This window comes from Silene latifolia, chromosome 4, assembly GCF_048544455.1.
Source record: "Silene latifolia isolate original U9 population chromosome 4, ASM4854445v1, whole genome shotgun sequence".
Taxonomy (NCBI): Eukaryota; Viridiplantae; Streptophyta; class Magnoliopsida; order Caryophyllales; family Caryophyllaceae; genus Silene; species Silene latifolia.
The window spans coordinates 33,801,303-33,873,391 of NC_133529.1; the positions used below are offsets into that span (position 1 = coordinate 33,801,303).

Sequence of the window (72,089 nt, forward strand, 5' to 3'; positions counted from 1 at the left end):
TCTGAAGAGAGCACTCGGTGTATAGTCGACCTTTCATTCGCGCTATGAAGGACCATAGGTCCTAGGGATTTTTGATAAAATCCAAATCGCGTGAAGCTTGTATCTGCCTATTTTCTTCTCGATACTGTTGGAGTTCTATGTACCAAAGTTGGAAACTCTTTCTTTTATTAGCTTGTTTACCCTATCATACTCTTGCTCGAGTGCTCGTTCCTAAGCTGCGTTTAATGATTCAGTCTTTTGCAATTGCTTGATAACGGAAACCTCTGAGGTAGACCCTTCATCAAGAACCTCGACTGTTGCAGGCTCTTTAGAGGACGTCTTTTCCGGAACATCCTTAGAATTAGAGGCATTTCTAGCCTTCTCCACCTGATATGGGCGCCCCGAACGAGTCAAGTGGTTAGACTCGAGAGCATCCTTTCTCACTTTCAAGATTTATTCTTAGGCATGCGGAACAGCGACACCTTTGGTAAGGTATACATCATCTTCATCATTAGCCCAGGCCCTATTGATTTCATTAGCTCTCTTTAAAATATAGGGAGTACAGTCAATGACAAAGTTTTCGATTTGAATTTCATTCTCGAAGTGTGGCATGAATTTGGAGCAATCTACGAATATTTCCCCAACAAACACCCCTTTTAGGTGACATGGACGAATGAGATGGGATAATCAACAATGTCTTCGACAATGACGTGATTAGCATGATCACCGAATGGGTTAATGACGTTATTGGGCCTAGCAGCTGGGATTGGGGGCGTTCCATTCTCAATATCTTAAATTTCGTGCTTTAATCTAAAGCACCTTTCAGTATCATGACCATTCCCTTGGTGAAAGGCACGGTAGGCATCTGGCTTGTACTCTTTACCTTGTTTTTCAGCAGGAGGGTCTGGAGTTGGACCAATGGACTTCAGCTTTCCTTGGGCTAACAACCTTTGGAGAGTATAAGTATAGGTACATCCGCTATCATTGAATGCCCTAAAATTCTGGCATTGCGGCCCCTTCGACTGTCCTTCTAGAAGATTGACAACCTTAACAAAATGACTTATTACTGGATCCTTACCCTTTGAGGAAGAGGCCCATGTATACCCCTTAGGTCGGCCATTTGGTGCCTTTATAACATCATCTTCAACTTTCTTCCCAATTTTGGCCAACTCCTTAAAGGAATTGAAGTTTTGATACTTGACTACTTCATGGTAAATGGGTTGTAGATTCTTCACGAACTTATCTACCATTTCACTTTCTTCCGGCTTTCTAGCCAGTTTCACGCTTTCTGCGCACCACCTCGAGTAGAAATCAGTAAACCCTTCATTTTCTTTCCGGGTCATAACTTCTAGTGTTCTCATGCTGGTTTGTATTTCCACATTTTCAGCATAATATTTACAGAACTCCGTGGTAATATCTTCGAATGTAAGGAAGTTCTTAAGTTCAAGATGGTAGAACCACACCTTCGGGTGTTCTTCCAAGGATTGTGCAAAAATTTGGCAGAGCATGTCAGCGGGCACTTCTTTTAAGGACATGTACTCCTTATAAGCTTTGACGTGAAGGACATGGTTCTCTGTGCCCTTGAATTTAGGGATATCAGTGAGCACAAAGTTGGTGGGCAGCTTGCCTTGAATTGGGGTATACACCCTAGCATTTTCATCATGTATGTCCTTCCCTAAGGACAGTTTCAGATGGTCCTCGATGAACTTGAACCGTTTCTCCAAATCGGTCATGGGCGAGGTGAGTGAAGCTGCTTCACTTCCCAACTTGGATTCAATTAGCTCCATTCAAGCCATCATGAGGTTTACGGCCTCGGTGAGCTTATTGACAGCTTTTCCATTGTTTGAAATCAAGTTTCGGCACCGTTTCTACAAGAAAACCCCGAACAAATCAATAATCGAATGAAAACCCGCACACCCCAAAGACTCGACTCAAAGAAAATCGACTCAACATAAACTTGGGCCTTATCCGGCCATAGGCTCGACTCACGGTTCAAATTAGACATCGATTCGATTCGTGGTTTGATTTAGACATTGACTTGACTCGGACTCGAGATTCTAACGAGACAGACAACATAACGACTCGATTCCTAACTGGGTTTCGTGTTATTAAACTCGTGAATGGACCGTGCTTGGCCCATGGGCTTCTTGAAAACGCCTAAAGTGGCCTAGTTGAGATGTTTCTCGTGATTTAACTTAGACCAACTCGACTCGAACTCAAGATGTGAACTTGGGTGACCCACATAGATCGTGTCCTAGACTTCGTGGGACATGACAACGAATGACCTTACATGGCCAAGACACTACTCAAGACTCGATGCATCTCATGATCGGTTGTGGTTCGGGAAATGAATTGGATCAATTTGAAAACAGATATTTTAAAATCGAGATTTGAAACGGGCAGCATAACGGCTTAAAAATTCATTTTTGGGCCGAAAATTGGAATCTATTTGGACAGAATTTCGCTTCGAAAATGTTCTTTTTTCAAAAGATGGTAAATCCAAAAGTTCGGGATTGAAAGTGGAGCTTGAATTTTTCGAAAATCATGGGTAAAAGGGACATAAATTTTTGAAATTGACATGCATTGAAAAACAAATTGATTTTTTCCAAAAAAAGACAACTATTTTGACTAAAAATGTCGAAAAGGTTTACAACAAAAACCGACTCGACAAACACAATTATTCATTCGCATATTAAGGATGCTATGCATGAGCCTAGACTCTTCTAAGTCTCGGTCGGTCATCTAAAGCGGGTTCATGCCAATGATTCCACTCTGTTAAGGAACGGCTAACCCACCATACACACTGTGCGATATGGCGAGTCGCAAATGCTAACCTCGGCAGAACCACCTTAACCTTTAAGTCGGGCACAGTGGACGCCATTTCCCTATCTTGGAATTGACCCAAGGGGAGAAATGGTCTGAATCCTAGTATAATATCTCAGATATTCGAGTTGTTGGGTACTCTATCGAGTAGGGCTTACTCTGTCGAGTAAGTCTATGACGCGTTGTAGATAATATTCTGCTTCGTAGTTACTCGATCGAGTAAGGGCAACTCGATCGAGTAGCGGGTACTCGATCGAGTACGTTAGTTACTTGATCGAGTAAGTTGAGTTTTATGGTTTTTCGTCCGGTTTGATAGTAATCCGTGAAGAGGTATATAAAGTGATTTCGACAGTTTACATTAACTTTTTTACTTTTATTCTCCGAACGTTTCACAAAAGAAAAACAACGACGTTCATTCTCTTCACTCTTTACTATCAAATCAAGGGCTAGGGTTGTCAGATTTCTGAGTTCATCGTACCTTTGTGATCGTCGTATTGGGGTAAGATTCTTATATTGTTTTTATGTCAGATAGTTAATGTTATTTAAACCCTAATTTTGTGATTGGGGCTTTTGGGAGTTTTATGTGATAGATTGTGATTATGTGATTTTGATTATAGGGAAGTGATTTCGTAGAGGAGCCTTTTTTATCTGCTGCATTGATTGTTGGTGATTCCATTTCAGGTAGGGTTTTCCCTACTCAGTTGACTGTGTAAATATTATAAGATGACATGATTGGTTGATTGGCATGGTTATTGTTGTTGTTAATTGGAATTGGCTTGTTTACATTGGTATTGTGGGTTGGTTATTTGTTTGTCTATGGTCCATGAGGTGCGCCCTCGGCTGAGTGAAGTCACTTGCGGGAGTGGCTTCACGCCCTTGATTAGCCCCTTGTGGTTCCCGTCACAAGGGGGTGTGCACATTAATAAACATGGGTTATTCGCTCTATGGTGTTGAGCGTGGCTTAGGTGGTACGGCTGCGGTCTCCACTGGCAGCGAGAAATATCTGTTGCGATGGGTATTATTGTAAGCCTACACACTTTAGTGTGTAGTCAGATGATTGGTGATGAGATGGAGTTGGAGGAATGTAATTGTGTATTTGGGTGTTATTGTTCTTATTTTTTTTATGCAGTAACTGACTCCGTTTAAATGTTTTGAAAACTGTGGTAATCCATTCGTGGATGGTGAGCATTTGACTAACAGGTATTTCTATAGAGTACGCACGGGATCTAGCTGGGGATGGACTCATCATGTGTTAGAGTCGTAGCATTCCGCTGTTTTGTTATAACACTTTGGCATAGTTGGTTTGCAGTTTTGAGAACATTTGTATTTTACATTTCAGTTTTGGTTATGATGTACGCAAATTAAACTTTATTACTTAAACTACGTTTCTTTATGGTCTACTTTGATTACTATGGCTCGGGTAACCGAAATTGTATCATATCCATGTACTAGGGTGGTCTTGGTAAGGTACCTTGGTGTATGGGGTGTTACACCTAGAGTCTCATTTGGGTTTATGCATGATAAACAAAAAAAAAGACATTTGCTAGATAATCCTAATAGCCATCATTTTCCTTTTCGAGTTTCACAGTCCCCAGTGGAGTCGCCAAATTATGGACAGGGGAAATTCATCCACGCAAATGTTCCTTTTCAAAAAAACATTTTACATTGTTGAAAGGAGTCGCCACTAAGTTTTAAGATGAAATTTAGAAACCAAATTTTAGAGAAATGAGTTCGTGTGAGATTACTTGTTAGGAAGTTTAATAATTTCATAAAAAAAAACACCTAACCCCGCCCGTTGCAATAACGGTCTCTACTCATGGGAAAAGGGATGACTATTTCGGATATGAGCACATGTGAAAAATGCAACCGTTATGATAATTCCTAACATATGAAGCAAGTTTCTAAGTTGTTTAATGCATAAAACTCGTCAACTGATTTAGCATGTAAATTTCATTCTAAATAAACACCAACAACGCAACCAAAAGGAGAGATAAAAATTCTTACGCTTAGCATAAGAAATATGAACAAACCTTAGAGGTTAGTTCATAAAACAACTATAACAACAAGTAGGCAAACAACGAGCAACGAATGCAAACAAACAACGAGCAACGAATGCAATTAAACAACGAACAAAGAATGCAACCAAACAAAGAACAACGAAAGCAGTCGAACAACAAAGCAATGAGGCACGCGAAAGGCATACAATATTACACAAGCAAATAGGCAAATGTAAACAAATGAAACGAAACAATTATGTACTGTAACAGAGGACACTCGATCGAGTATTGGGGTCACTTGATCGAGTATCCAACTACAGAAGCACAAATAACTTAAAACCGAGAAAATAGAGCAACCCAAACATGGATACTCGATCGAGTACCAAAATATTATGCTAAAATAGCTAAATGTCGAAGCAAAACATACCCAAGAAATAGGGTACTCGATCGAGCATTGTTTGACTCGATCGAGTATCCTGCTGTACAACTTCTTTTTGATAAAACATTACGCAACAAAATTCAACCATGCAAACAACAAATATCCTATTAACATAAAACAACAAATTAAAACTTCATTTTAAAATAGACAACCACAGGATCGTTAAAAGATTGAAAATTGAGCAACAAAACAACGAGAAAAACCATGTGACTCTATATGGTTTTCGAGGCAAAACTCGAGTTGAAAAATCGTCAAATTTAGTCATCGAGTGTAAACTGGAGGATGGTAGGCCTGCACTTCTGTACTAGCGAGAAATAGGTGGTAGAAAGATGGATTCATTTTGAATTAGAATAAGTTGTAAATTTCATTTACATGTTGATCGATTCACTTACATCTTAAGCATTCCTATCCTAAAATGTCCAATGAACTTGAGAATTGTCGAATTAATTTAAATCTTAGATTTAAACAAGTTTTTTAGCAAGTCTTGCCTCGAGAATGGTGCCACAATTAATAAAAACAGGTTGAGAAAAATAAGGCCAAAGGGCCGAACCACGCGCGACAGACAACAAGAAACAACAAACGTTTTACAAGTCGAAATAAACTCATTTTCAATGAATTGCCCTCTTCCGACACGAGGATATGTAAACGAGCGAGGCAAATCGATCACTTCAGATGAATTATGCCTTTTAAACTCGAGTCAACGCGGGTATGGGAATGGTACTTTAACTCATACTCGTACTATTCTAGTTCGATTTAAACAACATGATATAAATGCTAAATAAAAACTATTAGAACTGAAATAAAAGGGAGAAGGAGGGATTATATTGCACCCTAAACCTACTTGTATCATTGATAAAGTCTTGTGGTGTATCCTATTGTAGATCTTATCTCGAGGAGCCATCTTCGAAGAAACAACAATGCTAAAACCATCGTTTTTTTTCGAAAAAAAAGGTTGTTTTTGAAACTTGATTTGTGAATTCATTTCTCAACGATTTTTTGATTGCATATATGTTTTACTATTGTGAGAGAGTCTATTTTTAAAATATATAAGTGAGGCCTGGTCTTTCTGAATAAAAGGGCACGAAAATTGATGATTTCCGACGAGTGGTCCGGCTGGAAAACTTGCAAAGGCCGAGTACTTAGTACTCAGTTATTCGAAAGGATTCGAGCTAGGTTTTGAGTCGATTTATCTTATGGTTTTCTAATGGATTCTAGGGTATTCTTAGGATGTGTGGATGTGTGCTTGAGGGTTTGCTATCAATGTTTTCCAACCTCTTGAAATGGTGGTGGATGGGAGATATTTATAGGAGTGGAAATGTAAGACTTGTAAATGACTTGTGGAGGGGGTAAGGGCTCGGTTTTGGCTGCTAGAATGAAGATATTTTGGAGGGTTTGTAAGGCTCTAGATCCTAGGTTGAATGTAGGCTAAAAAATAAAACGCGTTCGTGGCTTGGAGAAGGGGTAATTTTCGGCCAAAAGGACGAAAAAAAGGGTGGGGGAAATGTTGTTGTGGGGGTTCGGACCTGAATTAGTGAGGGGTATGGTGAGTGTTATGCCGGTGTTTTTTTGGGGAAATGTAAGCATTCTCATTATAATATAAAAGTGTCCCAATACAAATACATTACAAGGCATAGCCTAATAGAAGACTAGCCTTTACATAACCTGATTTCATCCATCCAACTTAGCACACTAGCATTTTTACACTTAAACTTATATTGCCCAATTCGAACTCCTACCTCTTGTTTAACAATCTTCACAAGGTACTCAGGTCTACTTAATACTCCTTCAAATCTGCATTTGTTTCTCATTTGCCAGAGATGATACACCAGGCAAGAAATAATCAGAGCAATTACCTGCTTCCTGCTAGCAAATCTCTGCCTCCATTTAATCCACCAAGTCACCCAGTCAATCTCTGGTATCTTTGTTTTACACCGACAGAAACCAGGCCCAAACATTTATGACTATAGATGCATTGAAAGAATAAATGATTATGGTCCTCTTCCATAGCTTCACAGAGATAGCACCTGTTTTGTTGAATGATTTGCATTCTAACCAGACGATCCTGAGTCAACAGACGATTGTGAGCTACCAGCCAAAAACAGAATCCATGCTTAGGAACAATACACCTGGTCAACATCCAAGGATACCAGCTGACATGCTCCACATCAGGGACCAGCAGGGAGTAGCCTTTACTACTAGAATAAGGAATAGTTAAAGGATCCCCCTACTGTCAAAGATAAGCCCTTTGAGGATGTTCTTTATCTGGCAAAAGTTATGCCGGTGTTGCTTGCTGGTATTATTGTCCAAATCACACACAGAAATGGCTTTTTATAGAAATAAGCATGCAAAACCACTTTAAATCGATTTTTCCAAATCAACTTTAAAACGACTCATATTTGAAATGATTTTTCAAATGAAAATAAATTCTCAACAACAAAAATCTATTTTTATCTTCAATAATATAAATTCGAGAAAATAATTTTAAATTTCGTTTAAAATTAAATTGTCAACGACACCCATTCTACATCGTAAAACGAGCTGCAACCAACGATAATGCCAACTGACGAATACATGTTGTCATATCATCATTGCGTGTTTGACAGTATTTCCATAGATGCCAATATCGACAGATAAGCGTATTTACATATTCCTCTAATCATTTTTAATCAAAACCGCACGATAAAACATACCAGACGGGACACTCGGTTCAGTACCAGACATACTCGAACGAGTACCACCTAACTCGGCCGAGTGCACCTAAGTCAGAAGCTTGGCTCAGAATACCTCATCCCACACTCGTTCGAGTACCACTCACTCGACCGAGTACTCTATACTCCGAAATTTGTGGTATTACACATATTGCATATATGTGATTATTATGGATGTTGGAGGATGTGGTGGACTTATGATTGTGATACGCGGTTCTTGAGGAGACTTAAGGCGGTTTGGGAGACCGTCTTACACTTGGGTCGCCTCTTGGAGCTTCCCATTCCAAGAGGGGCGTTCACGTTTATGACTTGAGTATGGAGGGGGTTGTGTGGTTTCACGACGCCGGGCAGGTGTCCGGTTAGCACTCGGGCTCGGTACCACGGGCGTGTCCCGAATACCTGTTTTACGGGCTACGGTTCGGCTGTTTGGTGGGCGGTGCTGCAGTGCCATCACCGGGATATATACAGAGATGGAGATTGTGCCATATGTGTTTCATCATTGCATATCATATTCATGTTTACGTGTCTTGTCTTGAGTATTTGTATTATCAAAACTGACGCGTGTTGGTTGTGTTTAATTGTCACCTACTTTAATTTGGGTGGCTTGTGATGAACCATATGATATTTCCGGTCATATGAGGAGCATTTTGAGTACAGGTTTGGATTTGGTGGCGAGCGGGTTCACGGGCCGAGACACGAAGTTGGAGTCGAGTTGTATAGTCATATAGTAGTTAATAACTTAATATAGATGTAGTAGTTTTGTCATGTGTTGAAATCACTTGTATTGTTCATTTATTCTTTACTAATTCATTAAACATGTTATTTATATAAAGTGTTGCTTAATTGAAGTTCCGATTCCCTACCTCAGGAAACCGAAATGGTGACATCTCCCGATTACCTTGGTCGGGTAAGAAGGGGGTCTTACTTCCTACTTGGTTCGACTAAGTTTCTCATGAAGAGTACTCCAAGCCAAGTTGTAGTGAGATAAAGTATTAGCTTATAGTTGGAGATTAGATACCTCTTAGGTTGAACAGTAATCCTTTACAGAGAGTACTTGTACGGACTTCGGATGTCCATGTGGACTCATCCGTACTGATGATCTGGCATGGAGCGGAGCCCTTAGGAGGTAATCATGGCAAGGCATTCCAGGTTCAGCTCGGCACTTATTGTGTTGGAGTATGTGTCCTCGACAATAATGCGATCACATTATTGAAACTCTTAATAAGAATACGTAAAGGGATGATTCATTTTATAAGTCAACTGGTCAACATTAATCAGTAATGATTGGCTGACTAGAGTTTGACATTACTGTCGTTTATACGGTGGTGATCAATGATCCCTAAAGGTCACACTTGAGTGACGATCTTCTTAATAGATAAAATTAATTAATAGTACAATGATACAGATTAATTAATTCCTTAATTTGGAACAATTCACGAATGTGAGTAAGAATATGAATCTTATTGTAATTCGATTAAATGAGATTCGTTTTAGTAATTAAGATGTTATATTACTAAAATATTGTTTATGAAACAATTAAATTAAGAATTAACGGTTAATTATAATTACAATATATTGTAGATTATATTAAAATGGACCATTTTATTTACTTGTAATTGTGAATTACTAGTCAATTGTTGTATATAATTAAATTAATATATGTAATGATATTTAATTGTTAAATATGCATGAATATTATTAACAACATGTTACATATCACATGTCACACATTATATGACAAATTGACAAAAATAAAATGGACTCAATATTACACGAAAACCAGTTTTATGAGGGAAATGGGAAGAATTGGTTGAATTGTTTTAATTAGTGGAAAACACTATGATTATGATTCTAACCTAATCTACACCCTAGCTTATTTAGATAAGAACAATTCTAAAAAGGCAAGAGCATGCATTGGCTCTCCTCTCCCCCTAGAGGCCACCGGTTTTTCCCTCCTTCATAGAATAAGAATTGTTCTTATTTTTGAAATTAATTCATTCTTACACATTCTTACTTCTAACTTTTACCCTATCTCTCTAAAATAACTTTTAGAAAATTAATTGTTCTAAAATCTAATATTCAAGTTACTAGAATTAGTAATAGAAAATAATATTAGATTATATTCTAAGGATAGCTACTAAAGTAATCTAGTCAATTATTTAGTAGTTTTAAGGGGATTGTCTTGGTGCAACTAATAGGAGGTTCTCATATTATTGGAACTAAAGGAATCATCCATTATTTGTAGCTCAAGAACAAGTAAGAAAGTTGATCTTATTAATCTTTCTTATTAATCTTTGATTTAATTTTGTTATGCATGCATAAGATCAACATCTAGTTTTAATGAGTAAATTAGATCTATAATTAAAAGAGTTTAATTTGAGAGTTAATGAATCCTTTCAAGTGGTATCAGAGCAAATGGTTGTTGCATGCATAATCGGTTTGGTTTTTCCGAGTTATTTTTAACCTAATTAAAACTAAAATTTGTGATTTATGAAGATAAAGCCACGAAATTTTTTGCATCTAATATATATTGGTCATACTATGAATTTAGGTCATTTTGATGATTTATGGTAATTTATGGCTCATTTTAATAACTTTTAGTAATTTTATTACATTTTATTGAGTAAAATGGTGTTTAAAATGCTAAAAATATTTAGACTAAGTTTCTGACCTTGAAATTTTTATATGACCTCACATGCATATTTTACTTATTGTATGTAAAAGTTTGTATAAATTTGATTTATTTTGCATGATTTATGATTTTTATGAGATAAAAATGGAGGTAAAATGGTTAAAATTAGTTAATCCTCGAAACAGGCCATGAAATTTTAATATGCTGTCACATGCATATTTTACTCACTGTATGTAAAATTTGAGATGAACACGATTCATTTTGCATGATTTATGATTTTTTAGTGTAAAAATGACATAAATAGTGACTAATTTAGCAAAAATAGCTAAAATAAATTACATGGGCATGAGAAAATTATTTAAGATTGCATAATTATCCTACATATTAGATCTAAAGTTAGAACATTGATTAGGTTAATTTTCATATACTTTAGATGTTTTATTTGATAAAACCGATATATAGCAACTATATTTTCTCGATTTAAATTCGAAAATTTTAATCTTGATTTTTGACATTATGAGTGTCATGGAATTATTCCAGAATGTTCAAAAATTTAAAATTCAAATTTTGAAATTATTGTAATTTGATTTGGATTTATTTCATAAAAGGTTATGATTTTAAGGTCTATTATGAGCATAAATATTAAATCAAGTTGAATTATTGTCAAAAATTGAGTAATGACTAATTTTTGAGTCCTAACATGTTAAGATAATTAACTTGGACTAAAATTATATTTTAGTATTGTTTTGTGATTTTAAGAAGTTAAAAATCGCGAATTTCTATAAAACCGGACTATATTGTCGATATAAATTAAATAGGGCGATTTGGCACATAATTGGCATGTTAGTCCCATATTATAATACTGAATATTTCATTGATGAATGTCATATTTTATTTATATAATTTGGAATTATGTAATTTTATCTTAGTATGGCCTTAGTTTTAATCGATATTACCCGTAATGTAAGGGAATATGATTCGGTTGTAATTTAATGTGATCTCGTATCACTTTTATTTTTATTATATTTTATTTTACAAATATATAATAGGAAGTACAATGTACATTTTATTATTTAATTATTTGTAATTCCGGAGTTTCCTAAAGATGGTGCCATTCGGAAAGGAGTTCCGATCAAGACGATGTTTTTCCTTGGGAGGCGTGTCAAATGAAGATTCTAGGGCCCAATGGAGTTGCTTTCCGAATATGTAATAGAATATAAGATTTTCTATTTTAGGAAAGGCCATACTAGGAAATTTACTTTACTTTATTTGCTTGCTTTATATGTTTGCATGCATTGCCAAATCGCCATAACTACACATGCATATCTAATCGTTTTTCGACCGTGTCGATTATAATTGTTGGAATAAGTGTCCTTCGACAATAATGCGATCACAACTGTCGATCACGATGATCACATGTTTAAATCTCATATTTAAGAATACATGTGGGAAGTAATATTTTACAGTCAAATGGTCCACACATATCGGTAATGATTGGCTCACTAAAGTTTGAAATTACTGTCGTGCGACGGTGGTGATCAGTTGATCCCCTTAGGTCATACCTAAAGGGTGACGCTCTTAATTGATTATTTAATTAATCGTATGTCGATACGGGTTGATTAAGTTGCTTGAAATTGACGGACGATTTTGTGAGTATAATTGACGTGTCTTATTGTAATTCGATTAAATAAGATACGGACTAAGTAATCAAATTGTTTTATTACTTAGATAAAATTATTGTTTACGAAACAATTGAAACTGAATGAATATTTTATTATAAGTTCAAGACATTGTGATTTATAATTGATAAACCGTTTTGGTACAAGTAATTACGAATTACTAGTCGATTTTTGTATATGACATATTTTTATTAATATGTTGATTTTTAGTTGTTAAAAATACCTTTTATATATATGATGTCATGTAATATGTTACATGTGACATATTGGCAAAATCACAAAATAAAATGGACTCCTCCATTTTATATAAGTGTACCGAAATAATGAGTGAGTAGTAGGGTTTTATTGTGTTTTATTTTAAATCAAACACAATGATTACATTTTTATATAGCCTTACATGCCTACATTTTGTGGGTAGAAGCAATGGTCATGCATTGGCCTTGTGATTCCCACCCCCACCCGGTTTTGGACAAGAGAGGAAGCCAAGGGTTTTCACTCTTATTCTTCTTATATACACCACTATAATGTAGTGTATTATTATTCATTCTATACACATAAAAACTTAGAGAAGTTAAAGAAAGAAAATACTCCAATTTCTCTCCTCTCTTGGCCGAATAACAAGAGACCAAAAATAATATTTTGGGTCAAATTTTTAAGCTAGATTAATAATATTACTAGTTCATAATATTATTAATTATTAAGAGTAACACCTTGGGTATAAGTTTTTGGGAGAGGTTCTAATTTGAACCTTTGTTCATCCATTATAAGGAAGCTCAAGAACTAACAAACAGGTGAATTTGTTAGTACCCTTTTGATCCGAAATCCCAAAGTAAGATTGACGATTTCTTCTCTAATCTTGTTTTTAGTTTGCATGCATAAGATCTAGTTATTATTTTATGACTAAATAATCACATTTGTATGAAATGTATAGAAATGGAATTAATGAATCCTAACAAGTGGTATCATGAGCCTTAGGTTGTTTGCATGCAAATCGGTTTATTGTTTTTTCGAGTTAATCTTATTAACAAACAAAACTTGTAATTTTGTGTTTATTATGATATATCACGAAATCACTTTGCATGTTAAAGTTTCTGGTCCTAAAATGTATTTGGGATATTTTGGTTCATTTATGAATTATATTGTTCATTTTGTTAATTTATGACATAAAAATGTGATTTTGTATATATACATGTCATTTTTGGACGAAAATTACTTAAACTTCGAATTTTTCAGTGGTTTTTGGATATGTTTTCACATGTAATACATACTAATGGCCTGTAAATTTTCATATTAAAATAAGTTGTTTTGCTCGAAATATGAATTTTATAAGTTAAAATCGTATTTAAATGGGTAAATAGGTTAATATGAGTTATATTTCGAATTTAATCATGAAATTTTAGTACGTTGTCACATGCAATTTTACAAGATGTGTGTAAAATTTTTGGCTATAGTGAAGTCATTTTGCATGATTTATGAATTTTTGATATAAAATCACATAAATAGTGACTATAATTAGTTATAATGCTAAAACATACTTCATGACTAAATAAAAATGTCACATATTGCATTTTATCATATATTTCAGATCTAAAAGTGAAACGTTGATGAAAATAAATTTTCTCATATTTTAATGGTCATATTTGTTAAAACCGATAAGCTGCAACATTGTTTTTCTCGATAATTTTTCGAAATATTTAACCTAAATATTGAACATTATGAGAGTCATGGTATTTTTCCAGAATGTTCATAAGTTTGAATTTCAAATTTTGAAATAATTTTGATTTAATTTGAAGTTTATGTTATAAAATTGTAATTTTAAGTCCATAATGAACAATGTTGTCAAATCAAGTTGAATTATTATCAAAGTGTTAGTGAAGACTAAATTTTGAGTCCTAAGTGAGTTAGGATAATTAAGTTGAACATAAATATGAGTTTATGTAACATATTGTGATTTAATAAGTTAAATCACGCAAATACGTAAAAACCGATTAATATACGATATTTGCTCTTTAATGGCGATTTAGCTTAAATTTGGCATGTTCATAAATATTATAAATGCTGTATTTTATTTATGATTGTCGTAATTTTGGTTTATATAATTTTGAATTATGTAATTTTACTTAGTATGGCCTTAGTTTTTAGTCGATATTACCCGAAATGTATGGGAATATCGATTCGGTTGTAATTTTGTGATCTCGTATCACCAATTTGTAATTTAATAGTTATTTAATTTTTATTACAAATGTATAATAGAAAATTATGTAATTTATTTTGTAATTTCCCGGAGTTCCCGAAGAAGACGGTGTTGCCTCGTTTTGCGTGCCAAGACATAAGTTCATGGGACCAAAGGAGTTGGTTTCCGCATTTGTAATAGTTTATTAGATTTATTATTTTAGGAAGGCCATACTAGGATTTTATTTTTATGCTTTGCATTTTATTTATATGTTGCATGCATCGCTAAATCGCCATAACTAAACATGCATTTTAAATCGAGTTTATCGACCGTGTCAATTACAATTATCGTAGTTCACTGCTTTAGTTCACTTAAAACGTGATAGATAATAAATTGACATGACCTCTCGCTAAATAAACAATTGAGACTTAGCCTTACCAAAAATTAGAAACCATGAAAACCTATTTCGTAAGGGAGTGCGCTCGGCCAAACCGGGATACAAACCTTGTTACGTAGGGGAAGTGGGTGATAAATGTCTATCCACCGAATTCATGTTGATGAGGGTTGTATTGCCAAAGCGTGCCCAAGTTAATGTGAATTTGGATCATGGACACATTTATTCGAAATTTGGGTTGTACTCAACAAAAGTATTCTCGACCATAGCCGGATGTGTTTCGGGCAAAAGATAAAAATTAATGTAATTTTATCGACCAAGAGTTCTAAAAGTATAATCGATTAAAGGGTTAATCCACCGAGTTATATTGATAAGGAATGTATCGCCAAAGCGTGCCCAAGTTGATATGAATTTGGGTCTTGGAATCATTTATCAAAGTTGGGTAGAGGTCACTAGATAAATGCAATAAAACTTGTTTAAATTAAAATTTACAAGTATTATTATTATTTTAAAAACGACAAGTGTTTTATTCCTTCTATTTTTGTTTTGTAGACCACTTTTATTTCTCATAACAAATAGCCGCACCAAACAACAACGCTCACGCTCTCACTAATGTTTCATGGCTCCGATCCTTCATGGATCGTTGTAAACTTGAAAAGAATGGGTCAAACTTTTCCGATTGGGATGCCCAACTCAAGCTAGCAGCCCAAGGTGACGATAAGGTTCGTTACCTTATGGAGGCCTCTCCACCCGAACCTAATGCTAGGTCGAGTGCCGCAACAAGGGAAGCCTATGAAGCTTACCATAAGGAATCCGCCGCAATTAAAAATGTGTTAATTTTTGCGATGGAGGCGGATCTCCAAAGGAGAGCTTTCAAAATGGGCACCGCTTATGAAATTTATTCCAAACTTGTGACAATGTTCTCACAAACACCAAGGATCGTCCAATATGAGGCAGCCTCGGCATTCTTTGATCTCGATTTCAAGGAGGGCCAAAAGGTTAGCCCTCACGTGCTCAAATTGTTGGAGCTAGTCGAGACATTGAAAATTCAAAAGGTTAAAATCCCCAAGGAGCTCATTGTTGATAGGATTCTTCACTCCTTATCCAAAGTCAAAGTATATGTGCAATTCCAGGTGAATTTCAATATGCAAGACAAGGACGTGTTTCTTGAGGAGTTGCATAAGTTACTTGTGCAAGTCGAAAGAGACATGGGGCTAAATGTTAGCCCACCTAAGGATGTGCTAAATATAAGCACTAAGAGCAAGGGGAAGTTCAAGAAGAATGGGAAAAAGAGTAAGAGGCAAGCTCCCCATGAACACCAAGGCTAGGACTTTTGAAGCTAGCACTTCCAAACCCAAGAAGGGTCCTCTTGATAAATGTCATTATTGTAATGGTGTTGGACATTGGAAGAGGAATTGTTCCAAGTATCTTGGTGACATCAAAGCTGAAAAGATCACTCCAGTAGGTAAATGACTATCCTTTCTTTTATGTTTCTAATTCAACTATGGTATTTTGATACAAGTTGTGATAATGTATCCCCTTTTTATTGTAAATAGGGCCTCCTCCAAGCAAATACAAGGGAAAACAGAAGCAAGCTTAAGAAATCATGAAGGAGCTAGGAGTAGCTACCAATGAAGCTTGGCTTTTATTATTGTCTTTATTTTAATGTTATGGATTTTAGAATTATTTTGATTTCCGTGTTCGACATGGAAATGTGTGATCCTTTTAAACAATGGTTGTATTTTGGATTTTGGTGGCTTGACTTGCAACCCAAGTCACCCCTTTTATCGTATTTGTTTGTTCTAAAAATTCGTCTTTATATGCTTGCACATAGAAACATATGAACATCTACTTAAAGTGATTCAATAGACAATTATAATGATAGGATTCATTATATGTCCACAAGCTTGAAACTTGTGTATGATCAATTATAAAGTGATGTTGAGTTGATGAACTCTCCTAAAGGAATGTCAAGTACCAAGTACACTCATCAAATCTAAAATCTATTAGTCAATCTATGAGATAGTCCTCCTTCTACTTCAAAATCATTATTTGTGTCTCATAAGCTATCTTTGAATATCTAGTGTATTTATTCTAAAGAAAGAGTGGGAGAAAAATGAAAACACAAAGAATACAAAGAATAATTTGTATGCTTGAGTAAATGAGATCTACGAAAGAAAGAATGATTTGTATACCAGAATAGATAGTATACATGAATAGATGAGATCCACATAACAAAAGAGACCAAGTGAAGTAATCGAAAGAATATGTTCTTAAGATAACTACACGAGGAGACCAAAAGAAAGTTCTTGAAAAAAATGACTAAAGAAAAGTCTCAACAAGAGATTTTGCTAGTTTATGACCTAGATATAAATAGAGTTTCAAAATTGATATTTACTTAAGAGCCTAAATGAAACAAAGTTGCATCCTTGAATATAAATGATATTTATGATTAAAAGTTGCAAAGAAAGATATGCCGATGTCTACAAGAGCTAAGTTAATTGTTAACCACGCTAGTGTCGTTACTTAACCTCATTATGAAAATGAAATGTTAAACCTCCTTTCGAAAAGGGTATTTTGAGAAGGGCGTGTATTAAATGGGATTTCACATTTAAGTAATGACATTGCTACGCATCATTATAAAAATGAATGAGTTAGAGATTAAAATCTTTTTCCATAAGTTTAAGATTGAAACCTTTTCAAAATAGGTATTTTGAAAAGATATGTTGGAAACATATATGGTTTTATCTTAATAACTTGGCAAAGCAAAATTGATTTCAATTCTTGAAATGTTTCGATTGAGTAGTCAAATACGAAACATGTGGAATTGAGTGGGAGTTTGAAATTATCATGTGAAGACATGAAATTTAGTGGGAGCAATCATCTTGTAAAATTTATAACTCATTACTCATTGAGAATGACGAGTTAGTACTATCTTTCACAAAGAAGTATTTGAGTTTTCAATTCTGGATGAAAATGGACTAAGATGAATCCAATCACAACATGGGATGTTGGATAGGCATTGAGATATGCACATCAAATCAACGAGAAACGTAGGTTATTCATATCGATGAAAATGGAATTACCATAAGCAGTCACGGTCATTTATTGAACCTAAGAATGGTTGATTACATGATTAAAGATTACCAATGTTTCCGCCATTAGAATAATCATGCACATGTCCTATAATGAATCATATGCTTAAGAGCATGATGAGTCATTGGTAAGCCATATAAGAATCGTCATGAATTCTCGAGGAGAACAAATGAGCTGTTCTAGTGTTTGATAGAACACTATGTTATGTGACAAGAAGTTGCACATATTGAAGTTTCAAAAACGTGTAAGGATTTATGAAAATCCTAAGCTAATTAAGCTAAAAGGAGAAATAAGAAGTTTAAAAAGATACTTGGTTATAGTAAGAAGTTACTCAAAACTAGTATTTTCAAATTTGCTAGGACTTATGAGAAGTGCTAGGCTAATCATCTTGACAATTGTTGCAAGATCCTACAAAATATATACCTAGTACATTATGAGTTGGAAGAACACTTGACTAGTGCAAGTTATGTCGTCCACCATAATTCGTTTGTTATGTAATAAACAACAAGAAAGTTCTCTCAAAAAAAAGAACTTAAACCTAGTTTGGGAAACTAGATATGTACTTGGTAAGATTCATGCAATGTAAGACAAACATGAAAATAAAGGAAAATGCAATTCAAGAGTTTGAACACATGGACACATGGTGTGTTAAACTCATGTTGCAAATGACTAGTGTTTACACACTTACAATATACATCACAAGGTGGTAATATGGTATTGACTACCCGAATGTGATGTCCACATTTGTCGTTTGAGTTATTATTTCACCTTATACTTTGTTACATCCAAACGGGTTGTAGACACAATTGAACCTCGTTAAAGTGAACACGGATTAACATTGTATTCGCCCATAGTCACTTACATGAGGTGACATCTCGAAGTGACTAGAGTATGATGCGATTGATGGCAAGTTCAAGTGCCATGGAGTCATGTGAGATGACTAGTCGATCACATAGGCAGACTGTTAGGAACACTTTGTCGGGCTAATGACCGCTTATAGAGTTCTCGCAAATTTATATAGCCTGGTCGTGGCGAGAGCTACTATAGTATTCTAATGAGTCAATTCTTTGACTAAAGACTGTTCGCCTAAGGTGGCACAGTTTTAGATTAACTTTGATTTATGTTACTACGACCTTCGTAAATGGGGTCAAATGGGCATATTTTGGGTTATGATGGCTGTGGCTAATCGAAGGGAATAGTGCGATAGGAATTGTCCACCCCTTGTCAGGGTTAAATCAATATCTCAGGGCCACTCGAGGAGTAATGAACTGGAAATGTGTGGCCACGCTCGGAAGGTATCTATGGTAGATAATTCCGGTCAATAAGTTATTCTTCAGATTGAGGAAACCACTCTCGATACGATCACTTGCAAGTACGACCGGAAAGACACCTTGCATTGAGTGGGAGATAGTAATAGGACAAGAGAATTGGTGACGCACACTTGTCGAGGACAAGTGGGAGATTGTTGGAATAAGTGTCCTCCGACAATAGTGCGATCACAACTGTCGATCACGATGATCACATGTTTAAATCTCATATTTAAGAATACATGTGGGAAGTAATATTTTACAGTCAACTGGTCCACACATATCGGTAATGATTGGCTGACTAGAGTTTGATATTACTGTCGTGTGACGGTGGTGATCAGTTGATCCCTTAGGTCATACCTAAAGGGTGACGCTCTTAATTGATTATTTAATTAATCGTATGTCGATACGGGTTGATTAAGTTGCTTGAAATTGACGGACGATTTTGTGAGTATAATTGACGTGTCTTATTGTAATTCGATTAAGTAAGATACGGACTAAGTAATAAAATTGTTTTATTACTTAGATAAAATTATTGTTTACGAAACAATTGAAACTGAATGAATATTTTATTATAAGTACAGGACGTTGTGATTTATAATTGATAAACCGTTTTGGTACAAGTAATTACGAATTACTAGTCGATTTTTGTATATGACATATTTTTATTAATATGTTGATTTTTAATTGTTAAAAATACATTATATATATATATATATATATATATATATATATATATATATATATATATATATATATATATATATATATATGATGTCATGTAATATGTTACATGTGACATATTGACAAAATCACAAAATAAAATGGACTCCTCCATTTTATATAAGTGTACCGAAATAATGGGTGAGTAGTAGGGTTTTATTGTGTTTTATTTTAAATCAAACACAATGATTACATTTTTATATAGCCTTACATGCCTACATTTTGTGGGTAGAAGCAATGGCCATGCATTGGCCTTGTGATTCCCACCCCACCCGGTTTTGGACAAGAGAGGAAGCCAGGGGTTTTCACTCTTATTCTTCCTATATACACCACTATAATGTAATGTATTATTATTCATTCTATACACATAAAAACTTAGAGACGTTAAAGAAATAAAATACTCCAATTTCTCTCCTCTCTTGGCCGAATAACAAGAGACCAAAAATAATATTTTGGGTCAAATTTTTAAGCTAGATTAATAATATTACTAGTTCATAATATTATTAATTATTAAGAGTAACACCTTGGGTATAAGCTTTTGAGAGAGGTTCTAATTTAAACCTTTGTTCATCCATTATAAGGAAGCTCAAGAACTAACAAATAGGTGAATTTGTTGGTGCCCTTTTGATCCGAAATCCCAAAGTAAGATTGACGATTTCTTCTCTAATCTTGTTTTTAGTTTGCATGCATAAGATCTAGTAATTATTTTATGACTAAATAATCACATTTGTATGAAATGTGTAGAAATGGAATTAATGAATCATAACAAGTGGTATCATGAGCCTTGGGTTGTTTGCATGCAAATCGGTTTATTGTTTTTCCGAGTTAATCTTATTAACAAACAAAATTTGTAATTTTGTGTTTATTATGATATATCACGAAATCACTTTGCATGTTCTGGTCCTAAAATGTATTTGGGATATTTTGGTTCATTTATGGATTATATTGTTCATTTTGTTAATTTATGACATAAAAATGTGATTTTGTATATATAAATGTCATTTTTGGACGAAAATTACTTAAACTTCGAATTTTCCAGTGGTTTTTGGATATGTTTTCACATGTAATACATACTGATGGCCTGTAAATTTTCATGTTAAAATAAGTTGTTTTGCTCGAAATATGAATTTTATAAGTTAAAATCGTATTTAAATGGGTAAATAGGTTAATATGAGTTATATTTCGAATTTAATCATGAAATTTTAGTATGTTATCACATGAAATTTTACAAGATGTGTGTAAAAGTTTTGGCTATAGTGAAGTCTTTTTGCATGATTTATGAATTTTTTATGAAAAATCACATAAATAGTGACTATAATTAGTTATAATGCTAAAACATACTTCATGACTAAAGACAAATGTCACATGTTGCATTTTATCATATATTTCAGATCTAAAGGTGAAAAGTTGATGAAAATAAATTTTCTCATATTTTAATGGTCATATTTGTTAAAACCGATAAACCGCAACATTGTTTTTCTCGATAATTTTTCGAAATATTTAACCTAAGTATTGAACATTATGAGAGTCGTGGTATTTTTCCAGAATGTTCATAAGTCTGAATTAATGAATCCTAACAATAATTATCGCAGTTCACTATTATAGTTCACATAAAAGGTGATAGATAATAAATCGACAAGACCATTCACATATTTAAAAATTGAGATTAGCCTTTCCAAATAGTAGGACCCACGAATCCCTTTGACATTTGTGGTAGATTTGGTATCCCGTGGTACTTTCATTTTTCATCGGGTAAGTGGAGTAATAACAAGTTTTTACACGCGAAATTTGGTTGGTCTCAACGGGACATGAAGACTAATCTTATGTTTCGAGGCTAGAGATGAACTTAACGTAATTTCATCGACCGAAAGTTCTAATTGTAGAATCGGTTAAAGAGTTAACCCACCGAGTCATATTAGTGAGGGATGTATCGGTTTCCCGTGCCCGAGTTAATATGGATTTGGATCTCGGAATCATTTATATAATTGGGTGGAGGTCATTATATAAATGCTAAAACATGCTAAAATGTTTTCATATTTTAATGATGAATGTTGTTTTTCCCATTATTTTGTTTTTTAATATTGTTCTTTATTATCGCTCCCATTAATATATGATATCAATTTGATTGTAACACGAATCTCCATTAAACCACTATTACTAACGACAAAGAATCTCTTTCTAAAATGAACCGTATCATAGGTTGTGGACTAGATCCATAGGAATCGTTCTATTCCATAGAACTCGATAGGAATCGTCCTATGCAAATATAAGATTAACATCTTAAAATTCCTTAATACCTATAATCTCTTGTGAAGGATATAAATAGAAGTAGTACTTGGTCAAAATTTGTTTTGATGATATCTTCTATACATCCACAGTTCAAAAGTCTTATTGCTCAAAACTAAACACTTATCATCTAGCGAATATGACAATGTGAAATTGGTAAATTGATTTTTTTTAGAAATTTTGATTGACCAAATACCACAATAAAGTTCATCTTTGTGAAGGATTAACTAGAAATTTACATGAAGATAAGTCTTCATCAAGTAGAAATTCTTGAAGTGAATGGGAGCAATAAGAAGTAAGTACCTATCTTAATTGTTAAGGATAGAACTAGGCACGAAAGAGAAAGTATTAGACACTAAAATAGATACAAACACCAAATAAGTAAAGATCTAGGATGTTGGTCGTGTCTCCAACATATTCCTTCTTGAATATCAATGACATTGACATTGCATTCTTGCGAATTATCACGTCATGAGTATTTGATACAAATCTGTGAATCGTGTTAGAAATTGCAACATTTCATGATTATGAAATATGGCAAAAGGATGTCAAAACCACCTTTCTAAATAGGTATTTAGATGAGGATGTGTTCATAACACAATCAAAGTGTTTTGTAAATCCTTAGAATAATAACATTGAATAATCATACGATGACTAGCAAGAATAAGTTCAGAAATTTACATGAATGGAACTAGGGTAGTTGCCATTTCATCCATGAACATATGAATGATGTAGTGTACTCATTTTAGTTTCGTATTTAGAAATGTATCTCAATAATTGTTATGATATACACCAACTCTAAATAAGAATATAATTCAAGTTTTTGTAGAAAAACGCAAAGGGTTTCAATATTGTACAATTAAAACAAGCGTTGTGCCCATATATACCATGATTAAGTTTATGGTGAGACCATACAAGTCAAGGTAATTATATTCAAACTAAAAATAAATGTCATATATGCAAGACTCAAGTTGATGACCCCAATCATTTCTCAATTCTTGATTAAAAATTGCATTTAGAAACTAGTTTTGACTAGTGTCCCAGATCATTTGATTGGGAATCTCTTGGTGTGTACGAATCTTATATTCAAAGCAAGATTAATTCATGACTTCTTTTTTGAAAAGGATTATGAATAGAGCAAAATATTCGCCCTATTTACACCTTGAAGTGTATGGTCGAATACAATTCAATCAGAGAAGGTTATTACTTTTTCATCTCTTTTACCAACGAACTAGGTAGATACTTAGTATCCACTTAATGAGGTAAGAAGAGAAGTTCTTTGAATGAGTTCAATGAATATTTAAAAGTATCAAAACCTAGAGATTATGAAACCAAAGTATTAGTACTTTGTTAAAATAGGGAACAATAAAGTGAAGACTTTCATATGCACCAAAAGGAGTGTGATATGGTATCACAAGTTCACTTTCATTATGATATGATTGAATCTTTACGATAAAGTTGGAGGAAGTTTCTGTTATAAAAATTTGTCTCGCATTTAAATTTCCACCAAAACAAAACATAATTAAAGCAAACATCTACATTTCATATAAGATATAATTAGGCATGGTACCTAAATTGTAGCTTGTTTCGAATATAAACATGTGCTCTCTCTTCTTACATGATCACGAGAATAAAGGGTTTGTGACTCGTGATGCTGTCTATTAAAGAAAGGAGGATTATTTCTTATAGACAGAGTGAGAGAAAATGTTCAAGAGCCACAAACTGAGAATAAGACATTAGGAAGATGTTCCTTCTTGGTCAAAATCAGTTAATATTTCTTCGAAATCTAAGTGGACAGGAGTCATGTTATTTTTGAAAGTAACAAACCTGTAACTTATTAAGATGCTTTATCTAGTTTATACTCCGCAAAAGTCCAAAGCAAGCATGAACATTTTTTGTTTATTTAGCTTGGTTGGTTGGTGGCAAAGGGTTTGCACGCGACAACAACGCTTCATTGTATTCGGATGTGATTTGATATAGTTGGATTTTAAAAATCATCTTGCATGAGTTTTGTAAATTGCAACTATCTTAAGGTAGGATACAAACTTAAGAAGAAATCTTAAGTATAAGTTAAGGAGTTGAATTGTATGTTTTGATCATGTGATAAACATATCTCGAATTGTCGAGTAGTTCTGTTTAAACATGGAGTTGAGTGGGAGTAATGTGGTGCTAATAGTCTTATATGTAAGAGACATATTGATCATTGTGAATGATGAAATACTTAGGAGAGGAATAATACATCTCTAAGGTATCCAGACCTATAAAGATAGTTCTAAGAGGATATTAGCGTTAAATGATGGATATTCTTATAACTATTAAACATGTAGAAATTGAATCCACTTGCTTCCGCTATGGGATTAATTCATTAAGCTAAGATGTATCGTCATTCTTATAATTTGTATACTTAGAGTATGACGAAAGGTTATAAATCGAATTTATGTGAAAGTCACTATATAGCCATATAGTCTATCTATTAGTACTCAAGACGCACTAATGATTTGTCTTCCATGTCTCATATGTTGATAACATATTATTCATTGAAAATAATGGGCAAATACTCTCTTCCGTGAAGAAGTGATTGGGAGACTAGGAAGAGGTGTAAGACATCTTTAGTATCCGAATCTATAGTAATAGATTAGAAGTAATTAATGGATTTGTGTGCAAGGAGTTACACAAAAACCATATTCTAAACACACAAGAATGGTCAGAGAACCATTTTGGCTATATTATTATAGGAGGACATCTGCTATAAACACCCTAGGCAGTTGAACAATGAGATATATACAACAGAAATTGAGTACACTTGCAATAATGAGATACGCAAGAAGGAGGGGATGATGTTAGGATTCGATTTTGTGAATTGGAGGAACTATGGTAGTTCGTTCCAATAACCGAAGGTCCTATCCCTACTCACTATGAGATCAGTGGGAGCTATTCAAGGCTCGGAAGCCTATGTCTAGATTGGATTTATACACGTACTCAAAAGTTTTATAATAAAGATTATACATAACAAGGAAAAAAGTATATAATAAGGTTAGGGAAAGTGCAATGTGTTGCTAAGACTTACTAATCAAAGCCTTCTCATGGGCTTAGCATGATAAGTCATGCCATTTCAATTGAGTTGAGATGTATAGTTGTATACAATGTTAATTATGGATTATAGATTATGTAGTAATTGATATAGTATCAATTTCACATATGTGATAATACATTCATCGTTTGGGTTTTATTCAAAACTCTTTTCTTATAATACTTTATTTTCCAAATAGGTTGTCGAGACAATATTAAACCCTATTTAAAGTAAATTGGATTAACATAGTATTGGCCCCTAATCACTTATATGAGGTGATGTCTCCAAGTGACTAGAGTGTGATGCGATTGATGGCAAGTTCAAGTGCCATAGGGTCATAAAAGATGACTAGTCGATCACATAGGCAGACTGTAAGGGACACTCTGTCGGGCAGTGACCGCTTATAGAGTTCTGGTAATTCATATAGCCTGATCGTGGCAAGAGCTACTATAGTATTCTTTTGAGTCAATTCTTTGACTAGAGACTGTTCGCCCCAGTTGGCACAATTTCTGAGTGACTTTAAATTATGCTCTACGACTTTCGTAAATGAGGTCAAATGGGCATATTTTGGGTCATGATGAGCTGTGGCTAAACAAAGGGAATAGTGCAATAGGAATTTTCCATCCCCTTGTCAGGGTTATTTAAAAATCTCAGGGCCACTCGATGAGTAGTGAACTTAAAATACGTGGCCACGCTCGGAAGGTATCTCTGGTAGATAGTTCCGGCCAGACAGTTACTCTCCAGATCGAGAAAACCACTCTTGATATGATCACTTGCAAGAACGACCTCCAAGACACCTTGCATTGAGTGGGAGATAGTAATAGGACAAGAGAATTGGTGACGCATACTTGTCTCAGACAAGTGGGAGATTGTTGGAGTATGTGTCCTCGACAATAGTGCGATCACATTATTGAAACTCATAATAAGAACACGTAAAGAGATGATTCATTTTATAAGTCAACTGGTCAACATTAATCGGTAATGATTGGCTGACTAGAGTTTGACATTACTGTCGTTTATACGGTGGTGATCAGTTGATCCCTAAAGGTCACACTTGAGCGACGATCCCCTTAATAGATTAAATTAATTAATGGTATAATGATACAAATTAATTAATTCCTTAATATGGAACAATTCACGAATGTGAGTAAGAATATGAATCTTATTGTAATTCGATTAAATGAGATTCGTTTTAGTAATTAAGATGTTATATTACTAAAATATTGTTAATGAAACAATTAAATTAAGAATGAACGGTTAATTATAATTACAATATGTTGTAGATTATATTAATATGGACCATTTTATTTACTTGTAATTGTGAATTACTAGTCAATTATTGTATATAATTAAATTAATATATGTAATGATATTTAATTGTTAAATATGCATGAATATTATTAACAACATGTTACATGTCACATGTCACACATTATATGACAAAATGACAAATTGACAAAAATAAAATGGACTCAATATTACATGAAAACCGGTTTTATGAGGGAAATGGGAAGAATAGGTTGAATTGTTTTAATTAGTGGAAAACACTATGATTATGATTCTAACCTAATCTACACCCTAACTTATTTAGATAAGAACAATTCTAAAAAGACAAGAGCATGCATTGGCTCTCCTCTCCCCCTAGAGGCCACCGGTTTTTCCCTCCTTCATAGAATAAGAATTGTTCTTATTTTTGAAATTAATTCATTCTTACACATTCTTACTTCTAACTTTCACCCCATCTCTCTAAAATAAGTTTTAGAAAATTAATTGTTCTAAAATCTAATATTCAAGTTACTAGAAGTAGTAATAGAAAATAATATTAGATTATATTCTAAGGATGGCTACTAAAGTAATCTAATCAATTATTTAGTAGTTTTAAGGGGATTGTCTTGGTGCAACTAATAGGAGGTTCTCATACTATTGGGACTAAAGGAATCATCCATTATTTTTAGCTCAAGAACAAGTAAGAAAGGTGATCTTGCTTGTGCCCCAAATCCGATTTCCACATTGTAAGAAGCTTTCTTATTAATCTTTGATTTAATTTTGTTATGCATGCATAAGATCAACATCTAGTTTTAATGAGTAAATTAGATCTATAATTAAAAGAGTTTAATTTGAGGGTTAATAAATCCTTTCAGATTGGTCCTCAGAGGATGTTGGTGCCGAGCGGGTGTTATCCTTTGGGGATATATTATGATTTAGGTCCGTTGGTCATATGGGGTGATCCGCGGTTAAACTTGATCCATACAACCCTAATTTGTGTGTCTCATCAAATACGTTAATTTACTTAAGTTCTTGAATACTAAATCTTTTGAAATTTTATCCGCAGAAGTTTAGTTTATAACAATGTTATTATTGTTGTTGTTGTTGTTGTTGTTGTTGTTGTTGTTGTTATTATTATTATTATTATATATCGTATTATTCTATTATTATATGAAAATATCACGCCCTAATTAATTGTATTAATTAACATATTTTGCATATTTATAAAATATAATTAAAAGGCTACCCTCAAATGACAAATAAACGCCACCTAGACAAAGCCACGTAGGATCCAAAAAGCCACATAAATTAAAATTTAATGTGACGTGGCATATTTAAATGTGATGTTGCATATTTTTAATGTAACATGGCGAATTAATGTGACATGGATTATCAATTAATTATTACATGACATTATTTAAGTCATTTATCTGTAAATTAATTTAATTCACTTATATCTATAATATTAAAGGATATTATCATTATTCTTAAATTAATTTTGTATATTAAATATATTGTCTTCCAAAATTTATATAACCCTTACAAATTTACATCAAATTTCATAATTTATAATTAATATTGAAATTTTAATTAAAATTTTTGTTATAAAACATGTTAATAAATTTCATAATTTATAATTAAAATTAAAATTTTAATTGAAATTTTTGTAATAAAATGTGTTAAGGAATTAATTAAACCTCTTCATATTACTAAACACTCACCATTATTAACATTTTTCTATTTAATTCATTATTTTTAAATTTTTTGTAAAAAAAGTGTCAATAAATTAATTAAAACTCTTCATATTACTGAACACCCACCATTATTAACATTTTCCTATTTAATTTTTTTTAATTAAACATGATAATAAATTGATTAAAACTCTTCATAATACTCCCTCCATACCAGACTAATGGTAACATTGACCGTTTTGCCACTATTCATGGTCGTAGGGAATCTTCGATATTATTCTTAATCTATAAGACAAAATATAGTCATGTGATATCTTGTTTGATTTATCGTCATGAATGCTATAAGAATATCAAATTTTTATAATTTTTAATAATGCGTAACAAAAGATATTTACGTTGCAAAACATGTCTCGAAAAGTGTGAAAAAGTCAATGTTACCATTGGTGTGGTATGGAGGGAGTACTTAATACACGCAAATTAATTAAAAGTTTTTCCTATTTAATTAATTTTTGTAATATAATATGTTATTAATTTTATTAAAACTCCTTATATTACTCAACACTCATCATTTTCATTAACATTTTGTCCTATTTAATTCATCTCTTGAGGTCCCCGGCAATCAATTATCTAATTTAATAATACCACAAAATAAATTAAAAATTAAATTAAAATATGGGAATTTATGGTTGTGTAATGACTATAAAACCTACAATACCTATAATAGTTTCTATTCACTTTATTTATTTAAAATATGCCCATTTGTCATGAGTTTCTAAGCTGTGGATTGTATTTTATGGTTTAATTTATTTATTTGATTATATTGATTATATTGAGTATTATTGTCGAGTATTGTTGTTGTTGTTGTTGTTGGTGGTGGTGGTGGTGGTGGTGGTGGTGGTGGTGGTGGTGCTGCTGCTGCTGCAGATGTGTTCCATAAAGTATATTTTAATTTGTTATGTTGTTGTTTTTATGAATCATTTGCTTTATATTTGAATTCATGTTTTCGAGTTGGTTTAATTTAAGTGACTTACATGTGACAATGTGTCGATTCGTTTGTCAAGTTTTTGCCAGGTTGATGTTTTATCTTTTGGTAAATGTATTTTTTTATATAACTTTAAAACACCATGAAACGTATGTGAATGCAGACAAGGCAAACCATCACGTGGGTAATCTGAAAAGGGAAGAAATACAAAAGGCACGAAACTGAGGTAAAATTAAAGGTAAAAAAATGTAAGGTAGAGACTAATAAGTGATGGATGATTGTTGATCTCAAAATAGAAGTCTTATAATATTTATTTTAATTTGTTATTAAACTTATATTGTGGTGTAATTTTACTATTATACTTTCCCGATCAACCTATTTGAATTTGTATTTTTGTATTAATGAGTTCGTTTTCATTTTATATGAACTATTATCAAGGCATGTAATAAAAGGAAGTGAAAGTGAACCTTCAGGTAAATATTAAATAGTATGATTTCTAAATTCTACTTCGTATGTTTTAAAGTTTATGTGTTTTTTTTGTCGAAACAAGAATAATACATAAAACTTACTCTCATAATTTCCTTAAAAAAAACCTACTCTCATAATTCATAGTAAATAAATAAGTTCAAATAATTGAATAAAAAATCTTTAAAATTTCACAATTTAGTTTTTTGAACCATCATGAAAATAATTAATCATTTTAATTATGTCATGTCCTCTTCCAATTTAAGTTTTCTCAAATTGCCATCTTTTGATTGTTTTTCTACAAAATTTACTTTACTTTTTTAAGTGTTTTATGCTTTTTTAACCATTATAAGATGATCGTTGATCTCAAAATGGAGATCTTATAATATTTCTTTAAATTTGTTATTAAGCGTATATTGTTGTGTAATTTTACTATTATGCTTTCTCGATCAAGCTATTTGAATTTGTATTTTTGTATTCATGAGTATAATCATCTCTAACATATATTTTTCTATTTCATTTCATATGAACTATTATCAAGGCATGTACTAAAAGGAAGCGTACTAAAAGGAAACGAAAGTGAACCTTCAGATAAATATTAAATTGTATGGTTTCTAAATTATAATCCGTATATTTTTAAGTTTATGTATTTTTTTTTTCAAAACCGGAATAGATTATTTTATTGTCCTTAATACTATTTTTATTTTTATATAGGATCATGGACATAAGTATAACAAGAGATGGATCAAATTCTTGAAATAGTAATAAGGAACTTAAAAAAATTTATGAACCTTTTGGAATTCGGATTTAAGGAATATTGTTTTTTAGATTATTGAGCAATTGAAATGAAAATTTATTTCGTAATACATGGAGTAAATACCGACCATACCATCGAATCGTATCTAATATTTTTCTAACGATATAATAAATGTTTTTCGGATGTAAATAATATTTGAAGCATGCACGTGGTGATAAGACTTTAAAGATATTTCTATGGGAGGGTTGATGGAGAGGTCTGAAAATCATTTTTAGATGACAATACTAAGGTGTTGAGTTTACAACCTTATAAGGCATCATTGAAGATTTTTCCATATAGAATTTATTATATACGGATGGTTTCAACTTTTAATATTTTAAAAACGCACTTTATTATATTGCGGAGTAAAACACACGTATATATAATGAGTCGTCTTTGTCATTGCTCCGTTTTCAAGTTTCTCAAAATTAGTAGCTACCACATTGTCACTTGCAGGATTCGATTTAAAAAAAATAAACCAAAGTCGTCAAAGAAATAAGGTATCAACTAACTAATTTCTATGTATTTCAAGACTATATATTTTTAAATTGATCAACAACTAATTGCTCGAACAAATATTAACAATACGATAAAAATATAAAAACTAAAACAGATAAACCCGTGAATTTCACGGGAAACAAACCTAGTTACAATTTAAAAAAACAAACCGTGCATATTTTTAGACGGATCTAAAAATAAAAGAAGTTTGAAGGGAAGTTGAACTTAAATAATCATTATTATTGACTTTATAATATTTTTTAAGCGTCAAAAATATTATATTCTTGTATAAAGTTTCAAACATTAATCTTAAAAATCATAATTTTTGACTCATTAATGCATACCTAAACTTACCGGTCTTGGACCCGACCGGACCGAAGACTGAAATTTCAAAAAATAAGGACAAAGGAGCGGACTTAATAGAGCTCGGTTCGGGTTTAGTCCAGATTCAATGGTCCGATCCGATCAAAACCTAAACTTTAAAATACTCGATACTAATATATATATAAAATTAACTAAAAGAGAAGTCCTTCCTTAATCACCTAGACTTAACAAATATATGTTTCACGAAAGTAATTCTAATTCGAAGTTTTATACGTACAAAATATAAACCAAACACGTAGGTTATCTAAAATTTTAGTTAACCTTGTATAAAACGGTTTTACACAATAATATTGTCAAACGACTCAAATATAAGCTTAATAGCGGTAACTGGTAACGGTAGTTATGAAAAATTGTCTTACAAAAATATCTTATCTTAATAAATACAAGATCATTTAACGCATTCCTGTGCATCCACGTTGGCAAAAGCAATTTTTTTTTTTCCATTTCGACATTGCGGGTCCCACATACAAAAGTACGGATTTAATTGCCAAATAGTTTGTTCTGAGATTACTTGCGTAATTGATCGCTACGTACTCATATATAATCATTCGAGCCGACTGATTAAATTATTCATGCAATTGATTAATTGATTAATTTTATTATTTCCCAAAAAATATGTAATACATAATTATGCAGAATACCCAAATAAAATTTCAAGATTTTATATTACAACAAAAATGAACTACATTTTACATTACAATAATTACGAAATTACAAATACAATATTCACATATATACAAGAAAATTAACTACTATTTTTTTTTTAAAAAAAAAAAAGACGGTTGTAAATAAACTACATAGTAAAATAGCCAAACAATAATTTGCAAAATCATAAAAAAAGCTATACAGCTTACAAAATTTCAAGATTTTATAATCTGCAAAACTATATAAATAGCCAAAATGATAACAAAATCTAAATACTTAATGATTACAAGTTTTGATAAAGTTAAATATCACATATAAATAGCCAATGTACATAAAATATCATAATAAAAAATAACGATAATCAAATACTTTAAAGAAGTAATAATTTTCAAAATAGCATTACAAAATTTTCGTTTTAATAATTACTAAAACTATGAAAAATAACAAATACCGATAATCAAATACTTAAAGAAATAATTAATTTCAAAAAACCATTACAAAATATCCGTTTTAATAATTACCAAAACTTTGGAACTATTATAATAATTTCAAAATAATTTCAAAATGCTATATCTCAAAAATTTAAATTTAAATCATAGTTCAAAACATTCTCTCAGATCTGGTCAGACCGCCAATCATCACCGAGAATTTACTTGGAGCAAAAATTTCCGACAACTATCTAACAGCCGCCATTCCAGTTACGGAAGGTGGCAATGTTAGGCTACCAAGATAAATTTGCGTCAACAAGTTTATTAGAGCGGCCTAATTTTCATCATAATTTATGATTTACGATAATAACTCAAATTTGCACTCTTGGGCCAACATCAGTCGAATCCACATTCCCCTGGCCTTCTAGATTTCAAGCATGAACAGAACATTCCAGAAGAATAATTACTTCAGTTACAAACATAGTGGAGGAGTGGAAAAGAGAAGTTAGCAGCAGTTTTTCCCACTAATTAGGGCAACTGCAAGTCTGAGGTTACTATAAAATAAACAGAACCAAACATCACACTATATCATTTACACCATCAAAAAATATTCATAAACATGGCAAATCAGGAAGCAATTCCAATTTCAAGCATCAAGGAGACTACTCCAAGGACGGAATTTATCAAGGTCCGGGTAATTCGTATGTGGCTACGAAAATCGGACAAGAATCCATCTGTGGTACAAGGCGTAGAACTTATACTTGCTGACTAGAATGTATGCTCACCTTATTTACATTTTTACATCATATTACTCCACCATTTATGTTTAATTTATGTAGCAAACTAATAAAACATTATTGTTAACAGGGAGATACCATTCAAGCAACAATCAAGAAGAATTTGGTGAAGATTTTCTTAGAAGTGCTCAATGAAGGTGACACGTATAAGATAAGGAAATTTAATACTTCGTCCAATAGACTCGGCTACGACATGGCAACATATCATCAATGCAAGATCTGGTTTGAGTACAGTACAAAGGTCATACCAGCACCAATTCCGGACATTCCTCATACTGTTCATACCTTCTACACATTCAAAGACTTTGCTATGGGCGCAATGCCGGATAAACTCTATGTTGGTATGCATATTTCACCTAATCTCTACCAAAATTTCTGACAAAATTCATTTTAAGTAATATATGTCTTACTATGCAGATGTTATTGGACAAGTTGAACATGTTTACCCAATCAAACTAAACGGTGATGGAACAAAGAGAATGACAATCGTTCTAGGAAACTATGAGTAATACACTATGTTTTTATTATGTAGTTTTTGTAAACAAATATCTTCTTTTTTAACAAAACATGCATCTTATAAACACATTTTTTTTTCAGGAATGAGCAACTGTGTTGTACAGTTTTTGGTGATTATGTTGATCAAATGACAAAAATTGAGAATGAATTCAAAAACAAAAACAAACCAACTTTGGTTTTGCTCTACATCAAAAGATCTGTCTATAATGGTAAGATTATATAGTCCATATTTTATGCAACAATACTTACACTTTATACAATGCAAAAATACATTTTACGCAAGCATTTCAGTTTAATCTAATGCCATATGATCAATAATATAATTTAGGGGAAGTGAGCATCAGCACAACATGGGGAGCAAGTCAAATTTTAATCAACCCCGATATGTTTGAAGTTCGTCAATTCAACCAACGGTAATTAACGTTTCTCTGTTTGCATGTCAATCTTCAGTTACGATTCCAGCAACTTAAATTTTAAAACATTTCTTTTCAAAGTTGTTCTGTTTGCATTTCAAATTACTGAAAAAGTTTCATCAAATTATTGCGTTATGATTCCAGCAACTCAAACTTAAATATCATTAAATTCAAAAAAACACATCAGAAAAAGTACAAATATAAGTAAAAACAAGCAAAACAGGCCAAATTATTGATAAAGTTTCATTGTATCATTACTAGATTCCCAGCTGCTGAAGGGGTCCAAAATCTGTTTGGTGTTCCAGAGAATGCAACTCACCATCCAGCCATTCTCGCAAGTGCAAACATTAAGTCATTAGATGAAATTCTGTCCTTGACTCAAGGAGGTTCATATGTGACATTGGCTACATTTGTAGAATTGGCAACATCTGGTGTGAGTTGGTACTACAATTCATGCACGAAATGTAGAGCAAAAGTTCAAATGAAGGATGACGGTTTATGGTATTGTGATAAAGAACGTCCAAACAAACCACCATGCTCTTTAAAGGGGGTTGGCACGAAATCAGCTATTCCTAGGTACAAAAATACTATCCTAACATGTGGTATTTATTTATTTACACGATACTATGTAATGCAATTCGGGAGGCTATAAATTACAAGTACAATAAATAAATGACATAAAATTACACCAAACAAAAACAACACAACTAAAACAGCACAAATTTGTTTCAATATAGGTTCCAAGTTAAATTCTTTGTGACGTATGAAGGCAGCAACATATGTGAATTTATCATTTGGGATGATGCTATGACGGAATTGCTTGGAAAAACAGCCCAACAAATACTTGATGAAGATGATGTATTCCTCAAATTATTTTTACTATTAATTTCAGAACATCAATTATCACATTTTCCCATTTTCGTCTTACAATTTTCGTTCTCCATTTCAGATTTTCGCCCTTGTGCCACCACCAGATTTCAGGCCTCTTATTGAGAAGGAATTTATTGTCAAAATCAGGGTTACAAAAGAGTTCAACATTGAGCAGAAATCGCTTTCCTATGGTGTCATATCCTTATCTGATGATCCTACAACAATATCTAAGTGGAAAAACATCCATGATGCATCAAAGGTTCTTCAATTTACATACTCTAAACTTTACAATACAATCTGTATATTTTACATAAACAAAATTCATGTCTTAATGCACCAGGAAAAATCAATGTCAATTTCATCGTCCAGCAAGGATACCAACACTGACTCCATGATGGTTGATCTTTTAAAGTCCTTTCCCTTTATTACGTGAAATCCTACTGCTTAATCTTTTTACTTACAATATTTTAATGTGTTAGGAAAAGTTGAGGGAGATGACTGAAGACGAACCTGTCAGGGAAGTTGAGGAGTTAACGCCACAGAAAGGTATTGTGGTAATGGCTGAAACGTCGGACAAATCATCTGCAACAAAACAGCAAGATATCAAAATGGGAAAGGCTCCAATGGATATTTAAAGAACTTTATTATTAGTGTTTTTTCGGTTTTGGACTATGTTTTATAACCTGACTGTTTCTTTATGTTTTTGCACCGTTATTTGGACTACATTATGTATTTCAGTTGGACTATGTTATGTATTTCAGTTTCAGGACTTAATTTGATGTCATTTAGTACAAGTGTAATAGTTATACTAGGAAATATCGCTGCAGTAGACTACGGAGCAACCAAAGCATAAAGATTGGACCACCAGCAAATTCCAATGAGAAGCAGCAGCAAATTTCAATGAGGAAATGAAGGCTAATGCAAAGATGAACTAGGACAGCAAGCAAACAATAGAACCAAAAGTGTGTTACTTTCTAAAATGATGCTTGCAACAACTTATGTAATTGTCCAGGAGTATAACTTATATAAAATCTTTATTTTGTTCACAGATTATGTTGCACTATTATTAGTAAATTCAAAATAATGACAACTATGTTGTCAGTCAGATTATCACGTAGATTATAAAGCTAATGCAGCTAACAAACGACCTGATGTGACCAAGTAAAGCACATTTGAAATTTACGATACAAAATTCAGAAACACGAAAAAATATATGCAAGTACATGCTCATTTTGAAACACTACTTTACAAAACCCGTACACATAAAATCATATACGATGAAAGACACAGCATTTAAATTTTCTGCTGATTATATTAATATAGTTATTATTGTCACGTAATATATGATCATAAACAACTCCATCATCATTTCCGTTAATTTAATGTTTCTTTAAGCTCAAGTCAAGTTTACTTTCTGCACTTAAACACTGCTCAATAAGATTTCCAAAAAAAAGCATTACAACTAAAAAAACTACAACTAAACAACATACCACCAAACAAAACTCAACTAAATTCATTTTCTAGCATTCTTTCGTCCTAAATTGCAGATCATCCAATCTAATTTTGAAAATAATTTTGAAATTTTCTAAAAAATTTGAGCAATGTGTTTATTTTTAACTTCACACAACGAACATATACAATTAAATTATGTTGCACTATTTTTAGTGAATAATAAAAAATATACAAGTCAAGTTACGTATACAACGTAAAGTAACTTACATACAATAAAAAGAATAAAAAGAAGTAACTATTAACATTATAACAGGTCAAATCTATTACAAATGAATTTAAAATACATAATACCACCAAAAAACGTGTTAAGGTGTTAGTGGGGCAAAAAATAGTTACAAAGTAATTGCCATACCATGTAGTTTCTGTCAGTATGTAAATCATAAATCAATACACACCAGCTTTTACAATTAAATAACAAAACATATGCCAATTCACTAATCTATAAATTTCACATGAACTCTTGCCTTAAATTAGTTTTTACATTAATGAATCATTCATAGGATCACACGGGTTGAAAGAACTTAGATTGAGACTATAATCATGGAAAAGGGCAGTTCATCAACGTCAGGGAAGAAAAGAAAAGAATACGGAAGGCAGCAAGAAAACAGTAAGTCATCTTATGTGTTCTTGAGTTTATAACAACTGTCATTTACTTTAATGTAAACTAAACTAGGAATATAGTAAACTTAACTTATAAAACCATAGCTGTCAATTATACTCCAGTCTTCAATTGCAGAACTACAAATTTTTCTTTATGTTCAAACCTGAAATTTAGAGTAAAACGATATTAGTACAAGACAAACTCATGTCGCTAAGGTCAGGTGGAAAGCGATCTGGGTTAAGAGCTATGTGGTTATAGTTAGGCAAAACACATGTTATTCAATTAAGGTAAACGCATGTGAATTAGGATTTCATGAATCATTTGACTTCATTAAATTATTGATTGTTTTTAGTACATATGCCATTATTGATTGTTGAATTCATGCAAAGAAAACGCAGAAATTGCAAACTGAAATTAAAAACCATGTTGATATGGGTTGGGTCCGGTCAAACATGTTGGTATGGGTCGGGTCGGGTCAACCATGATGGTATGGGTCGGGTCGGGTCAACCATATTGGTATGGGTCGGGTCGGGTCAACCATGTTGGTATGGGTCGGGTCGGGTCAACCATGTTGGTATGGGTCGGGTCGGGTCAACCATGTTGGTATGGGTCGGGTCGGGTCAACCATGTTGGTATGGGTCGGGTTGGGTCAACCATGTTGGTATGGGTCGGGTCGGGTTAACCAGGTTGGTATGGGTCGGGTCGGGTTAACCAGGTTGGTATGGGTCGGGTCGGGTCAAACCAGGTTGGTATGGGTTGGGTCGGGTCAAACCAGGTTGGTATGGGTTGGGTCGGGTCAAACCATGTTGGTATGGGTTGGGTCAGGTGAACCCATGTTGGTATTTGTTGGGTCGGGTCAAACCTGGTTGTGTTGGGTTGCAACAGGCCAACCCATGTTTGGGTTGGGCTGGAATTGGGTAAACTCAAGTCATACCCGAATTGGATTAAGGTACAACCCAATTTAAAATGGGCACGGTCAGACTTGATTGGGTTGGGCTAGGTGAAATATAATTGTGTTGGGTCAAATGACGAATAATTGGGTTAGGTCACATGCAATTGGATTTGTACACGGTACCTTCCTCGGGTCGGGTTACATTCCTCTATATTGTGCTAGAGATTAAATTAAAAAAAATTAATTAATTGAGACGAAATTGTGCATTAACTTAACCAAAAAACCAATTGAATAAAAAAGTAATTTCACTCACTTTTTTAGGGTTTTTTATAAGATGAAAATCAGCCTAACTAAATGAATATCTTCAAATAAAATAAATAATATGACACAACAAATTAAATTAAAAATTTAGTTAAATCCATTAATTAAAAAGTCCATATGTGATAACCAAAATTAAACAATATTCTAACCAATACTGACATCCTAGATCGGTTCATTGCGAACAGAAAAATCAACAAAAATAATCACACATTCGTCGAATTTTTTATTTTAACAATTAACATCAATAAAACAAATTAGATTTTTCCGACTATTCAAATCTGCATAAAAAAAATATTTATTAAAAAATAAACATTACTTTGTTTATCATAGATCTACTTATTTATCACCTAAAAAAATTAGTATTTAATATAAAAAACACCTTAATTTAACATAGTGGAATAACATTTTTTTAAATCAACAAAATAATAAATCTTCTCTTTGAAAGCATAGATCTACATATTTTTAACCTAAAAACGCTATATTACATAATAATCACAAATTAATTTTATATACTCTCTGAAAATAGGACCCTATTTTTGTGGTAAAAAACAGGACCCTACTTTGAAGCTATAATCTCGGAATTTAAGCTTCCATATCACAGTTGCTTATATTTTTTTAACAATCGTTTCATGCTATTTCTATAAATTTATATGCATGTCATTAAAAAGAGGGGGAAATTAATTATGTGTACCTTTCATCAACAATTTTGGCCTCCATTTTTCACCGGACTTGCATTCTTCACCATGAAATAGTCTTCGTTGATCTTTAACATTCCAGGATGATCTCCGCCTTTAATCATTTGAGGACGACTTTCCTCTTTAAGATCTGTATTCATTTTTTACGGATCTTTTCTTTTGAAAACCTATGGTCTGAGATAGAGGTGGACGGAATGAGGTGATGAGATGTTTATTGAGAGGATGTAGTAGGTGGAAAGATGATGATGATTGAAAGAATGAAGAGATGAATGGCGGAATAGGATCTTCAATGGCGGATTTATGATTTAGGGAGATGAGATGAGTGGTAGGTGAAAGAAGAGAGATGAAGCAGAAGAGAGATGAGGGGTAGGTGAAAGAAGAGAGATGAGGAGGGGATGACGGTAGGTGAAAGAAATAGATGAGGTTAGGTGAAATAAGAGAGACGAGGAGGCGGAATTTGTGACGATTTTAACATTGCTGAGGTTATATATAGTAGATGTTTAGGGTTTAATTTTGGGTCAGCATATTCTGGGCTGCGTAAAAGCAAGCAATTATACGGCCCATTTGCTATAGTCCGTCCATTATAATCCATATCATATCGTATTTGTAAGAGAGTTGACTCGGTTTTTTTTTATTTCATAAACGCCTCATATTTTCATATTAACATTTTTGCTTTGTACTTTCTCATTTGTATAATTTCCCATTTAATTTATGTTTGCACATTATAGTTGATTCGAGTGAACCGACAAGACAAGATATTTATGATTCAAGTCAACAACCAATGTCAAATACCCGTACGCCGCTCTCTGACATTACAAATGGTACATCGCTATTTTTTTATTTTTACAATTTCTTACGTTTTAATTTTATTTAACGAAAAACATTTTAAATCAAACCTCTGCAAATTACTTTTCTAATAAATGTTTTTTTGAAAAACTTGCAGTTTCTCGAACCGCAAGTCAAAATACGAGAAGACATGTACGTGAACAAAACTCAATCACATTACGATCAAGTAATGTAAATTTTAGCCCTATCTCATCACCTCCCGATGCTCCCATTGTAACGCCTGCTCAGTTACGGGCGAAGACGGCGAGAGATAAAAGGAAAACGTTTTCAACTAAAAAACGTACTGGTAATGTTAGTCATGTCTTTTCTCAATTAAGCCCCCCAACTACACCGCTTAGCTCCACCGCTACAGGTATATATCTATCTCTATATGTTATATATCATAGTTTGTCATGTGCAATATCATATTCCTTCATAATTGTTTTAAATAACATGATTTAGGAGAAATATGTAGTCCAACAGATGTGGTTGAGCGATTGGTAAGAGATTTATGTGCTGAGTATGGTGAATCTTTAAATGAAGTTCTTCCTTCTATAACTCCAAATGAAGAATCCCCATGTCAGTATGTAATAAATTCATCCTTTTCACTTGGAGAATGTTCACGAACTCAACAAACCTCATCCGTTGACTTAATTAATGATAGTAAGTATATTTTCAAACTTATTAATCCGACGCCAGTCATTAACTGAATTTCTATATAATAATTATTATGTGCCACATATTAACGTTTAATTTTTTTTACAAGATTGGGAAGGATATTGGGACATTGGAGATCCAGATTATGAATGTGAAAAATGTAGGGCGCAAATGTGGTTTGAGGAGAGAAAACAAAAAAGTCGTGGTACAAGACGTCCAAAATTTTCACTATGTTGTTCGGACGGCAAAGTTGTTCTCCCATACTTACATGAGCCACCTGAAATCCTTAAGTCTCTTTTGAATGGACATCATCGGTTAAGCAAGCATTTTAGAGAAAACATCAGAGGTTATAATTCCATGTTTTTCTTTACTTCCATGGGTGGTAAAATTGATCATTCCATCAATCAAGGTAGAGGTCCTTACACTTTTCGGATGGGAGGTCAAAACGTTCATCGAATAGGTACTTTAGTCCCGCCTGCAGAGTCAAGTCCTAAGTTCTGTCAATTGTATATATATGACACCGAAGAAGAAGTTTATAATCGTAAAACCGCCATCAGGTATTTATATTAATTTCTTTTTTATGTATTGTCGAAATTCATTCAATTTGATTCCATTTTACATTATAATTATCTATTCTTATTACAAAAATCTTCAATTAATTTGTGGTGCTTTTAAAAATGCAGTCCCAACGATCCCTCTAGGTTTAACGATGATCTTATTCGGTTGTTAAAAAATATGATTGACCAATACAATCCTCTTGCTAAGCTGTTTAGGATGGTTAGGGATAAATTGTCTATAGATAAAGACAGTGAAGTGAGCATCAGACTTATTTCCAGAAGAGAAAAAGATGGAAGAACATATAATCGTCCAACGGTTTCGGAGATTGCGGCTTTGATTGAAGGGGATATCGGTCCAAATATGGAGAAAAGGGATATTATTGTTAAGAAGTCATGTGGTGGTTTGCAACGGATATCTGAGTTACATCCTCTATACACTCCACTCCAATATCCTTTGTTATTCCCATCCGGGGATGATGGGTATCGGTTGGGTATCCAACACGGTGAAGCTTCTATTGGGGTCAGCACTAGCGAGCAACCGCGTGAAGAAACAACGTGTCGAGAGTGGTTTGCCTATCGTCTACAAGACAGATCACCTGATATTGAATTTCCAACGTTGTTACTATCTGGAAAGGCATTTCACCAGTTTTTAGTTGATGGTTATATGATGGTTGAATCGCATAGGCTCAATTACATTCGTTTTAACCAAGAACGACTTCGGGTAGATAATTACAAAAACCTTTCAAATGCTGTTGGTAGAGGAGACATCGAGACATCTTCTGCCGGTGCTCGGTATATTATCCCTTCGAGTTTCCCAGGTGGTGACAAGTGGAAGAAAGTGAATTATCTCGATACCATGACTATTTGCAAGTGGTTCGGTTATCCTGATTTATTCATTACATTCACGTGTAATCCCAAGTGGCTGGAAATAGTTCGATTCGTTACTAAAAGAGGCTTGAGATCGGAGGATCGTCCAGATATTCTATGTCGTGTCTTCAAAATTAAGCTCGATGAGTTGATAAGAGATTTAAAAGATCGACACATTTTTGGAAAAGCTAGAGCAGGTACTCATTAAAGTTAACCGTTTCATTAAAAACATAATTTATTATTTAACAGTACCGTATATAATCTGATGCATTTCAAATATTTATTTTCCAGTGGTATATACTATTGAATTTCAAAAACGTGGTCTACCCCATGCGCATATACTATTGTTCCTACATCGAGAGTACAAGTTCCCTGAAGCTGCAGATGTCGACAAAATAATTTCTGCCGAGATTCCTGATCCGATTAAGGAGCCTATCTTACATGCTGCTGTTTGTGAGTACATGCTCCATGGCCCGTGTGGTAAAGAAAAGTTATCATCACCGTGTATGGTCGGGGAAAACTGCTCAAAACATTACCCAAAGCCGTGTACTGAAAGAACAATGGTTGACGGTGAGGGTTATCCTATATACAAGAGAAGCAAGAAAGGAGTTACGGTGAAAAAGGACGATGTACCTATTGGCAACGAATTTGTCATTCCATATAACGCTCAGTTGTTATTGAAATATCGGGCTCATATCAACGTCGAATGGTGTAATCAATCTCGATCGATTAAGTATCTCTTCAAGTATATTAACAAGGGCTCTGATCGAGTTACGATGCAGTCCTCTTATATGCGTCGCAATGAGGACGATCCTGGTCGATTTGATGAGATAAAAAGGTATTATGACTGTCGATATTTATCCGCGTGTGAAGCTGCATGGAGGTTATTTGGTTTTGAAATTCATTATAGGACTCCAGCTGTTGAACGGTTGCAGTACCACCTTCCGGATGAGCAGCCTGTTGTTTTTGATGATAATGATTTCATTGACGACGTTGTAGATAAATCATCGATGGGAGTATCGCAGTTCTTGAATTGGATGGCCTGCAATAATTCTGAACAACGGGATATGCAGATTGCAAAAGAATTGTTATATTCTCAATTCCCAACTAAATTTGTTTGGAAGAAGAAGGAGCGGCATTGGAGCCTTAGAAAAAAAGGGTTTACGATTGGTAGGTTGGTTCATGTCCCACCGAACTGCGGAGAGCTGTATTTTATGAGAATCATGTTGAATCATGTTAAAGGCCCCAAGTGTTTTGAGGACATTAGGACCGTCGACGAATATGTCTGTCCGACATTTAGAGAAGCGTGTTACAAATTGGGCTTAATTGGTGATGACAGAGAGTATATTGATGCGATAAAACAAGCTGCAGATTGGGGGTCTGGATTCTACCTTCGTAACCTTTTTTCGACTTTATTACAGTCTGGTACATTGTCTATGCCGACCACAGTTTGGGAAGAAACCTGGCAGCTTCTTTCCGACGATATACTTTATAGGCAACGCAAACTTCTTAAAAAATCCAGGTTTGTCTTTTATATCACTCTACATTTATGGCTTCCTTGATTATAATACTTTTTAAATAACAGGTGATTTTTTTACTTTTCCACTCTATGTATCACTATATTTATTCTTCTGCAACATCTATTTGTTGATCAGTAATATATTCACCTTTTTTCCCTTATCAGCCTTACAACTGACAGATGAAGAGTTGAAAAATTATGCACTGATGGATATTGAAAATTCTCTTCAATTAAATGGGAGTAGCCTGACTAGATTTCAAGGAATGCCTCTTCCAGATTCTTCAACAACGTCACACCATCGAAACACGTTAGTAATGGATGTGTTGTCGTACGACAAACAGTCACTGAGGGAAGAAAATGAGCGTCAGCTTTCTTCAATGACTAATGAACAAAGGTCGGTCTACAATGAAATAATGGATGATGTTTTAAAAAATAGAGGAGGAGTGTTCTTTGTTTATGGATATGGCGGTACTGGAAAGACATTCATTTGGCGTTCTTTGTGTTCTGGAATAAGAAGTAAAGGAGAAATTGTTGTAGCAGTTGCATCAAGCGGAATTGCAGCAACCTTGATACCTGGTGGTGTAACAGCTCATTCAAGATTAAGCATTCCGCTCAATGTGAATGAGGACTCTACTTGCTCTCGAATTAAGCCTGGTAGTGATTTAACGGAACTTTTGATAAGGGCGAAACTCATAATATGGGATGAAGCACCTATGACTCACAAACATAGCTTTGAGGCTGTTGACAAAAGTTTGAAAGATGTAATGCGCGTTGTGAACGCGAGAAATGCTGAATTACCGTTTGGTGGTAAGGTGGTAGTATTTGGGGGAGATTTTCGCCAAACTCTACCCGTTGTCTCCAAAGGAAGTAGAGCAGACGTTGTGCGTGCATCTCTTTGTTCATCATATTTGTGGCGTTCTTGCAAGGTATTCTTCCTTAACTACCATAGCAATATATATGTCCACCAACATTATTAGTTACAACTTTTCTTAAAAATTAAATATATAAATATGATAACATTTGAATTTGTGCAGGTGCTTAGATTGACACAGAACATGCGTTTGCAAGGTGGAAGGACAAGCGACAATGTTGACGATATAAGGAAATTCTCGGGGTGGCTCTTGGAAATTGGAGATGGTTTAGCAGGCGGTGAAAATGACGGGGAAGTCGATCTTCAATTCCCAGACGACTTACTCATTCAACATGTGGCAGATCCGATTGCATCAATAGTAAATGTCACATATCCAGATCTACAAAACCAGTTGTGGAACCCAGATTACCTCCAAGAAAGGGCAATTCTCGCCCCTACTCACGAGATAGTTGAAGCGGTAAATGACTACGTGTTGTCGAAAATCGATGAGGAGGAGGTGATATATCTAAGCTCTGATGAAGTTTCTAACGATGATAGAGGCATATGTGACCCTGACCTTCATTCTACTGAATACCTCAATAGTATTAAATGTTCCGGACTCCCAAATCATGAGCTGAAGTTGAAGGTTGGTGCTATGGTGATGCTTCTCAGGAACATTGATCAATCACGCGGTTTGTGTAATGGAACACGATTAATTGTGACTGATTTAGCGTCACGCGTGATTAGATGTACGGTTTTGACAGGTAGTCATAAAGGTGATCACGTGCATATTGCTCGACTAACACTAACTCCGTCGGACTCCAGTAAATTCCCGGTACGTTTTAGCAGAAGGCAATTCCCCATCGCGGTCTGTTTTGCCATGACTATAAACAAGAGTCAAGCTAAGGACAATCATTATCTCAGGTCAGCATCTACCTTCCACGACCAGTTTTTAGTCATGGACAGCTTTACGTAGCGCTTTCCAGAGTTACAAGAAAAGAAGGTTTGAAACTCTTGATTTGTGATAGTAATAAGGTTACATCAAATACAACAACAAATGTAGTCTACCATGAAATTTTCCAATATTTGGAATGATATTAGTCTATTTTCGTTAATTTTATAGTTATGTTTCTTCAATTTGATTGTAACCGCTTTTCAAATTTGATAACTATTTCCAATTTATAGCGATATTTATTTTGTTTGCTTTTTATTATTTCTCATACATTACATTTATTATATATTATATACTATGTTCCATGTTACAACACCGAATTTGTGGATCTATATCACAAATTTAAAACATGCTCAAGTTTCAACCCCTTGCAAATTTTGCACGTGTTTTATTCTATTATGAATATATACAAGAAATACCACTTAAAATATACATGTTCATTACTTAGTATTCTTTATATATTCACAGCGATTTCAATGATTATAAATTCATACCCGTGCAAATTGCACGGGTTGAAAACTAGTTTTTGTTAAATTTTTACACATGATAAATAAGTTCAACTACAACTCACCACAAATTCTCATTTGTGATGACATATCCGTCACATAAGTTTGTGGGTAGATAAGACAAAAACAGAGTGCATATAGAGTAACAATCTGTTTTGTCTTATATACACATGGCTACATAGATACTTATTAGTAGTATTTGATTCGCTACAAGCTTGTGATGGATGTGCCGGGGAGACTTGCTGAAAAATTAATGATTTTTTTTTTTTAAAATATGTTGACCAGACATCATTTTACACACTTTTTTTTCGTTTTTTTTGGTGCTGACTAAGGTATCCCCTATCAATAGCTGGGTCAATCTCCTTCAAAATACTTAAGACAATTTAATGGGTTGACCCTCACAAATTTTGTGTTTTTTCTTTTTTTTTTGGTTGTTTGTTTAAAATCCGAATGAATGGACTTCCTGCAATAGAAGAGTTTTAGATATTCGTAATGGGGTCCAAAACCCTCCCTCCATCTTTGAAGCATTCTCCTTGACTCAATACTGAATTACAGTTCCTCATAAAAAAATTCCTAATCCGTAAATCAATACATATATATATATATATATATATATACTCTTCTGCACATTCAATTCAAATTGGTAATTTACACATTTCTTGCTCAATTTCTTATTATTAAAAATATTTATTTGTATCTAATTCTGCAAATATTTACTGGGTTCCACTCAAAATGTTAACTTTTGCTGATTATTGATTCATTTTCAACAGATTCAGGTCAAGTCTCTCAGAATGCGCTGATCCATTTTTGGTTAAAAATGGCTGAATGTGCAAGTTTACAATCCAATTTTAATCTGCATTTTGGAAGAAGTTATTCAAATGGGTCTTGGATTAAACCTCAGAATTCAAATCCTAGAAAAATTTCCAGGTAAGAAACCTGTTTTTTGTGTTCTTATATTTGTAAAGATGATAAATTTGTTGTTTATTTGCCGAGTTTAATTGGAAAATGGGCTAATTTAGGTTGGTTTTGCCTTGACTTAAGGAAACAAGTGTGTATAATATTTTGACTGATAATGGTTTTTAAGAAGCATTATATTTGAATTTGTGATTATTATGAGTATACTATGCTGCTTACTTCTTGGGTCATTCGGAAACGCTCTCTTGTGTTGCTAATGCAAGGGTAAGACTTTGTGCATCTGACCCCCTTACCTTGCAATTTGTGGGCCATTGGGGTAATGTTTTGTGCTTATTTCTGCAATATGACTGGTGAAAAGGAAAATGTCAACAAGTCACAACATTTCATGTTTGAGCATAATTGATCCATTGTTTGGATTGGACCTGCCTATTTTGGGAAGTTTGCTATGTTTCTAGACTAATTAGAAGCTCCCTAGTGTGATAGTGAAGGGTTGAATGTGGTTGAATGCTTGTCTGTTGGCCGAGGATGAATAGCATGGCAAACTGGTACTTGGTTGGGTGAGGTTACTGTGGTATAAACAGGGAAGTTAAGGATACCACCTCAAAATGCGGTCGCGATAATCTTTTGACTGTTTGGATTGGACCTGGGTATTTTAGGGAGTTTCCTATGTTTCTGGACTAATTTGGAGTTCCCTAACATGATACTGAATGTGGTTGAACGCCTGTATGTTGGCTGAGGATGAAGAGCATGGCAGACTAGTACTTGGCTGGGATATTAGGTATGAACAGGGCAGTTATGGATAGTTATCTTGGCCATTGTGTTATAGTCTTATAGATGTGGTGATACCGCCTCAAAATGCGGTCGCAATAACCTTTGAAAGGTTATAACTCGTTCCTATTTTGTTGCCGTGGTCAGATTTAATAACATGAAAGGGCTATGTGTATGTTGAAATATTCCGTTGAATTTTAATAAGATACCAACTCAACTGCTTGAAATTTCTCTGTAATTCAAAACTTTAGTAATTGTACTTGAAAATGGCGAGTTCGATAGCTAGTATTTAGCTTGAGTCCAATAGTCCTATCTCACTATCTCAGTGTGTTTTAGTTGTATGACTTGTATCTGTATATCTACTGGACTCTCTGAAAAAAGAGACTCCCTGTAGTTGTAATTATTTTAAAGCTCTTTGTATCTTTGTAACTATGTTACTTTGGCGCTTCACTTTAGCTGTGTGTCACGTCTCTACAGTCTAAACTCCGTCATGGTACAGCACTCTATCTCGTTATTTTAGTCCCAAAGTATGAAACCTTTTCACAAAATCGACGTGAGGTATTGCTACTTGCAGCTGAGCCTAAGTACATAGTTTTGGATACAATTTCGATCTACAATCTACATTATTAATGTTGGGAAACACACACACACACACACACACACACACACACACACACACACAAAACTTAGACTTTGATGAGTTTGAATCTTTTTACTTGGCAGAAACTATCACTTTTCTTCGGTCCCTCTATGGAGAGTCAGCAAGTATAAATCTCGTTCCTTTTCTAGACGTCCGAACACAATTTCTGCTTTTAGGGGATCTTCAATGAAGTGTAGCTTCTCAGGGCTTATGATAGATTTTGAAAGTGCTGCTCCCTATGATTGGGTTCCTGTCATAGACCAAGTTCTTCTTACTGCCAGTGTCTTCCTTACATATATGGCTGGAGTTTTGCCGTCTGAGAAATCTTACCTAAACTCTCGAAAGAAAAGTTCAAGTTCTTTGCTGCTTCACGAAAGTCCTGTCTTTTTTGGTAGGTGAGCTAACTTCTCTTGAAATCTATGTTTCCAAAGTAAATGTCAAACACATGATTATTTAGTACTTGTCTCTGTGAGACTCTCACATATTGAAATTGGGAGGCATACAATTATAAAGGTTGGGGATTAAATGTATTAGTGTGTAATTAGTGGGCAATTGGAGCAGCCTCGCAAGAAATAACTTGCCTGTCTTGTTTGAGAATAAATGTTGATTATGGGGCTTCTAGATCACGGTTTTTGTCTTATTCTGTCTTTAATTTGTTCAGATATCAATTTGTTCTTGCACTTATTATTTCCTTCATACTTTCCAGTACAACTGAAGAGGAGGACAAAACTAGTTGTCGACATAATTGGAGTGTCATAAAAGGAAAAATAACAGATTCTCTTATTGCTTCTGAGAATGGTGTTATTACGAGCTTTGATGAATCGGATTTTGATCGTACAAAGAGACCACTAAGTTTATATGCTGTTGAACCTGGTTCCAGACTCAGGCTGCTTTTGTCTTCTGTTGAACAACTTGAGAAAGAGGTAGGCAATAATATGTTTCTCAGCATGTGCAACAATAGATATTTTCTGATTAATTCAGAGGAATATCAACTGTCTTTTTTATTTTAATTGCTGGAAATGCATCTTTGTGGCTGCTTGTCGTTTGCCATCTTTAACGTGTACATCTTTTTTTCCTTTTCCTGAGCAAACTGGCATGATCTTGACTGAGCTTATTTTCTGAACTGTGCATTCTGAAATGGGCTGAAACAAAATGCTAAGGACACCTTGACAATAAGATACTTTGGTTCCTTAGGCTTGTGCTAATTCCACTTTGTTGCCCTTTGTTTTCACTAATTCCCCTTTGGTGATCTGAAGTTTAAACAGTTTCTCACTTTGGTGACATGAGGTTTTCACAAAATTTCCCACTTTGGTAATCAGTGAATTTTAACCATCATATATGTAGATGCAAATTATCATTATACTTTGTATAAGATACAAGGGTGGTTTTAACATAATTTACATAATAGCACTTGTGTTTGGATTATTTGTTACGTTTCAGTTATCTAAGTGGAAAATCACTCATCTCTGGCACCAATGTGAAATTTGTGAAATCTCTTGATACCAAATGGAATTAGCTCAAAGCCTCAAACCCTCAAGGCACCAAAGTCATTTATCCTAAGAAAAATGTTTCAGATTTTAGAAAGGTGTCTTTTGTTTTAAGGTAAGGGCTTGTGGATGCTGCCTATTCTACAAAAGTTCAATCCTATGAATCCTATCTCTAATTACCCTTCCATTTTCAAGTGAAATTGGTTAGAGGATTTCGTACATGCTTGGTTCTACGTGTCTACCTTTTGTTGTTACTAATGCGGTTCTTGTTGATGTTTTAATTCGCGAACTTTTATTCATGTTTATACGACTTCAAAATTAGAGAGCTGAAAGCCTCGTTCATAACTCATAATAACTTGGTTCAAATGGAATTTTTCCTCTACTTAGTTTTAAGAGGTCGTTAGAAGCTGACTAGTCAAAGTACATGGCTGGTGTGAGTTACATAAAAAGCGCTGAAGTAAATGGAAGCCATGGATTAACCATCTGAACTCCATCAGCTAACAATTGAATCGCCGTCTTTACTTAAAATGTCTGTTATTTTGATGGAACATCGCCTTATTACATTATATTCCCTCAGTCGTGATCAGTCAGTCCTTTACGTTTGATTTTGACACAAAGACCAAGGAAAGAAGAGATATATGCATTAAGAAATAAAAAAAGCAAAAAGCAACCTGCACATGAGAAGGAAAAGTAACTTCTATATACCTAATACGGAAGAACCCCAAATAAGGAAAACACAAAGAATTGACATTCAGTGGAGCTGGTTATGAGATTCATGTCCACACGTTGATACTCTTCGGAATTCAAGTGCATTGCTTATCTTTTTTTAACGATGATTTCTGTAGTTTAGGCATCTTTCACTACCATGAATTGCGTTTTACGGACTGCCATCTCTTCTTTCCCCTATAAAGTTGTCTGAAATCTCGTAACAGGTTAATGAAATTCCAGATATATCAGAGGCTATGGAAAGTGGCCAATGGCTGGGTTTGTTTTCCATAACTCTAATAAGGACTTGTAGAGCAGCTTTCTCTTCATGGATGGACAAGGAGTTTCACACAAAAAATTGCTGCCCTGACAAGGTAATTAAAGATGCTTTGTGATTTGGCATTTAAGTGGCGCCCATTAAGTTTAAATGTTTGTTTGTTTTACTATATGTTTTGCCAGGAGCTTTTATTTTATATGTCAGATAAGTTGAAAGGAGACGAGATGATCTTAGGAAATATAAGAAAATCTGGCAAGATGGAACTCTATGCAGGTTTAATAAGCTTTTTCAGATATGGCTCATGTAGGTATGTCTTAATAAGTATCATGCTCTTCCAAGTTATTTACTCCTAGCTTAACTCAATTTTATTTGGAAAACGGCACTCACCGAAAATCAAAAGTTAAAACGTTAAAAATGGTTTAACGTCAGCAATATTCAAGATAAGGGAAAGAAAGAAGTAAGGGTTACAACACGTCAACACTTACAAGCAATAGTATTCATATGTAAAATTATCGACGTTAAAAATTGAACTCAAAAGAAGAGAAAATAAATGGGATGGAGGTGATACCGTTTTCAAAAGTTGTTAAAATTGTATTTCTTGGCTCTTAGTTACCACAAATGAGACTCTGTCCCTTATTTTTAGATATATTCTGCGGTGACTTTTTTATGCCTTTCCATTTCAGGGATTGTAGCTACTATGACCACAGTGTGTTTTCCTTACATGGGAGCGCCATATTGGAAGATTTGATTATCATAATAGCTGACGCTATAGCAAGCACATATCTTGAGGTTATATCGGTGGACAGTGATGTATCTGAGAAAATTAGTAACTTGGGGTTGTCTTTATGTGCTCTGTCGACCAGAGCTCTGCAGAAACTAAGAAATGAGGTATCATTGATTTCTGTCTTACCGTTGCCGCATTCCTTCTCCGCTTTCATTTTTACTCCCCATATCACCATCTATAGCTCTGGTTGACCTTAATGATCAATGACGTCGACTTATATTTTTTAACTAGTATTCATGGTTACGACTTTGTTAAAATGATAATCTGAAAATAGTTGCTTTGATTAATAAAACTTGATGGACTTTTGTCACTAAATATGCATCATGCGTGTATTTCGTGTACATATATTGCAGTTGTATCTTTACATTTCCATTCTGCCTTCTGATTTTATGCCCTTGGATGTATGGTGTAAGGTAGCTATGTGCGAGTGGATTCACCGTAATTTTGGAGAGATCGTGTTAATGTACGAGGATCGATTTGACCTGCGGATACTAAAACTTGAACCATACCATGAGTCATCTGATAAGAACAAGGAAAGTCTGAGGTGGTGGAGCACACTTTTTCTGAGGAATTCTGTGAAGTCGGAGTCCTCTATGCGCTATGCTGTTATCAGTCCCTTCTCATTGAGTCTAAAGCGCACAAGAGAACTTAGAGCGCTCAAAGGATGGTAAGTCCTGTATTTTCTGCATGCCTCTTGGACCCTTGGTTATATAAATGGAATTTAGGTCAAGAGAGTAGAGACTTAGAAAGAAAAACTAAATTTAGGAAGGCATTCTTTAGATTTTCCTCTTTCTTTTTGATAATGACGGGAGATCAGAGTATGTCATATTTTGTTTTGATTTTTTTTTTCTCTCTTTCTTGGAGCTCTTAAGTCTTAATGTAGGTGACTTTTCTCGATTCTGTCCTGGGTCTGGTAATCCTGGATTTGATTGGCATTAGATCCTTGAGGCTATTCTACTCTGCCTCTTCGCATTTCCTCGCCAACCTGTGTTAGACATTTCACTTCATTTAACTTCAAATTCAAGAGGATTCTTTTGTACTTCCTCCATCCCATTTATATTGTTACCATTTTACTTTGGTGGTCAAATGATGTCGACTTGTTGTTTTGATGAATTAAGCATGATAACATATATTTCGATAAAATAATAGTCAAAGTTGACATCAATTGACCACTGAATCCAAATGGGGACAAAATACAAAATAGCCGAGTCCGACCTTGGATAGGACACACGCACATGTAGATACGTTTAATCGAACATGGGTTAGAGAATGCATTTGATCATGAATTTTTCTTTTCTGAAACAGAAAAGAGAGATTCTACAAATAATGGGTGGGTGTTATTGCATAGTGGATCTTGATTACTCGTTAAGCTAAGCCTTAGAAACAGAGATTATGGTTTAAAATCTCATATATTGTCTCTTCTCAGTGAGTCTTGTGAGACCAACTCACAAAATACCTACCTATTCCTTATTTAATTTACGGTTAAGGGTTGGTATCACATGTAAGAGGGTCTCATATAATTTTCGTGCAGTCTCCTTAACATCTTGTTTTGATATTTGTTACTTTCTCGCTCAGCAAACTCTGGTTGATTCAGATAAAATTCACCTGTATTTATGGAGAATTAGCCACCAGAGTATTAATCATGAATCATGAGAATGAGATGTTCTCTAATTCCTTTGTTTTTTTGAATCTCTTTGTTTCACAGGAGATATTACTTCAGCCTGGTATTGGAGTTAACTGACATCGCGCTGCCTGTTGCTAAAACTGTTGTCGCTCAGGTTCGAAATGGCATCTCGTTTTTCCTTGTAAGCTTGCTCGGACGATCAGTAGGACTCGTTTATACCGGGATACGGCAATCCCTAAAGTGGAAATAAAAGATGACCCCCGGGATTTTTGGGACTTAATTAGACGGTATTCATTCTTTCCTGGGCCATTAACTGCTGTTGCCCAGTCCTGTTATTTCATCTCTGTGTGGTCAAACTACTCATTCTTGTAACGAAATACTTGACTCGCCCTCCTGCTCTATTCCAATAATCTAGCCATCGTATTCATCTAGAGGTGTGATCTAATAATATGGGATTGGCGTATGAATTTTTTGGTCCACTGGCAATCCAACAGGTTGAGGACGGAATAGGAATAGCAAGACGAGTCTTTGTAAAAGTTCCAAAGGTCCCCCCAAGGCCCAGAAGTTGTAATCGATCAAATGACGGGAAGTTTTTATGCCCTTGCCTTTAACAAATTACTCCGTACTTTTTGTGAGACTGCTACATTTATCCATTGGTTAGGTATTAATTGAGTACACCATAATATAGTAACTGTGATACAATCTTACATATGCTAAGGAGTAATACATTTGTCGAATGTAATAAACAGGCCTACAAGTCCACGACGTTCGTTCATACTAATAATACCAAGAATTCAAGAAATGCGTCAACTTAACTAGAGGTATCAAGTTCATTATGAGAGGCTTGAATCTTCAAGACCATTTCCTTATAACCACCATATGCTCTACGGACATCAATATTTCTTTTGGTTTAAAGGCCTCCACATGGACGATTTTTATGCTCATGGATCTAAACTCAGATCATGAGCACCACTTCTTATGAGTATCAATTAAGCTAGTTTACATATGCTCGCTCCACGAATCTCAATGAGGACCCCTAAGCTCTCCAAATAAAAAAGATCTGTCAAATGGTTACTCAAGATCTTGCCTTTTGGATTATTGTGGATTATAAAATAGGTTAATTATTATAATTAAGCAAATCTAATTGATAACGTAAGCCTAGATATGCCTTATGTGGTTGATGTCGGCTGAGTCAAAATTGACTACGTAAGTTGATTGTTACTTGTTGAGTATTGATGCTAATAGCCTAATATTATGGGAAAATGAAGTGTAACATATCATCGTAATTCGTATCTCTTATTAAAATTTTAGGAGAAACCTTTTTTTTTTCACGTATATGATTACGACCTTGGAGCTAGCAAATAGCGACACGAGAGAAACCCAAACAAATTAATGCGATCCAGGACTTAAAACACAACACGAGCTTTAATTGGATCAGGTTTATACAACCTAACTTAACACAAATAACCTATTTACTAAGTTAATCCTATTTTTTCTTGATTATATCCATCACATAAATATATTTATACTTGCAAACATTGAAGTGACACGAAAACCCCCCGAAATATATTTATACTTGCGAACATTGACATGACACGGAAACACGACCCGAACCCGACACAAAATTTACGCACGGGGTTGGGTTGAGGCTTGATAACCCATTTGTGTGTGTTTCCATACGAACACAGACACAATATTTAATTGGGTTAGGTTTGAGCTAAATTAGTTTGTAACTTGTTTACATGTGACACAAACATAAACCCGACACAATCCTGATAACTATAAAAAAATTTCATATCATGAGACACCATATGAATAAAACAAGTGTGTACATTAAAATCAACCATGCATTGTTATGGATTTGTTAACATACCGACAAAATTGGATGTATTATGATGTATGGAAATATGGAATAGTATAATGGTTTGACATATGATCCTTTTCCAACAAGAAATTGGAGCTTGCTATATGGAACATCTCAAAAAGTCATTGCTACTTTAATTTCTATAGCTTTTTCATGCAAATGCATGGTGCAATGTTGCTTGGCGAAAGCAACACACCATCGTAGGCTATTCCGGCAATTAAATCTCAGTTGTTGTGATTTGTCGTTGACAAATGGAAAATATGATAAATAGTTGCCAAGGAAGCTAAAATGAAAGAACCAATAATAGTATAATTAATGGCGTGAACATAATTTTTTCCGCGTAAAGTCATTTTAATTTATTTCTTTGTGTTTTATTGTTAATCGGTCTTATTTAGAACGTATTGTATTACCCATCTAAAAGAAAAATCCATCAATAAGAAAATCTATATTTGCCATTTTTGATCCCATTCATTTAACATCTAAATCAAATTTCATGAAAATCATATTGTTCAATAATATGTTACTTAAAAATTTGTACATGGATGTGCATCTCGTTTGGTAATAATGTTTTTTTTTTTTTGGTGTAAACCGGGGTGTCCACCGTCGACAACAGTGTATAATCCCCTCGCCGCGCGTGCTCTCACGAAGAGGTAAACGGCTGGCCAAAGAGTTTGCTCCATTCCCATTGACAGGGATCGAACCCCTGACCTCATGGTTAAGGGATGAGGTGAGCAACCACCACACTAAACACATTTGGTTTCGTTTGATAATAATGTAAGAATATGAAATTTAACTATTGCTAATTTTGATACATATCGAGTAAACCCAGCAAAAAAAATCCACTTAAATACTAAGAAGCCCTTATTTTTTAAAGCTTCATTTCAATTTTTTTTTCCAAAGTTCAAATTAATTAATTAAAGTCTTTAATTTAAGCATACTTCGTACATTATCGTATTATAGATAAAGCGCACTCGAGGAAAACTTATCTAAAAATCCACTCATTACACATGAAAACTGAATGAATCATGTTTGATCACACATCATCATAAATTCTATAGTTACACTTCATAAAATTGTTGGAAAACAAATAAACCAATTTGCCAAAAAAGTAAAAACAAAACAAAAAATAAAAAATCCGACCTACCGGATTCGAACCAGTGACCTAAGGATAGCTGACAGGATAGACTACTACAGTCCTCCGCTCTACCAACTGAGCTAAGGTCGGATGTTGATCTGAATGCGCTAAGAATATAAGAGTACTGTGTTTAAATTTGTTACCTTTTCCTTTTTTTTTTTGTTTTGTTCGTACCTAATGACAGTAAGTCAAAACAGTAAAGATAATCATGGAGTCATAATGCAAGATTAGACTCCTGATTTGTTGGGAGATTAGAGTTTACTAACAAACATTATTATCAACTTTATGGAGTAATTATTATAGTGGTTTCTTGTTTCTTATGCCCACTTCTTTGACTTTCTTGCTAACTTGTCCTCTCTAATATAAGTAACCTTATTACTAAGAACACACATGGTAAATATGCCTTCATTTAGAAATGGCAAACAAGTCAATCGGGTTGGGTTACAAGAGTTTGAGTCGGGCCGGATCATTTCAGGTTAGAGTAATTTTATAGTCAACTATTATCAAGTTATTTATGGATAATAATCAATGTATAATAATAAACATTCAAATAGAGTTATACTAGGTTCAAGTCAATTCGAGTTCAGGTCTTGAATTCGATTGTCGATATAGTCGGATTTTTTGAATCGGTCAATTTTGCCTGATCTAACTTCACTAAAGTGTGACGTACATTGTTAGACCTTAGAAAATTTAGAAGAGCCGACCATGTATTAGATGATTTTGTAGACTTTATTTTAGTTGTCCCTCTAGTTAATTAACCTCATACGAGTAATTGATAAGGTATACCTTTAGTAGTGACGTATTTTGTTAAAACTTTTAGAAAATTGGAAAGAGTCAGGTATGTATATCACTATGTAAATCTAATATTTCGGATATTCTTTAGCCAATAGTCGATTACATACAATAAAAATCAGCGATTTGTCACACTATGTATTTATCGAAATGGACAAATTAAAAATGAGTCTGTTCATGGTCAAAAATTTTCATCGTTGAAAAAGAGTGAAAGACGTACACAAGCAGGTCACAATTCTATAAGGTGATAAATGTTATGTACCAAAAAAAAAAAGTAAGGTAATGAATGTTTTTATGTTCCGTGATAAGTTTTTTCAAGCCTACGTGTAAACCTTTTAACAAGCAACGAGTAACAAATTTCAAAATTTTTAGTACTATATTTTGAAAAAGAAATTGAATTTCATGTCTCCATACGTTAATAGTTAATACTAATGTAAACAACATGCTTTACACCTAATGCTCCTTTTTGTAATTTTTTTTTTAAAAAGTTGACGATAAAACAAATATTGACGACGCATCACCGCGCTTAAGAGTAGAGACGGAATACGATGCTTTGCTTTGCTTATTTCTTGATCGGGGCTTCTTTTCATATTTGATGCTTCCTCGTCATCCTATCCTTTTTGCTCAGATGAACATCATCCCCTATGTATTAAATATCTCCTTTTCACATGCAATAACAATAGTAACTTTCACATTACATAACATAATAATAGTAATAATGAGGGTGCCTTATGAAATTAGTCATTTGTCCCCCTAAAATTTTCCGTCCCCTACGCTCAAATCCTAGCTCCGCCACTGCAAACAAATATATTAAATTTAATTTGCTCTTTATCTCTCTTTTTGCCTAGGAGTGAGGTTTGGTATTTGTTGGGCTATATACAGAGTGTAATAGTAGTAGAAAAATAAAGCATGGCTAGAAAGTGTTCATGTTATAATGTTATAATATTTATTGTTTGTACATATAGGTGGCCCACCTTATTTCTTCATTTTGACCAGTGTGGGAATACATTTTATGCGTGGATTTGTAGTTACCCTATAATAATTGTTAAGCTTATCTCTTCATTGACCAAGAGAAAAAAAAAAAAAAAGATTAACAAAACCTTAATTAGCAAAATGTAATGGATCGGCTAAAAGATTGAAAAGGACTTGACCTGAATAAAGAGAAGTAAGGGAGATTTAATAAAATCCCCATTTTCTCTAAAACTTCATGTGGTTGGGGTCATCAAGTCAAACAAATTAAACATATCTAATCGACAAACCTTTTCATGGAGAATCATCCAAATTAATTAAAGTATACATTTTTAAAAAGAAGGGAAATAAAGCCACCACCATTCCTTCACTTGTGCCAACACTTTTCTTTTTCTTTTCATTTTCTAGGTTTCATTTTTAAGACACAAGGCACATATAATAATAAGGGAAATGATAAATACAGCCCGTATTTAAGGAGACATAAAAGGAAATAAATCCTTAATATTTGTATTAATTGCATTGAGTAATGTGTAATCTAATTCTTAATTCCTAAGTTAATACCTTATATAGAAGGTAAAAAATGCTTAAAATATAGCCTAATAATAGTTTAATTTGTTTTGAGAGATAATAATGCTAGTTTAATTTTATTTTTTTTGGTTACAAAAATACTCCATCCATTTCTTTTTATATGACATTTATGTTTTTTGAGATGCACCTTTAACTTTAATTTTTACAAAAATAAATTAGGCTAAAATTTTAAAAAATTACACCATAACTTCATTATGAAAATAGCTTTAATTTCCAATGAGTATGCATTATAATATCTACTCTTATATTTTGAGAGATATCAAAAAGAGAATGAAGTGTCTCGAAAGTTGAGAATGCATGATATATAAAATACTGCTTTAAAAATACGGAGTAAAAATTTAGTATTGAATGGGGGTTAGCTAAAACATACTCCGTATTAGTTGAAAATTTGAAATAGGGTCCATTAGGAACAATTTTTCCCAAAGCGAGGAGGAAATGAATAGATGAATTGTTAAAACTTAAAACGACGGTTTCTTTGAAGTTGCTTGGAAAATACTCCGTATATACTTTATTTAACGATAATTAATTAACTATAAAAAAAGTATACTTTAATGATAGATCAGTAACATTGTGAAAACGATTTCTCAACATATACGGAGTTGCTTGAATCACTCATTTATTACGTAGTACTCCGTATTTCTTTTTCCTTGTTTTGGTGGATCAGAAGTTTTCATTGTCCACAAAAGTGTAAGCGAATTCTACCTAGATTACTGTAATATAAGATTACAGAGATCGAATACCACTCTCAATGTTTTCCTCACTTAAAACTTAAATACCGAATCCAGCCACATATTTAAAAGATAAGAGCATTTACGATTAAAAAATACACTCTTACTTGTGTACCAAGGCTTTTATGTCTGGACTATCCTAATATATGCATCTTTAGTACGTACTCCGTATGAACAAAATAAAAAGATGTGCAACGAATTTCAAACCCTTATTTCCAAAATTACCTACTTTAGTTGAACCTTCTTCTTACTTACTCCTTTAATTTCCTCTCCCTTGTTTTCCTCCTCTTTTTCATAACCTTCCCTTTTATTTTGTCTCACACACTACCTTTCATTCATAATTACCCTCTCAAATATCCCATAGTTGATGGACATTAATCCCTTGTGGTTTTATCCAATTTGCATGGCTAAAACCAAAACACCATCATCATCACACTACTACTACACTAAATCATCACACACTCCCTTAAAATTATTTCTATCCCTCTTTATTATATTCATGCTACTTTTTCACCCTACAATCCAAGCAACATCAAGGTCATCTACTATGGAATCATCAAAAGCCTCTACATCAACCGTGTCGGTTTCGGGTTTTCAATCTACTACAAAAGACAAACATGCCAATGATTTGCCATCTAAAGAGTTTGGAGTTGATGAACATGAAGTACCAAGCGGTCCAAACCCGATATCCAACCGGTGAGCTATAGAGATGATAGACCGAATCGCTTGATGAGCAAATACGGTTTGTGATCTTATGATTCATTAGCTTAGTTGGGGTGAAACTACTTTTTGTTGCCTTCTTGTTAAAGGCTAATATAAATCCATAATTTTATTTTATTATTACATACAGTAATTTTTTTTCATGTTATCAAGTTTTTAGATGGTTTTTACTACCTATTATCTACTCCGATAATTTTGTATAAATTATTACACACTTTTATTATATAAAAATTGGTAAACTACAAGAAGAAGGGCTAAAATGAAATTTGTTGAGCTTTTATATTAAATTATCTCTCAACAATTTAAGTTGGTTTAATTCTTAATTATTGTAATTTTGCGCCTTTTAAATAACTGTAGTCGGTCTTAAGTTAAGATCACTCACAACCCGCTTTTTATTTTGACATTATTTAAATCAGTTGTAAGCGTCATCTTAACTTAAGACGGTCTTAAACAAGAGTTTGTATTTAAATAACTAGTCTGATAATAATGTGTAAATTCAAACCGAAGTTTTGTTTTTTTTGAAAAACTTATCAATTCATTCGAGGTACCAATTTTTTTAGTAAAAGTGTCTTAAGTGGTAGTAATTTAAAAACCATATGTAATAGGTAGTATATACAATATACCAATTATAATTTTCTTGTTATTACGGAGTATAAGTTTTGGAGATAGTATAAAGGTGTATAGCAAAAACGAGTACTACTCTTACTATTTCACGAGATGGGAAAAGGACGAGACAAATGTCCCACATCACTCAGGATACGAGTGTTGGCTGCAAATCCCAGTATAAGAGCGTACTGTTCCTATAGGTAAACTCACGCAGCCACGCAGTGAGCACAAAGCGAACTATTCTTTCGCCTTTTACTAAAGAATACCGTGTGCTCGCTGCATTTAAGTGGCATTCGTTAGTTTTTGGAGGGAGCTTCCTTGTGAAGCTTCCGTCAATTCGAGTTCAAGTTTTTCTGACTCACTTAAACAAGTTAAAGAAATTATCAATCAGATTTATAACAGCAGGCGAATAACCAAAAACCAAATAAAGTGATGCAATTGATTTCAAAAAAAAAAATAAAGTGATGCAATTAAACTAATTTAAGAACTGTCAGGTACAAACTCAGTATACCTTGAGGATGGTCCAACTAATGTCGTAAGGTTAATGCACGGTTGAGATGTGACTGGAATCTATACTGGTTGGCGTAATAATGCCCCGGTCGTTTTGCTATGGTCCTGATAAAATTCAAAACCTACATAAATTGGCCGAGTTCCATTGTCATGAATGGTTAGTTAGCTACTTCACATGGCGGCATTACACATTGTAAGGTCATGACTTGTTCTGCAACTTTTGGGGTTCTATAATCACCCTTTTTCTTACTGTAAAAAAAAATGTCAATTTGAAGTGCCCCAGACTTGGAAGATATGTGTTCGATCTTGAACTCGAGAATAAAATTGCCATCATGCCCGATGACTTTACTCCAATTTATTTTCTAATTAATATCCAGTTAATCATGATAATCAATCACATCAGATTATTGCTTAATCCTAATTGTGTAAAAATGCAATGAGGAAAATTGATGCCCACTTATGAATATTCAAGTCCAGTGGTATTCATACAATCAGCATTAACCTATGAAATCCATATACCATTTGAAACTTAAACCACGGTAGACCAGATATCTCCACTGCCACTGAAAAGGCTGACCGGGGACTATGGTACCGTATCAAATCTATTCCAATAGTCGGATGAAGCTCTTTCACTAGGCCCAGGAAACTCCACTCACTAACTGGAAATTTCATTAGCAGAGCCAGCTTAAGTGTAACTCCTGTAAGTGAGCTCTTCTATTCTCCTTTACTAATAAGCGTGGGTGACAGAGAACAACCAGTGAAGAACAAGGCGAAAGATCAAGACAAGGGGCTCTAACAGTCTAACCTATTCCTCTCAGAACTTTATATTAATTTTAGGTACATTTTAGGCTTAGATAGGTAACAAGCAAGCTCTTAGGAAAAAATCTCTTTCTTATTCATTCCTTTCTCGAGTGACTACCAGAAAGAAACAAATTAAAAATTTCACTTCGAATTTCGGACCTCAACATCCTGCTGCTCATGGTGTTTCACGATTAGTATTGGAAATGAACGGAGAAGTGGTGGATACGACAGTACTGTACTACACTACTGACTGAACAGAAGGAATCTCAGTAGCAGTACAAGTAAAACGCTTACACGGTTAATAATACAGGGAGAGAGCTCATACCTTTTCCCTGGTGGAACATGAGAAGAAAAACAAGAGGAGTATCCCACATCAGTAAAGTACTTAATAAAACTTATGTTTATATAAGGTGAGCACAACGGACTGTACTTGAACAGGATCTGTTCTATAGGCTCGTACCTTTGTATCCCTGAGATCTGTTCTATAAGTGTGGTTGATGAACCCAATGCCCATGCGATCAGAGCGTGATTAACGGCTGCCATTGATCTTCGGACCAGTGGTTTGCTGTAGAGGATCGTTCCTCAGCCCACCTGTGGACTTGGGATGGTCGCAGGGTTGTCTGACGCAATTCACCCCCTTTTTTAAATCTGGATTGGTACCCTGAATTATTCGGAGTACATGTTCATGATACGAGTTTTCTTGACAGACAGAAAGAAATGCCTTGTGTCGGCCTTGTTTCAGTTGCTGTAGAGTCTTCCTGGGTAGCGTTATGGAGTCAAGGAGGGATTTAGCAGGTTCTGTAGGGCGTCATAGGCATGGGTTAAGGGCTGGCAGTAGCAGTACATAATACTCTGACTGAGTTCCATAAGTTGATTTGGGCTCCGCTACATTTTTTTTTTTTGACAATTGGCAGGCTCCGCTAGAGCTGGCCATCAGCACGGGCTGACCCGGACCCGGCCCGCCTTAGCCCGTTATTTTATGCAGCCTGGCCTGACCCGACCCGGTCCGGCCTTAGCCCGCTGTTAACCCTTGCCTGGCCCGGGTCCTGAAATTCCAGCCTGGCCTTGGCCCGTCGTTTTAGCAAAAATAAAAAATTAAAAAAATAAAATGGTAAGGCCCGCCAGCCCGGCCCGGACTTAGCCCGCCTCTGATCCTGGCCGGTCAAGCATATCTCGGCCCGGCCAAGCCCGTCCCTTCCCCCTGGCCTGGCCCGGGTTTGACCAGGAGAGCTCGGCCCGCCCGACCCTAGCCTGGCCCGAGTACAGGTCTAGGCTCCGCTACTGTCAAATCTCTTAGTATGATGGAAAGGAGCATTTTGTTTTGAAACTGATGATTGTAATAATGCTTGAATGATTTATTATGATTCAACTTGTGTGTTTACAACTTGAGGATATGTTCTATTTATACAAAATAAGAGTAAGCTAATAAGGAAAAGGTTGATTGTGTGTATACAATAAATAAGGTAAATGAATCATTGATTGTGATTCATATCTTCAGCCAACAACTCATTTTGAGCTTGATTGGGGCAGGGCAACGACACTTTGTTGCCAAATATGGGGGGATTCTATTACCCTCCCTCAAGTTGGAGCGTGTAGGTTCGAAACGCCCAACTTGGATAACAAATCGTCAAATGAAGGGCGCCCAAGAGCTTTAGTGAAAATGTCGGCTAGCTGACTTCGTGTGTGAACATATTGTGTAGCTATGACCCCTTTTTGTATTTCATCGCGTATAAAATGACAGTCGATCTCTATGTGTTTGGTACGTTCATGAAATACGGGATTCTTGGTAATGTGTATCGCGGACTGATTGTCGCAGTGTAACTGTATAGGTGCTGTGTGAGATATTCCAAGAGATTCAAGTAAACCTTTTAACCACTTTAATTCGCACGTTGTATGCGCCATGGCACGGTATTCGGCCTCGGAAGATGAGCGAGAAACGGTTGTTTGTTTCTTTGTTTTCCATGAGATAGGAGAGGACCCAAGATAGACAATATATGCGGAAACAGACCGGCTGCTTATTGGACAACTATCATAATCCGAATCGCAATATGCTTGAAGACGGAGGTTGTTCTCGGATCGAAGAAGTATGCCCGGGCCTGGTGACTTTTTTAGATATCTTACGACTTGTAAGGCCGCATCCCAATGTGCTTTTCGAGGTGTGTTCATGAATTGGGCCAAAATGTGAACCGAATAAATTAGTTCAGGCCTAGTGATCGAAAGGTAAACCAAGCGACCGACAAGCCTTCGGTAGGGTTGAGGGTCGTGTAAAAGAGGTGTGGTTGATAGGGCAAGTTGGTGATTAGGTTCCATTGGAATATGTGCGGGTTTTGCTCCGAGAAGACCGGCTTCAGTGAGAATGTCGAGGGCATACAAATATGCCAGTTTTATTCCTTGCAATTTCGAGCCCAAGGAAGTATTTGAGTGCCCCCAGATCTTTCATGTGGAAACATTGGGTTAAGTAGTTTTTGAATTCGGCAATTTTGGTGTCCATGTTCCCACAAATGACCAAGTCGTCAACATAGACGAGAATGTGTATTTCTGTTTCTTGTGCCATGTAGGAGAATAAGGAATGGTCATATGGGTTTTGTTTGAAACCGTATGTAAGTAATGCGGAGGCGAGTTTAGCATACCAAAGATCTAGGTGCTGACGGAGTCCATAAAGGGATTTTTGTAATTTGCAAACTTTTCCGTCTTGGATGTTATTTAATCCGGGTGGTGGTTTCATGTATACTTCTTCGTTGAGATCACCATGTAGAAACGCGTTATGGACGTCCATTTGATGGAGGGTCCAATTCTTTGCCGCAGCTATAGCAAGGAGAGTACGAACCGTCACAAGTTTGACCGTGGGCGCGAATGTTTCATTGTAATCTACCCTCTCTATTTGGCGATTTCCCATGACAACCAATCGAGCCTTGTAGCGTTCTATAGTACCATTGGCATTGTACTTGATCTTATAGACCCATTTGGATCCGATTGCCTTTTTGTTTGGGGGGAGATCCTCGAGTGTCCAAGTGTGATTTTTTTCGAGAGCGTCGAGTTCAAGTTGCATGGCTTGTTTCCATTCCGGTATCTGCACGACTTCTTTAAAATAATTGGGCTCGTAATTGTTGGTCACGGCCGACAAGAAAATTTGGTGATTAGGAGAAAATTTGTTATAGCTAATATAATGAGAAATTGGAAACTTGGTACCTGATGATGTTGATGGTGTGGTAAGCAAGTGAGTAGATGGATGTACAAGTGGTCGTATAAAGTCTTTAAGATTGGAATTCGGGATCTTTAAGCGATGACCGCGGCCCATTTCGTTTTGCGATGCTGGCGGATGACCTTCGGGGTGTTCAGGTGGTGGGTTGGTGGACTCCTGTGTTGTAGTTGTTTGTGATTGTGGTGAAGAATGGACTTCAGTATTTACCGAGCCCAATTGTGTAGGTGTTGAGGAATTTTGAACAAGGACAATTTGATCCACAGGTGTGAGTGTGTCTCGTAAAAAAGAAGTGGATGTGGAATCGTCTTCGTGAAGGCCAAGATTTTGATAAGGAAATTCATTTTCAATAAAAACAACGTCACGGGATTCGAAGTAAGATCCGGTGTCTAAATTGTAGAGACGCCATCCTTTCTTACCGAATGGATATCCAATAAAAACACATTTTTGACTACGAGATGCAAACTTGTCTTTGCTACGATTTAAAGTCTTGGCATAACTAAGACATCCGAAAATTCGAATATTCTCCATAGGTGGAGGTTTGTTGAAAAGCATTTCATATGGCGTTTTACCTTTAAGAAGGGGAGTGGGAGTATGATTTATGAGATGAACCGCACTTAACACACATTCGCCCCAAAAAAATATAGGTAGACTGGCTTGAAATAAAAGGGCACGGGCGACATTTAAAATATGTCTATGTTTTCGTTCTACCCGCCCGTTTTGTTGGGGTGTGCCAACATTAGAATTTTGAAATAAAATGCCGTGAGTATTAAAAAAATTAAGAAGAGATTTGAATTCGCCTCCATTATCACTACGCAACATTTTTATTTTCTTATTAAATTGTTGCTCTACCATTGCAAAGAAATTGAGTAAGGTTTGTTGCGTATCATTTTTATGACGTAAAAGATAGACCCATGTAGAACGGAAAAAATCGTCAACAATTGTGAGAAAAAATTGAGACCCACACGATCCATTGGGAGAGTATGGTCCCCATAAGTCGCAATGAATAAGATCAAAAATAGAAGTAGCATTGTTTGAACTTAAAGAAAATTGTTCGCGCGTTTGTTTAGCGCGTAAGCAAATGTCACAAGTTCGACAATTAAAATGATTGCGAGAATGTTTATTGATGATAGGCAAAAAACGAAACACATGGGAGGAGGGGTGACCCAACCTTCTATGCCACAACTCGGTTGAATCGAGAGAACCCACCGCACATGCCTTGACCGTGTCACCGCTTACACCCGTCAAATAATATAATCCCTCACGTTGCTCACCCGTACCAATCATCATCTTCGAGGAACGGTCCTGTATTAAACAAAGTTGGTGCGAAAATTGGATCGTGAGAGTTGTATCCAACAATAAACTAGAGACGGATATAAGGTGACAAGTTAATTTTTCGGCATATAATACGTCTTTTAATATGAGACGTTTGGAGAGAACAATATCTCCACACTGAGTTGCATAAGCAAGATCTCCATTGGGCAGGCCAACTGATAAAGGCCGAATGGAGCGTATATTTGTAAAATGAGACAGTGAACCTGACATATGATGCGAGGCCCCTGTGTCAATTATCCAAGATGATAAAGGAGGTTTAGACACATTACCGTGCGCGGGTTGAGCGGAGCTAGCTTGATGAGCCTTCCACAGCTTGGTGAGTTCCGTAAGTTGAGCTTGATTCAGGGAGTTAAAATCTATATTATCCATGGTAGGTATACCTGATGAAGACGGAGTCTGACCTATAGTAACAGATGGTCCAGCAACTAAATGTGCTCGAGGAGCATCGTGACTATTGCTCTGTTTTGAGCGGTCTGTCGGGGCTCGGCTACGCCCATCAGTGGTGATAATAATATTATTCGGGTCTGAATCATTAACATAAATATGATCACGAGGTCTATCTCCCCACCATTCGAGGAAATTACCCGTGAAACGGTAACAAACTTTATAAATATGGCCTGGTCTTTTGCAAGCAATACAAGAAGGTCTAGAGGAATCATTGGAGCCCCTGTTTTGTCGAGAATCACGTCCCCCACCGGAGCGACGAGAGTTCTGATTGTTAGCACGAGTGGCATGAGCCATAACATCCGGAACAGTAGGAATTTGTGAAATTGAACGAAAACTTTCGTCTTGCAAAAGACGATTATAAATTAAATTCAAGTTAGGAAGGGGATTGATACCAAGGATTTGAGATCGAATGTTGTCAAATTTGGTGTCAAGACCGATCAGAAAATCACGAGCCCTCTGTTTCTCTCGTCTGGCATCCATTAATGTGACCCAATCGCATCGACACGGATTGCAGGAACATGAGGAAGAGGATCAAATGCAATGATGTCGTCCCATAGCTTCATCATCCTGCCATAGTATGACATTAATGCTTCTGCCGGACCTTGACGACACGCGACGAGGTCTGCCTGTAATTGGTAAACTCGGGGATCGTTTCCCTGACAAAAACGATTCTTTATGTCTGTCCAAAGCAATTTTGCTTCGGGACGAGAAGAGATCTGATTGTGAAGTGACGGCTCAATGGAATTGAAAATCCAAGCCGTCACCAACGCATTTGTTGAACGCCATTGTTGGTAAGTGTTTGCGGTTTCTTCGGGTTTGACGATGGACCCGTCAATATATCCATCTTTCCCTTTAGCAAGTATAGCTAAAATAAAGGAACGAGACCACTCGTCGTAATTAGATCCATTGAAGAAAACCTGAGTGATATTGGCACCCGGGTTCTCTACTTGTATTATGGAGAAATTTTGTGTGGCAGAAGAAGGAATGACTTCAGAATTAGTCATGTTTTTAGGAGATTAAATTGGGATCAAAGAATTGAAAAAAAAAAAAACGGAGGATTTTGAGACCTAGCTTGATACCATATTGAAACTGATGATTGTAATAATGCTTGAATGATTTATTATGATTCAACTTGTGTGTTTACAACTTGAGGATATGTTCTATTTATACAAAATAAGAGTAAGCTAATAAGGAAAAGGTTGATTGTGTGTATACAATAAATAAGGTAAATGAATCATTGATTGTGATTCATATCTTTAGCCAACAGCTCATTTTGAGCTTGATTGGGGCTTCTGGGCAACGGCACTTTGTTGCCAAATATGGGGGGATTCTATTATTTTGTTGCTTTAAAACACTATGCCGTCATATCTGAAAACAAGAAATCAGTCGGGTTTTGATACTCATTCCGTCCCAATAAATAGTTTACATTTACTTTAATTCTAATAAAATAAAATAAACTATTATTGATAGGGACATAGGAAAGAATTTTGAACTACCAAGAGGAAATCCCTTTTCCATTTTGCTACAAATGCGAATAATAACATGTCTTTATGGTCATGGTAAAACTCGAAACCTACATAAATCGGTCGAATTTCATTATCGTGGTCGATATTTCGATTCTGTCTGATTCTAGTTACCTACCTTACGCAGCATTACGCATTGTAAGGTAATGGAGTATATAAATCCATTTGATGCTTACTTGGTGAGGCTTTTATCACTTTCCATCTATTTGTCATGACAATCAACAAGAGCTAAAGACAAACAATTCTTATTTAGGAAAAGAAATGTCATACGGCCCATACAAGTAATACAATCACTAATGTAGCGTAAAAGAGATCGTGCCAAATTTGTAATTGTTTTTAATATTATTATTATTATCGAAAATTTTCTGATTTATAGTTTCATTGTTTACGTTGTATTTGAACCACGAACTTTAATTTTAAAAGTTGATATATCAACATTCTACCATTTTTAATTCAATAATAAATTTATAAAATATTAGTTTTTCGAATATTTAACAATTTTTACCTTATCTAAAAGTAAATCCACACATTATATTTTTATCATTTTTTCTAATATACAAATGTATATTAATTCCCGTGAATTGTTTAAAACAACATATTGTACAATGTTTAAAAATAGCATACCCATATGTCCTCCTTGTTCTTTTTGTTAGGGGAATATTACGATAATATTGTCGTAATCGGAATAATATATGTATTAGAATAATTATATTATATTGCGATATTAGTTGATACGATTTAGATCTCGTGAGTACTATAAATATCGAGCCGATGTAATCATTCGAGATACGAACGAACAATATCAATAATACGACAATTCTTATATGCAATTCTCCCTCTTCTATTCATAATATGGTATCAAAGTCTCTCGCTCGAGGCCTAATATACGAAATTCCGCTGCCTGCCGGTGGGTTTATAATATGCAACGCCCACCGGTGGGATTTCTTTACTAATGATTTACAAATTAATTTCTTAATCAAAAAAAAAAAAAAATCAAAAAATTTGAACTTCTGATCATTTTCGTTGAATTTCGACTCTCGGCTACTTTCTTCATTTATTGCGAATCATGAGCATGTCATTAGATGGTAGTATGATACGTTTCATGTACCATATAATAAGGTTGATATGAATATTGTAGTCTTTGTGCTACGATTGTTCATTGAATTGAAGTTCGAAAAAGGGGCGTTCTTTTTTGATTGATATTTTTTTTCAGGTTCGAAAAATCGCGAAACTCGGCGAGTCCTATACGCATCGACTGGCGAGTTACGCACCGACATTTGTCAAGTTCGAAAAAATGCGACGTTCTTGACAACGAAAATTCAACGATTTGGTGGGTTCGAAAAGCGACGACGTTCTCATCCAATGAAACCGATTCGAAAAGAGAGTCGTTTCTCTTTGTCTACCTTGCAAACCCATGGAAATTTTGACAAATTACCATGGGTTTGAGGGGGGATGTTAGGGGAATATTACGATAATATTATCGTAATCGGAATAATATATGTATTAGAATAATTATATTATATTACGATATTAGTTGATACGATTTAGATCTCGTGAGTACTATAAATATCGAGCCGATGTAATCATTCGAGATACGAACGAACAATATCAATAATACGACAATTCTTATATGCAATTCTCCCTCTTCTATTCATAATACTCTTCACTTAGAAATTATTTTCTCAGTCTATTTTCTTGTTTCCTTTCTTACCTTCTTTAAGAGTTGACTGATTCTTACTCTCCATTTGAACATCGGAGAAATAGTTTCAGTCATAGATCTTTAGCTTTGAAGGTTTGAAAGAAACAAGAATTTAAATAGAAAAATTGTTATGAGGTTTATTCTCATAATTTGATTTTAGCAAAATTCTATTAGCAATTGTGTTGGGAATATTTGTTTTTTTTGGGTATTCCTCCCTTTTAAGTAATTAGCTTAAAATGAAGATCTGTTTCTTTTCTTAAAGTTTTTCAAAACTTGGAAAGTTGTGCATTAGTTTGGAGATCTGGTTCCTGTGGCCATCACCTTTCTTGCTTTTTGTCAGCTTCTCTTTTTCTTTCTTTCTTTGTGATCGAGATTTTTTTCTTTTCTTTGGGATATCTGTGCACAGCTTCCTTTGAGAGTTCACTTTTCGTGACTTTGTTTCCCTTGTTTTCTTATGTTACCTTGGGTAATTCGGAAATTTCTGATTTTCGATTACCGCTTTCATCCGTGAGGATGTTATGAGTCGATTTCGATTGACCTAGTTTCCTTTCCTTACCAAAAAAAAATAAAAATAATGATTGTGTAATGGCACAAGATTGATGATAACAAATCTGGGCTCTCGCGTCATTAAGGCAACTGAAAAACTAAGAATCACAAGGGAGATAGATACCGTATTGCTCGGATCATGTTAACTCTTTCAAATCCTATTACCTATATAAAAAAGGGCGATGGTTGACTAAACAAGGACTTTGCGTAAATTTTGCGGACTTTGCGTAGCTTTTAATATTCCGCAATTCCACCTTTGTCCTTCAGTCCAACTTTCCCACCTGACAAATTTGCCCCTCATATACTCTGTATAAAATATGAGTGTAATTTAAAACATTGTTTACTTCCAAATTATTTACTTACCTCACACATGTATCTAAATTGACGACAAATTGACACCTTGCTATGCTGAATGACTAAGAAACTTTCATAGATCCTTATCCCATAATTTTTATGTACCTATACAACCAAAATTAAATTAAGTCCATCCGTAGTCTTCATTTTACCGACAAATACTAATAAATTATTCCTACTCAAAGTTCATCTACCTTACTGTACCATTGTCTCCTCTGTAAATTTTCAACATCATCTACTACTTTGAAGATCTTCAGCTTAGGCATATGTAAGTCTCTTGTTGTCACAACTCTATTTTTAAACATGCCTGATATTTTGGTTAACCAGCTTCGACACAATTTACTCTTTTCTATTGCTCTTTTACTTACTTTATAATTAATGTGTTTTTCTTTTTCGATTTACTTGTGTGATCGTTGAAGTTGTTATTTACTGTATTGATTTCATTTACTATCTGGGTTTTATGAAAAACTAAGACGAACTGTATTTATTTGGGATATCACTTTGTAGGAGTCCACACTTAAGGTGTTTGGATACTTGTAGAAATACTGTCAATTGATATATAGGAAAAATTTAACTTCGTCTTCTACATTTCTTGTACTTAACAAATACCTATTCATACTAATAAGGGACGAATTTCTTTCGGGTATGATGGACTATATTTATCTTGGGATATGGTTACTGAGAACATGCCTATAAGATATTTGCATAAATGTCTAAAAGAAGTTGTTTTAACCAGTAAAATATCGAATTACTTTACACTTTTCAATACATTATGTTACATAAATAAACAGTTTTCTACAAACGTGTGAAGCACGTGCCCAAAGTTAGTTCAAAAAAAGTTTATATGAATTTGAGAGAAGACAGTAAAGTCAAGGACAACTATCACAGTGTTATCCCATGTTAGTCTATGGGGTCGTTTGGTTGATAATGAGAAACACAATTGCTAAATCCAACACATTAGAATGCTAAATCCAACAAATTTTTACGTCTCTTTCCGACTTTACCCCTCTCACTTCCTCCCACACAAAGAGAGACAATAATAAAAAAAACCAATGAAATCCCTATATCGAAAAACCCAAAATTTCCGACAAAGCAAGACCAACAGGTTTGCTCGATGCCTCACCAGTCGTCGCCATCATAACCTGGCCGACGACGAAGGGATAAAAAAGGGTTGAGTTGTCGGCCGTTTGCAGTCGGAGGGTCGACGTAGGAGGAGAAAGGGATTGGTATCAGATGATGAGGAAGGAGATCGGGGCTGCCGC

At 34.5% G+C, this 72,089-nt stretch overlaps 3 protein-coding genes and 3 non-coding genes across 7 annotated transcripts; 4 read left to right on the forward strand and 2 right to left on the reverse strand.

The window, feature by feature from the left end:
* The first annotated feature begins 40,731 nt into the window (after positions 1-40,731).
* On the forward strand, positions 40,732-46,611 carry LOC141651356 (uncharacterized). Its single transcript, XM_074459072.1, has 6 exons — positions 40,732-41,117; positions 41,244-42,181; positions 42,276-43,506; positions 43,640-44,429; positions 44,538-45,188; positions 46,582-46,611. The coding sequence occupies exons 1-6, from the start codon at positions 40,732-40,734 to the stop codon at positions 46,609-46,611; spliced, it is 4,026 nt and encodes a 1,341-aa protein (XP_074315173.1).
* On the forward strand, positions 46,321-53,702 carry LOC141653405 (uncharacterized). 2 transcript variants are annotated; one of them, XM_074461160.1, is made up of 9 exons: positions 46,321-46,454; positions 46,582-46,738; positions 48,218-48,529; positions 48,841-49,057; positions 50,554-50,700; positions 50,786-50,910; positions 51,287-51,491; positions 51,801-52,054; positions 53,093-53,702. In XM_074461160.1, exons 2-9 carry the CDS (start codon positions 46,629-46,631, stop codon positions 53,259-53,261), a joined length of 1,539 nt encoding a protein of 512 aa, XP_074317261.1. In that variant the 5' UTR covers positions 46,321-46,454; positions 46,582-46,628; the 3' UTR covers positions 53,262-53,702. The 2 variants fall into 2 exon arrangements, with proteins under 2 accessions (XP_074317261.1, XP_074317262.1); XM_074461161.1 differs by lacking the exon at positions 48,218-48,529.
* Positions 53,703-56,009: 2,307 nt separating this feature from the next.
* On the reverse strand, positions 56,010-56,100 carry TRNAY-GUA (transfer RNA tyrosine (anticodon GUA)). Its single transcript is given in 2 exon segments — positions 56,010-56,045; positions 56,064-56,100. It is a non-coding gene; the product is annotated as a tRNA-Tyr (tRNA).
* Positions 56,101-60,625: 4,525 nt separating this feature from the next.
* LOC141654136 (U5 spliceosomal RNA) lies at positions 60,626-60,743 on the forward strand. The gene has a single exon (XR_012547703.1). It is a non-coding gene; the product is annotated as a U5 spliceosomal RNA (small nuclear RNA).
* Positions 60,744-62,143: 1,400 nt separating this feature from the next.
* Positions 62,144-62,354, forward strand: LOC141654125 (small nucleolar RNA U3). Its single transcript, XR_012547696.1, has one exon. It is a non-coding gene; the product is annotated as a small nucleolar RNA U3 (small nucleolar RNA).
* Positions 62,355-67,184: 4,830 nt separating this feature from the next.
* LOC141651357 (uncharacterized) lies at positions 67,185-67,709 on the reverse strand. Its single transcript, XM_074459074.1, has one exon. The coding sequence runs from the start codon at positions 67,707-67,709 to the stop codon at positions 67,185-67,187; it is 525 nt and encodes a 174-aa protein (XP_074315175.1).
* Between the last annotated feature and the right edge of the window lie 4,380 nt (positions 67,710-72,089).

Excerpts from the sequence above, each read along its gene's own strand:
- LOC141651356 (XM_074459072.1), top strand. The coding sequence starts at position 40,732 with ATGTGGTTTGAGGAGAGAAAACAAAAAAGTCGTGGTACAAGACGTCCA. Across the intron at positions 41,118-41,243 it reads AATCGTAAAACCGCCATCAG|TCCCAACGATCCCTCTAGGT; the intron begins GTATTTATATTA and ends TTAAAAATGCAG. Across the intron at positions 43,507-43,639 it reads AAACTTCTTAAAAAATCCAG|TAATATATTCACCTTTTTTC; the intron begins GTTTGTCTTTTA and ends TTTGTTGATCAG.
- LOC141653405 (XM_074461160.1), top strand. The coding sequence starts at position 46,629 with ATGGCTGAATGTGCAAGTTTACAATCCAATTTTAATCTGCATTTTGGA. Across the intron at positions 50,701-50,785 it reads AAAATTGCTGCCCTGACAAG|GAGCTTTTATTTTATATGTC; the intron begins GTAATTAAAGAT and ends ATGTTTTGCCAG. Across the intron at positions 51,492-51,800 it reads TGCAGAAACTAAGAAATGAG|GTAGCTATGTGCGAGTGGAT; the intron begins GTATCATTGATT and ends GTATGGTGTAAG.
- LOC141651357 (XM_074459074.1), bottom strand. The coding sequence starts at position 67,709 with ATGACTAATTCTGAAGTCATTCCTTCTTCTGCCACACAAAATTTCTCC.